Genomic DNA, 63,113 nt, shown 5'->3' with positions numbered 1-63,113 from the left:
ATGCGATTAAAATGGTGCAGCCTCCACCAAAGTTGAATTCTAAACCGCCACTGGCTGTCAGTGTGCGAAAACTGACGTGCAGTAATAAGAGTGACGCTTTAACAAAAATCAACAATTTCTCGAATATTCGTGCCGAATTATAATCTATTCTCATTTATATTATACAAACTAACCCGACACATATTAAGTTGATTGTTTTTGTGCTATCTGGGTAAAGCCTTCGAAAGATATAATTAAGTTTCTTGAACTGTGCGTCAGTTTTCCGACTGAGTTCCAGTAAGGAGGAAGCAACAGCTATCAGATCGTTTCCCTTCTCCATGTATTCCCATCTAGCGGTGGGTATAAGGGGTATTCCCCAAGGGGGTATAGACTGAGGAACATCGTCCTCCTACGGGTGTTGGCCACCAATTTCGTTTAAAGCAGCCTCCGCCTCCAGGAAGCCACAATCTTCCAAATCAGAACTTCATTACCTCGAATTCAAAAAGATATATGTTGCATAGCCACGAAGAGGTCATATGCTCTCCCCCGCAATTCGCATAACGAACCGGAGTTAGTTTGCTAGGCCACTCTACTGTCTTGTGGAACACCGCGGTCCGCACAGAACTCGTATGTTGTCTTCGGTGCCACCTACAGTAAATAACAGGATCCTATATAGGATCATATAAAGGTACCTGTGTAGAACCCTCCTTAATAAGGTACCTAATGGTACGTATATCTTCAGGTGCTCCCAGATGTTGGATCCTATATAGGATCCTATATAGAAATGTATACAGGAATTTTCTGTAGGGGGGTGGCATTATTCCCAAAACGACACAGGAAGATAAATGCGTGAGACCCTTGAAAAGGCCAAGACGAAATGCAATCTTTCGTTCAACGTGTTGTCCACATTTGTGATCTCCTGATGGACAGGATTGTACTCCTGATCTCTTCCGTTGTCCTGTTTGGGGCCGGTTTCACCATCCCCGGTTAAATCATTGGTTAACTGGCGGCGGGTTAAAGTTAACGTCATAGTTAAGCTTCGATTATCTTGTGGCGCGTTCCATCACATTTTTGGAGGTTGCGGTTAGCTGACAAAATAGTCATTTTGGTCAGGTCGTAAGAGTATTGGGGGGGGGGCAGAGTAGGGGAATGCAAAATGTTCGAAATACAGTACAAGTTCGATAACTTGCCGTCCGATAAGTGTACACTCCCTTAAAACGTTATCACACATATGGCACCCACACTAATTGTGGTTCTCCTACTAAGCTTGCTACTTTGCTGATTCTTCTTCTTATTCTGCGTTGGTACTATACCTGATTTACTAAAAGCTTTGTATACCCGGCCATGACCAAGTTAAAAGAGTGTGTGCTCCACTCTATCTAAAACATAGTGTCGGGCAGGACTCAACTGCGCAACTCGCAAGAGACGGCAGCAGGCCCTGTTGCCCGACACATGTAGCAAGGCGGTAAAATTCAAAAGATAATGTGAAGGCCGCTCTATGCGGGGGGAACCCTTCCATAGAAAGGCTCCCTCCGCACAAGGTGGCCAAGATAAGATTGAAGTGTGTTCAGATTTTGAGATTTGCTTTCTTCAAGAATTTAAATAAATGGCTGGCAGTTTTAATGGATGGGTTAGCTAATAATTGATAAGAACAAAAAGAGGTAGGGCATTTCAGAATTTTTGATAGGGCTTTAGTTAGTTCCGATCTATAGGCTTCGAATCTGGGAGAAGCCCATAGAATGTGGTCTAGATCTTCGTCAACTTCAGGATCACAGTGGCATCCTCCAGAAGGTATTATATTTTTCCGAGCAAGGCTCGCGTTCGAGGCATAGTGATTGCTTCTCATGCGACATAGGGAGACTATCCACTCTCTAGGGGCAGTGAATGATGAGAACCAGAGTTTTTTTACTGAATTCGTAGTAACGCTGGGTGAAAAGAACACCCTTATTTTTTCCTATTTCTGATATTGAGAAAGAAGGCTTCTTTGGCTGCTGTTTTAACTGCCACGTCTGCTGCTTAATTTCCTTGTATACCCTTATGTCCAGGAATCCATACTAGGGAAACTATGCATTTAAGTTTTTCTAGAACTGCTAAACGATTTTTAATAATAAAGATCAAATAAGAATTTATGTAAGCAGGACATTTATTGGCAATACTCTTTAGAACACTTAGTGAGTCCGTGAAAATTACTGACTTAGAAAACCGGTTTTGGATAATGTAATCTAGTATATAGAGTGTGGCTATAGCTTCGATCGAGAAAATAGAGGCAAAATCTGACAGTTTCCACATTCGAACTAATTCAGCATCTGGGCATACCAGAGCACAACCACCTATTGCTTCAGGTAATGATTTTGAACCGTCTGTGTAAAAGTGGATGTAGTTCTGGAACTCATTTTCTACCAGGTCTCGAAAGTCCTGTGTTGAGGAGGGGCTTTTTTTGATTAGCCGACCTATTGCTGTGTTAATGTTTTGGGGAAAGTAGTAGGTCTTCGTATGGAAATTCATACTGAGGGTGTGTTTTTGATCTAAGGATCCGATGTTCAAAATCTTTAACATTCTCAAATGCATTTAGAATGACAAACCGCTTTTTTCGCTTTTAGTGATTCTAGCGCGTTTAGATAGGGCTAGCAGCATATCTGGAAGTGGATAATTAAGGTCTGAGAAGGTTCTAAGGACGTATTTTTTGGCCAAAAAACAGAATCTTTTTTTGAATGGAGATTCACAGCATTCTGCCATCATAACGTTAATAGGAATACTGCCCTTGTAACCGACGGCTAATCTTACGGCTTCATTATGAATTTTTTCAATTTTTTCAAAGTATTTATGAGACTCGAAGTTAAAAACATGTGATCCGTATTCCAGACTGCTTCTGATGAGGGAGACATAGACCATCCTAAGGATGGTTGGATCTGCGCCCCATTAGGTGCCCCTCAGAACCTCTAAGATGTTCAATATTTTCCTAATTTTATCGCATAAGTATAGAAACTGAAATTGGAAAGAAAATTTGAAGTCTAGAATAATGCCAAGAAATTTAACATGGGGGAGGGGGTATAAGGATGTTATTTAATGATAGAGTGTATTCTGGGTTAGAGGTATCATTATTCCGTCCATTAAAAAGACCCAATTTGATTTTTTCAGGACAGACCTCGAGACCTCTTTGCTCTAAAAAGATTGTAAGTGCATTAAGGCATTGTTGTAGGGATCGAATACAGATTCCTGGATCAGCAGACCGACAGAATATGGCAATGTCATCTGCAAATTCAACGATACTGCAATTTTTAGGGACGAGTAGGCGAATTTTATTAGTATAGATGGAGTAATTTATCGGGCTGAGGATACAGCCTTGTGGAAGGTCTACTGTACTGCGACGGGGACTCACCAGTTCACCATTGATTTTGAAATAAACATTTTTGCAAGATATGGAATTATATACAAATCTGGCCAGTTGCCAGGGGACACCGATTTCTTGAAGGTCTTCAATAAGAATTTGGGGAATCACGCTAGGGAAAGCACCTTTCAGATCCAGGAATAGGCCCGTGACTACCTCGCCACTGGCAAAGCCCGAAAGAATTTCTGTTGACAGGATAGCAAGATTATCAGCGCAAGATCTTCTCTTCCTGAAACCGAACTGAGCAGAAGATAAAAGATGGTTGTGTTCCACATATCACGAAATTCGGTTGTAAATTAGTCTTTCCATAACCTTGAACAAACATGAAGCTAACGCGATTGGACGGAATTTTCCTGGGGTTGATTTAGGAGCGAAGAAAATAAGAAATTCTTTCCAAGAGCTTGGAAAGGAACTAGATAGATAAATTTCATTGTATATTTTGAGAAGAGTTGTCTGGACTTGTTCAGGAAGTTTTAATATGATATTGTAATCAATTTTATCTAAACGTGGAGAGGATTTAATTTTTGACGAAGTAAGGGCGATGGAAAACTCGGACATCGTGAAAGGGGCCTCTAAGAATTCATTGCTCTGAAAGCTGTTATTATCAGCAAATGAATCGAGGAAGACCGATACTGGAAACATTTCCTCCGCTAAAGCGTGGAGGTTTCTAATTGTTTCCTTATCTTCTGAGCAGGAAGCATTTGCTGGCTGGGTGTATTTATTTTTGAAACATTTAATGACACGCCAGACTCTAGAATTGGGGTAGTTCTATCTAGGGAGTCACAAAATTTTCGAAAATTGCTTCTTCGAGCAGCATTAAGTGTGCGCCTTGTTTTTGCCTCCACTCTATTTATATTGATGTAATTTAAATCATTTCTGCATCTCCTGAAAGAAGCCAGGGCCTCCCTCCTTTCTCTGACTGCCGCGTCACAGTTTTCATCCCACCAAGGAGCCGGGATGAATTTTTTCTTTCGAGAATTGGGGTAATTTGCGATTCTAATATGTTTTACGGGAGGGCATGAACTAGTGACCACTCCATCTACGCTTTTAACGAAGGCTTCATATTTAGTGTAACAATTTATCAATTGGGAGATAAAAACACCCTCCTTTTGGGAGATTGATACCGTGAGGTGAGAATCAAAAGTGGACCAATCAATTCGCTTAATGCTATATTTTTGGGAAAAGAATGGGGCAATTGCGGTTGAGACTCCCAGGCTTGAGATCACTGGAGAATGGTCACTGCCTAGGGAGTCGTTCCAGACACCCCAAGAGGAGATCTTAAAGAGATTTGGGGATACGAAGGTTAAATAGATAATTGAAGGGGCGCTACCAGGCCTAGTGCGGTAGGTGGGTTCTCCGGTATTTAGGGGAATCAAATCTGTCTGGTCTAGAGCGGAGCAGAGCTCCAGTCCGTTTTTGCAATTGTGTAAACTTCCCCAAAGTGAGTTATGGCAATTAAAGTCCCTAGCCATAAAAACTGAGGTGGAGTTTATATTTTGAATAGAGTTGAACAGTCTAGTCCACGTCTCTGATGTGATAAAGTTATTAGAGGCAGGCACTCTGTATAAAGAAAGAATGAGCAGCTCACCTACGAAAGTCTCTACTGAGATTGCAAGTGTCTCTAGTTTGTTCTCAAAACTAAGCACAGATGTGATTCTAGAAAATGTGATTCCCCTTCTTACGGCAATGGCCAAGCCACCGCGGCTTTTCGACAGCCTATCTGCTCTGATGATGTGGAAATATTTAATTTTAAAATTTTGTTTAGAGTCAGGTTTTAGAAAAGTCTCAGACATAAGCAGGATATCAAAATCGTCACGGATATTTGATAGGTCGCCTTGTTTATTTAACGCGCCCCACAGTGGGAAAAAAGCACATTTTTTGAACAAAAATCGATCGACAGTGTAATTCTTAACGGATTTTGATGTTTTTTTTTAGAAATGACTATAAGGCTTCCAGTTATAACAAGTAACTGCGGATATTTTAATTTGACTTAACTTAAATTTGTTATTGAACAACAAAGTTACAACTTTTTGTTGCTAAACTTTTCCGTGATACCATTTTTTCTAAGACTTTCAAATTCATCAAAAGAGGTCATAAATCAATTAAATAAGGAACTAAAAACATTTCTAGTGGGTTAGAGTAACTACAAATGTTAATAATGTTATAAACAAATTAATTCACAAAAGTAATTTTTTCTTGATTCGCAATAATTAGCTAATTTCAACCCATACCTTCGTATAAAGTATCACAGATAATGAAGTGCGCTTACAATAAGTTAGGAATAGATAATAATTGCCAATTATTTAAACAATTTTTATAAGCAAATGCACACTTTGGCCATTTTTTCATGAATAGCTCTGATTTTTTTTCCGGAATCAATGCAAAATGTCTTGCAAAAGACTCTTTGCTGACATATTTTTAATAGTGACAGAAACTGGTAATTTTTTTTTTTAATTTATGAATAAATGCACATTTTTACCATTTTTTTAATAGGCTAGATGTTTTTTCAGAATGGACTGAAAATGTCTTGACAAAGACTGCTTGCAAATAAATCTTTCTTGAAATAAAATAAAACAAATGAAGCAAACAAAATCAGGAACGACTTGAAGTTGCTGCAGCCACAAATAAATTGTTTTGGTATCAACTATACCTAAAAGCAGTTGAATGTAGCAGGAGCAACTTCAAGTTGTTGTTGATTTGTTTGTCTGCATTTGTTTTATTTTGCTTCAAGGAAGACGTTCACAAATAGACTGCGTCTTTCTACGGAGATATTGAGGGAATCCTTCGAAGTATTTTTTAACATGGAATACAGAATACAAAATCAGCACCTATGTGACATCATTTGGAATAGCGATCCACAATCAAAATGTAACAAAGTAGATTTGACAATATGACAGCAAGGATTCTTTTGCAAGACATTTCAAATTGATTCCGCAAATACTAAATTTTCGATGACTAGAGTACAATTTTTATAATTAAAAACAATTAACATTTTCTGCATTCAAGTTTAAAGAGAGCCCACAAATATTCAATTTATTATTATTTTGAATTTTCGAGACAATAAATAAATAAATGTAAAAAAATTCTTTTTGTACTTTAGAATTTTAGTTAAATTTCTAAAATTATTTTTAAAAACTAAATTTAAATAAAATTAAGATAAATTAAAAAATTAAATAAAATTTTTGAAAATTCCAAATTAAATAAAATTTAGTTGAATTTAAAATTTTAAGAAAATTTAGCTAAATTCAACATTTAAATGAAATTTAGGTGAATTTAAGAATTAAATAAAGTTTAGTTACATTAATTTCTCGTCTGATTTCTTTTCAAAGAGAAATTTTCTAGATACTAAGTAAATAAGTTTTAAAACAATTCTATTCGTACTTTAAGATTTATTGTAGTGCAATTTTAAAAATTATTTTCTGAAACTAAATTTAAAGATTGAATACAATTTAGATCATTTCAAAAAGTGAATACATGTTAGTTAAATTAAAAATTTAAGTAAAATTTAGATGAATTTAAGTAAATATCAGTTAAAATTGGGGATGTTGAATGGTGTTAAATGGTGTTAGATTTAAGTACAATTTAGTTCAATAAAGATGATACTTTCGTTAAATTTTAAATTTGATTGAATTGAATACAGATATATTTGGGTTCTTTCTTGGCTTAAACAATGGAGAGCATTCAAATAAGCTGGAAAGAATTTTAAAACATCTCTTATTTTTATAATAATTAGTTAAATTCAACAAAAAACTCAGGAAAGTAATTAGGAGTCATAGTTCTAAAGTTTTTGGTTTGAAACTTTTCAGAAGTCGACAATGTCAAAATATAAAAGGAAGCGTTTAAACTTCAGCATAACTATTTTGCATGGAAATACTTTATTATCCCACAATTTTATTTCAAATTAGAAGTATTTTAGCAATTAAGTAATTATTCCATTCAAAATTAATCAGTTTTGAAAGTTGGATTATAACTTCAAAGTCTTTGAAATTAAAAGGTTTTAAATGAGAGAAATTTGAAATTAAAACAATTAAAATTACAGTGTAATTATTTTCTTTTAGAAGCGTGAGAGTAAAATAATAATTATTGAAAGAAACTAGTTTATAAATTTAAAATTCAAAATTTCAGTATTTGTAAAATTTCAAATATTCTTCGAGTATAACATGTCAATTCAAATTATTTAATTTTAAACGTTTTAAATGAAATCACTCATGATTCGGCAATACATTTTTTTCAGCTTCAGGATGTAAATAATCTAAAGCTGCAATCGGCAGATTATTCGATGTCAAACCTCATGAAAAATTGGAATTAATGTAAAGCCTTTGAAATCGAAAACTTTTTATAAGGAGAGGAATTTTAAATTGAAAGGTTTTAGTATATTTTCAATTTAAAATATTCAAATTAAGTAATTTTATAAACAGAAATTTTAAGAATTGTATTATTTGAAATTTTTTCATAGAGTTGATAAATTAAAAATCTGCCCGGTTCGCGGGCACATTCTCATCGCGCGCTGCGCGCGCGGCTGTCCTCACTCGCAAGTTTAAGCGCGCCTAGGGCGCGCGACGGTCGAATCTCGCGCTTCGCGTTCGAACATAATTACACCTCGCGCTTCGCGTTCGGATATTTATTCTTTGCATTTGGAATGCTTGAAATAAGCTTTATCAAAAAGATCTCTTTTACATGGCAGTATTTATATGCGTCTTCATATTCTGTATTGTTTACTTATTTAAGTATAGTCAAATATTAAGTTATTTTATTTTTTTAACGTTATTTTTCACAAATAAAACAAATCTTTTTTCGTATCCTACATAGTTTGTCCATAAAATGGATTTTTTTATTTTCGATTATTTGTTGTGCAACCAAAATTTAAATTTTAGATTTTTGAAGAAAATCCAAAAATTGGTTAAGATAATCTTGTAGGGCTTTCAAAAAGAAATGTTTTTCTTCTTTTGACTTTTTTTTATATCGTGCGTTTTTAGGCTTCAAATTTTGATTTTCGGTTTATTCAAAAAATTTTGAAAACGCTATAACTCTGAGAATTTTCTTTTTATCGAAAAAAGTCATTAGGGTAAATTGCTTGTTCTTTTGAATACTATGAATATCCGTACATCGAATTTTCAAATTCAGAAAAAAGTTGTCTCAAAAATTTTCAAAATGCGCTCACTTTTTGAATTTTTATCAAAAATGGCTGGTTCACGAACTCGTCCTTTCCTTTAGGACCTAAAAAAAGTGTGCCAAAGATGAATTTGATTCGTTCATTTTTCCGAGAGTTATCGTGTTTAGGGACGGACGGTCGGAAGGACAGACAGACAGACGCCATCGTGAAACCTGATTTTCGGATTCAGGGGTTCTTGAAACGTGGAGATCCGTTGAAAAACTGTGATGTCAAATTTCCGACAATTCTAATACTTTCTCAATCATAAATGATGAGAATGTAAAAATACAAGCATTAATTTTTTTTTAATTTTGAATATGCCTCAAGTATAATCTGATAAATTTAAATTATTTAATTTTGAAAGTTTTGAATTGAAAATTGAAATGCAGAATTCTAAATGTTTGTATTTGGGTATTATCACGTTTTGGAGGCCATTAATTTAAGCCTAATCAAGTTAGAAGGCTTACAGTTGTCAATTTTACGATATTTAACCCTTATATTAAAAACTAAATTGAATTTCAATGTTACAATTTTTAATTGTTTAGGATTTGATTCTTAAATTCAGAATGTGTTCAATGCTTTACATTTTTAATTTTACACTTTCAAACCTTTTTGTTTAATTTGAGTCATCGAGAAAAAAATATTACATTTTCGTAGACACGACTTTTTTTTACGTAAAAAAAATTAATTTAGGAAATACCCGGCGCGCCAAGGTGAACAATCCGTCGAGAGGGAAAAATGTTTACAAGATTTAAGAAGTAAGAAAAAAATCTTGATTGGAATATATTGATTTTTGAAGAACAAGAAGCTTTAAGCAATAAAACGCTAGGCGTAAATAATTTTAATATATCTTCCTTTTTAATTTAATAAACTCAATATTAAAATGGAAGTTTTAATATTGTCAGAAATAAATATTCACTTTAACTTCAAGTACCTAGATGACAGTTTTGACTTGTCATGTTCATTGTAATTTTTACATTATGTCTAATTGTCTACTGTGTTATGAATTGCAGTTAGAAGAAAGTTGTGAATAATACAATAGAGCGGAATTAAACTTCGGTTTTCAATCAAGACCTTTGAAAAGGAGTATACAATTTTTGAAAAAATAAGTCTGACAAAAAAGTGCCAGTGCATGTATTTTTTGGTTCGATTCATAATTTTATTCAAATATGAAATTCCTTCCTAATTTCTTTTTAATTATGCAAGAAATAAACATTGTTAATATCTTTTTCAAATAAAAAAGTGGGGTTTTTTGCATGATTGTTGTTATTTTTCTTTAAAAAACCTTTTTTGTTAATGAGGTAATTAATTTATAATGCATAAGCCTTTAAAATTTTATAAAAGAAACTGAATGTTAATACAATATTTAAATTATTAGAAAATAAATTTATTTGCGAACAAATTTAAAAAAGCAAGTTTTTTATTAAAGGGAAGAATTTAAAATTATTATTTTAGCAAAATCAAAAATTTTTAATGGAATTAAATATGCAAACAGTTAAACAAGTAAATGCAAACAAAAGCTTAATCGACCAGCTGGAAAGTATAGTTTTCTATACATGACGGGTGGAGAACACTTTAAAGTTTCAACTTATTTTTCTCAATAAATACAGAATAAAGAAATAAAGGAAATAATTAAAGGAAACTAAATAAAAAACTAAGGAAACTTATATATTTATTAAAAATAAAATAAAATAAAAACAGCGTTAAATTCTTTTTAAAAATATAGACTGTTGAAGTACATAATAGTTCTGTGAATTTATAGCATTGGTTTATATTATTTTTCATGGTTGCGGTTCAAAAAATGTAATTAGCTAATATATAAAAACAACAAAAAGACGAAAATTGTGGCAATTTTTATGTCAAGTTTTAGTATTAAATGATAATAAAAAAAAAATTAAGCAAACTTACATTTTTTCTTAAAGTTAGATTTCTGGAGCAGGGAAAATGACATCTTGTAAGATTGAGTTACTTCTTATTTCAATTTGAAAAAATGGCTTATATTTATAACATGGCCTTAGCTAAACTGTAGAAGCAAGCCGTAATTTCCTTTGACAAGACCTTTTCTACTCAATTAAAATTATTTATCCATTCACTTATAAAGTAAAATTAGATTATTACCATTTTGGATTTCAAAAGCACTATAATTTGGCGCGACCGAATATATAGCTGCCTGTCGCGCCTCTACAAATATGTGGCGGAACCAATCAATACATGTCGCGCCTCTACAAGTATGTGGCCGAACTAAAAGCAATATATATATACAGGACCACGAACTTGCCTGCCATGCTAACTACCGGTATATGGTGCAACTAATCTCATGCCGTATCTAGGACCTTTGGCGCTACTGTTTTGCTTAAAAAATCGACATTTCCGGCTGATATTTTGTCACTTTTTAATAAATTATTATAAATTATTAAATAAACAGAATTAAGGTTTAATTAAAAATTTAAATTATTTGGAAATCAAAGTTTATAAAAGGCTTAACTATAAGGCAAACCAATTTTTTGTGGATAACCCGATTGCATAGACAAAACTTTTTTTTTAATATCTTGGAACAAAATTATTGTACACAATGTGCGTATTTGGACATTATTTTTTTATTTTTCAAAGACTATTCAATTAAATAATAAAATCTATAAAGAGTCTGTAACAATTTGATCATTTAATAAAATAGCCTTTCAAAAAATAGTATCCAATTACACTTTTATAGTGAAAAATAATTTTGACCATGTTATAAAAAGAAATTAAGTTTCGTCCCTCAGCCTGCAGACATCTTGCCGGCTGACGTCACATCATGAAATACTTCATTCCCGTCGAATCTAGTGATCCTCGGTACTAAATCTCAATCTAGGGAATTTTTCCGTTGCCATTTTAATGTTTTCAGCTTTGTTGATGCTTGTCTACCAGTTGCCAGCGCTTCTACCTTTTACTCCAAATTTGTGTTTTGGTTTCCGATCCAATTTTGAAGACAAATATTTACATTAGAATGTACGAGTGACTACAAATAGTGCAGGATGTTTATTAAACAGGTATTTAGCCCAATTCAATTATCTTTCAAAATACAAATTTCCTATCGATTCTAGTCCTCCCAAACTCCGATAGCTTTGCTAGCTTTTATAATTTTTAGGTTATAATTTACAATGTTTTATCCTAAAGTCATGCTTTTTCGTATAATTCTGACAAATTTACATAATATTTCCGTTAATATATTAAGTAGGTATACAATGTGATGTAGGCTGCATTAGTTTTTAGATTTAATATCGGGTTATCTTCGTCTACATTTTGGCATTTGACGTTTCGTCTTTGAAGATGGCTTTAGTTGAGTTTTACAGTATTTAGGCAATTTTAGTAATTGTTGGGACATTTTGATCTTGAAGCTTGAAGTTTTTATTTAATTAATAACATTTTTATATAGACTTGTAACAAAACGGCTGTCAAAAGTCGAAATAACGTGTTTTTTTTTTAATTAACAATTTTGTAGATTGTCACTTTAAAGTTTGCAGATTCGTATTAGTATTATTTGTTTAAATGGAAATTTGATAAGTTATTGTGGGTGATTACTTAATTGTTTTAAATATCATATTCGGGTTGCTGAATTTGAAATAGTTAATCAATTCCAAATATAGTCCAGGTTATTTAAGTAATTTCACTATTTTAATTAAATTTATAAATAAATGTCGCATTCATAATTCAAACTTGATAATTCAAAGGTATTATATTGTTCAATTCATTATTTTTAGGACACTAAAGTCAAAAATTGCAACAGTATTTTTTAATTTTTAATTGAAAATAGAATTTCAAATACATTCACTTTGTATTAATTATTAATCCTTGCATTTTAAAAATACCCATTTACACAATATTTGCAATAAAACAGAAAATGAACTCATTATTGTTTGGAAAAACAAATTTAAATAAGTAATTTCTAAAAGTTTTATTTTTTTTTATTTTAAGCGAAATATTTGACAACTTAAAGTCGAGGTTGTATAAAATACAATAGTATTAGAAGCTTAAAGCGTTTAATTAATGTTATTAAATATTTAAGTAACTTTTTATGGTACAATTTTAAATAGCAAATCAGAAAATGTTCAAGAATTAACCAAATTAAACTGAATGTCAAATTTTCAATCTTTAGAGTTAAATCATATAGGAAAATTAAATCTTCAAAAAGTAGAATTTAATATTTTTACATTTTTGTTTTAATCATTTGAAATTTTGTTTCCGTAACACAGAAAAATATTTAATTCTTAACTTTTGAAAATGAAACTTACAAATGGGAGACATATACCATTCAAAAATTTTTTTAAATGTGAAGCCTGACAAATCAAATAATTTAACACCGTTACACACATAATTACATAGACAAAAAAATTTTTATAAATTTTTCGATTATTCAGATACTCAAGTAAAACGTGGAAGGTAGTAAACTATTAGAAAATTTTTTGATTCTAACTGTTTTTCAAACCGCAACAAAATGTTTGTGTTAATTTTGTATTCTTATCCCAGGTTATTATTCAAGGCTTTAAGTCCTACAGAGAACAGACTGTCGTCGAACCTTTCGATCCTAGGCACAATGTAGTTGGTGTGTATATAAAAAAATGCTATACAAATTAAATTTAATTTCCGAAAGGCTAAAATATAATTACTGTATCCTCAATCTGAACTTGATAAAAACATTCTAGTTGGAAGAAATGGTTCAGGGAAGAGTAACTTCTTCTACGCAATTCAATTCGTCCTCAGCGATGAATTTTCTCACCTTCGACCGGAGCAGAGGCAAGCTTTATTGCATGAAGGAACAGGGCCTCGTGTCATATCCGCGCACGTGGAAATTATTTTTGACAATGCCGATGGAAGACTTCCGGTAAGATTTGTCAATTTTATCCGAAATCTGCAACTCTGAAATATAATTATGTGAAAAATTAATTAAAAACTCTTTTAACAGATCGATAAAAATGAAGTTTATTTGCGGAGAGTCATTGGCTCGAAGAAAGATCAGTATTTTTTGAACAAGAAGATTGTGACCCGTAGTGATGTAATGAATTTGTTGGAATCGGCCGGATTTTCCAGGTCTAATCCTTACTACATTGTTAAACAAGGAAAGGTGCGTCTATTGAATTTTCAAATACTTGCCACTTCGTCTGATAGATATTTTCAGGGTGGCCGCTGGACCGGGAATTTTCGGGAACCAAGAAATGACAGTGAATTTATTTGTTGAGCGGGTATTTTACTAGTTTTTAGAAAAAAAATCTGTCCAAGTTCAATTTTAACAGTTTTTAAAAATAATTATTTGAATTATCTTTTTCAATTATACCATTCATTTTACAATGCGTAATTTTAAAGTCTTATACTTCCGAAACTTTCCATTTTAGGTTTTTAGTTTTAAACGTATATTTTTAATTTAAAGAATTTCAAAATACAGTCTTGAAGACTTATTGAAAATTAAAAGCGTCTGAAATTGAAAATTTTTGTTAAAAAACATTTTTATTTTATCAAATGTAAATATAAATATATTATTTTCTAAATGGATCTGTACTTTAAGTATTAAAAAGTGAACAATAATTGATTTGACAAAACGATTCTAAATCCGTTCAAAATTTAAGACTCCAGACTTTAACGTTAAAACTTCAACCGTTTTAATTCAAAAGCTTTAGTCATTACAAAAAAGTTAACGCCCGATTAAAACTTTATAAACTATTTTGAACGTAAAAATAGCTTCATAATAATATATTCGTAATTAAAGGCTGTTATTAAGTTTAAAATATTATTTCAGTCTAAAATATTCCATTTGAATTTTTATTAAGAAAAAGCACAATTATTGAATATTTAGCAATATTTTATTGTTCATTCAAGATGAGTGAATTGAAATCAAACATTTAGAAGTAAACCAGTTTAAACTGAATTGTTTGAAATTCAAAGCCTTAAATCGTTAAAATTTCGAAGATCTTTTAAACTTTGAACGTTACAATTTTAATTGTTCTATTTAAAAAATGTTTATTTTATAAGTCGGATTGCTGGCTTTTGATAAATAAATAACAATTGAACACTTATTATTTGTATGAAAAATGGGAAATAATTTAAACAAAGTATGTGTATTATCAAAATTCGGCTATTTGTACCGAAATTTCGTTACAAATATCTACATCCTAAGTTAAAACAAAATGTAGATTTTTGCAGAGTTCAAATAAAAAAATCAGAACCTTTTAAAGAATTGTAAAAGGCTTCAAAAAATAAAAAATTTGAAAATAATTTTTCATTTTCAATAATTATTTTAAGAGAATATTTAAAAAGATTTCCAAACTTGTCAAAAGAGAATCTGGAATATTTTTTAAACATTGTAGAAAAATTCGATTCGTTTTAAAAGATATTTAGAAGTTCGCAAAAAATTTCAAAAATAATTTTTAATTTGAAAATTTTTTTAACAACTTCCAGATTTGTCAAGATTCTGAAATACAATTTTTAAGCTTTTCAAGGATGTTTAAACTATTTCGAATGAAAATAATTTAACTTCTAATTTAAGAAGTGTTCAGTCGAAAAAAAATAATTTTTCAATTTTTAATGTCTAGCTTAAAATTCTTTAAAATAATATAATTGATAAAAGTTAAACATTCTAAGGTTTCCTTTTTATCTACATTTCATTTAAAACTATTCAATTCAAAAGTGTTTTTTATTACTTCAAATGGAAAAATGTTTAGCCTTAGAGTTCACATTTTTTAATTTTTGCGAACCGGGAAAAAACCGGGAATTTTTTTCTTTGATTAAAACGGCCACTCTCTATTTTTATTTGTGTATCAAATATTTTAATTTATCGAATAATAATTCCGCAGATTAACCAAATGGCTACCGCCCCCGATTCTCAGAGGTTGAAACTTTTGAGAGAAGTTGCTGGTACAAGAGTTTATGACGATCGGCGGGAGGAATCCAAATCGATTTTGAAAGAGACTGAGGGCAAGGTTGAAAAAATCGAAGATTTCTTGAGAACAATTGGTATGTTTATTTATTTTGAACCCTAGAATACATATGTCGTATGCCCGACTGGCGGCATTCAGACGAATTTAAAAAGGAATATTTAACTGGCGTCCAAGGGTCTGATTTATTTAGGCATTCAGAAGTATATATCCCTCTAAACGCCTGACGTTGAGTACTTCCGCCGCGTTAACATCTCTCTCTCTCAACTTCGGTTATATTTTCATTTGGTTCAGTGTTTCGAACTTTTCTGTTTTGGTGCGCGGGCGTTTCAGTGTTGTGCAATGTCCGATTCGAGGGAAGAAGATCCTGAAAAGGTTCGCGAAAGTGTCAATCGTGAAAATTCACCCTTCTCACACAGTGCATCCGAACGACGCCGCCGACAATATGACGCCAAGAGTGAGGACGAGAGCATGGCCTCAGCAAAAAGGCCCAGATTCAGCTCCAGAACCTGCAAAACCAGATTAGCTCATTGGCTGGGCTGCTTTCACAAGAAGCTCAACCCCAAGGCGACTCTCAGAGTTTGACGTCTACACCTTCACAGAACGCCAGAGTCCTGCACTTCGGAGACCTGAAAACTAATATTGATGAAAAGAAGGCTACACGACCAGTTAAGAAGGAGCGCCTGGAGGCCCTTGATTCCTTACATTTCAATTCTCCGGAGTGGAAGGACTTAAGATTTTCGAACGCTTTGAGGGATTTTATCGCTTCTCCCGGTTTCACCAATCTAAAGGTAAATGAAGAACTTTGTCACCTTGATAGGAAAAAAGATCCTTTCTTAGCGACTGACAGGGTCCTCGCCGGTTTGTCCAATGCGTTTCTTGATCAGAAGGAACTTTTGAGATCGAGTCTACAATCCATCATCGACGGGTCTTTCTCGAACCCGGATATCCTCAATCCTGATACACTGTTCGACAGTTTCGAATCTCTCTTTGGCCCGGAATCTCAGATCCAGAAAAACTTCGACCAGATCATACAAGTAATTTATGGCAAGAGAGCACAGTGCATAGAGGCCAGAAGAGAGCATCTTCTTTCCGAGCGACGTAATAAGAACGTCCAGATGGCTCTTCGCAAGATTCCTCCCAGTTCCGAATACCTTTTTAATAAGGGCGATCTCTCTGCTTTAATCCAATCTTTAGATGGTTCTCAAAACTGGTTAAACACGCCAGCTTACATAACCTCAAAAAAGTTATAGAGGAGACGTTGCCCCTCGCAACTCATTCTCTTCTCGAGCGGCTCAGACTTCAGCGGGACCATCACTGTCTTCTAGATCTAATTTCGATTCTCGCCGAAACAGTGCAAACACTAAGGGCGCATTTCAAAGGCCTCAGTATAATCCTAAACCTTCTGGCTCCTTTCGCAAGAAACCAGCTGATAAGTGACAACCAACCAAACCCTGTCTTCTCAGGGGGCCAACTGTCGCTTTTCAAAAGGAGGTGGAGAGACATGGGTGCCCCGCCAAATATTCTGAAGCTTAACTCTGGCGTCCGAATCCCCTTAATCTCGAGACCAAATCTTCTGGCAAATTGTAATCGCTCCAGATGCTCCATGAATCTGTCTTCACAAATATCTCAGGAAATAGAGATACTAAAGAAGCAGAAAGTAGTGGAGCTTCCACCATATCCAGGCCCAAGCTTCATCTCGAGAATGTTCCTTCTACAGAAAAGCAGTGGAGGACTCAGGCCGATTTTCGACTTACGCGGCCTCAACAAACATGTCAAGGTAAGAAAATTCCGACTTTTCTCTCACCTAAAGGTTCCAGATTTTCTCCAAGATGGAGACTGGATGACTCGCATCGACTTGTCCCTAGCCTTCCTCCACGTACCGATAGCGGACGCTCATCGATGCTTCCTTCGTTTCGTCTAAAACAAGGAGCTGCTTCAGTGGACAAGCTTGCCCTTTGGCCTTTCCGCTGCCCCTCATATCTTCGCAACCATTTCAAACTGGATTGCAGAGCTTCTACGATCGCGAGGTATAAGGGTAGTCGTATACCTAGACGACTTTCTCCTCGTCTCTCAAGACAGGAGCAAACTAAAGACACAAATTCTCGAGGCAGTGAAACTGCTGGAATTTCTAGGCTGGAGAATCAATCGGGACAAATGCGTTCTGAACGCTGGTCAAAAGATCGAATTCTTGGGCATTATTTGGAATACCAGGAACAACCTCATGAACCTCCCGCAAAAGAAGGCTCAGAAGATTTTGGTGCTATCCCAAAGGTTCATCTCCCAAGGACACTGCTCATTGAAGGTTCTTCAACCCCTACTAGGTCAGCTAAATTTTGCCAATTTCGTCGTGCACTGAGGGCGACTTCATTGCCGCCACCTTCAAAGGTTCTTGACCAAATTCCGATAACACAGACCACGGCTGAAGCTCACAGTTACTCCTCAGGTGATCCAGGAGCTGACGTGGTGGCAGACAGCCATATCTTCTTCTGTCCCTTTACACAAAGCACCCATAACGAACTTTCTCACAACCGACGCTGCAGATACAGGTTGGGGAGCCCAGCTCGACGATCTCCACATTTCCGGCCCATGGTCCGAGTCCCAGAAGAGCTGGCATTCCAACAAAAAAGAAATGTTCGCAGTTCACGCCGCTATAGAAAGGATGTCTCTTCAACTTTGGAACACTCACATTCTACTGCAGACGGACAACCGCACTCTCGTAGCTTATGTCCAGAAGGAAGGAGGCACAAGGTCCCTCCAACTCCTGGACCAAACCTATCAACTTCTCAACACTCTGGACAGAAGCAACATCACCCTCTCTGCGGTGTACCTACCAGGAAGATACAACGGTATTGCGGACCGACTATCGAGGGGAAAACCCCTCCTGGAGTGGCATCTGCTACCCTGGGCAACGAAGAGCATCTTCGCCAAATGGGGCGTTCCAGACGTCGATTTCTTCGGGTCAGCAAGGTCAGCAGTAGTCAAGCGATATGTATCGCGAGACTGCAACGATCGTCACGCCTTATTTATAGACGCCTTCAGTCAGCCTTGGCACTGCAAGCTCGGATGGCTCTTCCCACCACCCTGCCTCATACCCAGAGTCCTCGCTCGCCTAAACAAGTGCAAATGACAATTCCTTCTAGTAGTGCCAAAGTGGGAACAGACCTTCTGGATGTGCGATTTATCGTGCAGGAGCAAGGAACCGCCACTAACGATTCAGAACTTAGAGAGCTCCCTGATCGACACAACCACGAACCAGCCTCCTCAGCAAGTGGAACATCTCACGCTCCAGGTTTGGAGAATTGGGTGTGGCAGGACCTCGTTAGAGATTGGTCCCCTAAAGAACAAGAACTGATCCGAAATAGCTGGAGACATTTAACCCTTGAGACATATAAGGCTCCGATCCGAAGATGGCTTCGCTGGTCTGAGAAGATGGGGGTGAACCCAAGATCTCCACAAGGTCAGAACGTGGCTAGATTTCTAGCGGACTTGTCAATTACCGAAGGCCTGTCCTATAACACAATTCTCCTTCATAGAGCTGCCATAACTACCTTCTGCCCTGGTGGACCTGCCTCAGACGCATCTACTGACTTCCTAGTAACTGGAGATGCTCCGAAACCTTTAAGAAACATTATTACCGTGAAGTTTCAAATGACAATCAGCTCGATCCTAGTTTATCTTTTCCGAAGTTTACTCCTATTTAAAGAAATGCTGGAGATGAGTCTAATATTTATCAGTTTATGTTTACGAATTGCCTCAGTTAAGGTTAAGTTTAATATTTCTTCTTTACTTGTTTGCGTTATGGTTTACCCCCTTTTTTTCAACAATGTAGAATTCTATCTATAGACAATAATAAATATATATTTAAGTCTTTCTACAAAACTTATCAACCCTTTCAAATTATCACGTGGCGTTGAGTTCACCAGTAGATAACAAACACGTCTCTCATAGGGATGCCGTGTATCGGCCGAAAGCATATAATACGCATTTTGTTGTAATTCAAAACGCTAGCATTATGGAATAATGCTATCGATCTACTGGCAAATTAAATTGTTTGGTAGTAAATTTTGTATTAAAAATCATTTTAATTCAAGTTAATATATCAATTGAAAAATGTATTGAAACTATTTAAATTATTTTTTGGTTACAAATTTTATTATTTAGTTGAAATTTTATTGACATGTTTAATTAATAATTAAAACATTTTTCGTTTGAAATATCGACTATTATATTTTTTGATAAGAATTCATCTTTTTGGGTAGAAAACTAGTATTTTTTGTTTAAAAATTCAAGAATTTGTTAGAAAATTAAAGTATTAGGTTAACCAAAAAAAATTATATTCTGACAAAAAATATAATAGTATATATATTAACCAACAAAGATTTCAATTACATATTGAAAGCAGAAGATTTAATTTAAAAAAAATGAATTTCCAATCAAACTGCTGAAGCCTCAACCTAAACAGATTAATTTTCAACCACAGTTGCATTTTTGCTCAAGAAAGATGAAATTTATGATTAAAAAGATACGTGTTCGAACCAAAAAGACGAATTTTCAAGAAAATATTTCAAGTTCTAATCAAAAAACATTTTTCAGTCAAGAAATAAAACAAAAATGTAACCAAGCTGTTGAATTTTCAAGTAAAAAAGATGAGTTTTCTTAAAAACAGTTATATTTTTTATTTGAAAATATACATTTTCAACAGAAAAGTTAATTTACTTAATTTATCTTAAGAAGCTAATCGATAATACTAATCGTATTAATATTTTATATAAATCTGTAATATTGAATTTTAATGCATACTTACTAATTTTGGTTGAAAAATTAAATTTATTAGATACTATATTACATTACTTACCTCTGCAGTTGAGAAACTTTGAGGTTAGCATTGGAGGTTTTAATAAACTAGTTTGAATCACTTTTTTAGAATAAATAATCAATTAAACGGCAAGGTTGTGTCTTATAAATAATATTTTTAATATATCACTAAAATAATACTGCGACATTTAATTAAAAACACGACGAAAGTGATCGTCTCAGTAATGGAAACGCAATTTCGCAACTCACGTTCAAGTCTCCGAAACTGAGACAGTCAGCGACAGTTCTTCCCGATTTAGGCAACTTCGCCATAAATTTGTCAAAATGCGGGACATTAAAATATTCATAAGTTATCGAATAAAATCGCTAATAAAGTTATGAATTTCATTCTTAAACGTACTAAAAATGTGCAAAAACATTACTTTTTCTTTTAGGTAGGAAATTTCAATAATACAATGCTGTAAAAGCTATGCGGAAAGTTTTAAAATAAAAAAAAAAAATGGCAAATTTTGTAGTAGTTCATTCACAAATTTTGAGGAATATTTTTGAATATTTTTCACTAAATGTATAACTTTTTAGGACAAAAATAAACAGTGGTAACAAATTTAAAAGAACTTCAAAAATAATAGAACATTTTTACTTTTATAATTTATGTTGGAATATAATGGATACTCAACGATATTTATTATTGTCTCAGTATTGGGCATACTTTTTACGTTGTCCCAGTAATGGTTGGTTTACCTCGATCTCTAATCAAATAAGTGATTAGTGACTACAAAACAATTCAGACTGAATTCAAGAGAATGCAAATGAATTATAAATTTGGCTTCAATCGAAAAATGTTATTGATTTCAGTTAAATTTGAATGTATTTAGAAGAATTTAATGGTAATTAAAAGATTTTGAAAAATTTCATAAAAATTCAAGGTAAATTTAAAAAACAATAAAAAATATGAAAAAATGCACCCAATTAAATAAGTTTGAAATTATTTTTTTTAATTAACGAGAATTTAAAAGAATTTGATGAAATGTGTAAGAATTTAATGAGTTTTCAAGACTTCAAGATGAAGTAAACAAGAACTTTTTGAAAATTCATTGAATTGAGTAGAATTAAGTTAATTTAGAAGAATTTAAATTAATTAATGGTAAATTAATCAAACTTCGTGGCAAATTCCAAGTAAATTGCAAAAGGTAGTTGAAAATCTCTTCAAATCTTTGAAACCCTTCGAAATCCTTCACTCGTTAATACATTTTTGAAATCCATTAAAATATGATAAAATCCCGTTAATTTAAATGAAATCTGATGATACATCCTAAGATCCTTTAAAATTTATTAAAATACCTTGATATCTCTTAAAACCCCTATAAAATCGTTGGAATCGTCGGAAATTATATAAAATCCCTTGGAATCTTTCAAAATATTCTATAACCTTACAGGTCCTGTAAAATCCTTCAATACCTTCCGAAGTTCTTTAAAACCGTATGCAAAGCCTTTTAAATCCCCTAAATTTAAATCTTTTGAAATTTTTTAAAGCTCTTGAAAATGTCAAGGTATTTTCAAAAATATTTTGAATCATTTGATCACTTTATCAAATGACCCTCAGGATCAATTAAATAAAAACTGAACAAAAAAACCATTGACTTAAGTATAATTGAGTAAATTCATAAGAATCCAATGAAATTAAAAAAATCAAAGAATTGGAAATGGTTAAACTGTGATTCGCCACCTGGCGACAAAAATCCGTATTAGAAATAATGGTTACTATTTTAAAGATGCATTTTAATAGGTGAATAAAAGGGTTTTAACTATTTTTTATGTGGACTTTAAAGTATTTATTTGATGATAAAAATAGGTCTTTATTAGAAACAAAGGGTTTTATGTGAAATTTACATATTATACAGTGAAGAAACACATTTTTTGACAGAAATCTTTTTCTAAAAAAAAAAAAACAATTATTGTTCTATTTATTGCGATTTTCAAAAGATTATAAACTTACATGAGATTATTTTGAAGCAAAAATGATCTCAAGTAAATTTTTATTCATTTATACATGAAATATTTACTGTTTAAAAGTCTGATCTGGAAGTTAGGTTAGAATTTGTATTTATATTATAATCGTCTATTATTTGTATTCTTTGCATGACCTGGATAACATTTGTTGCTACATGCATTAAGTAAAGTTTATTTAAGCTTACAATGCATTGAAACTCACATGAAGCAGTGAAATAATTGTTTTGTTTTTTTTAAACCCTCTTTGACAATAATGTGTTTTTTCACTGTAAAAGATGGAAATTCTTTCTGAACTATTTGCTTTTGGCGAAGATTTTTTTTTGTATTAAATCATTGTTTTATACTTCACACAACAGTCGTAAAAACACTTTTATGCAAAAGTTAAAATACGTCTTTAAAATTTTATCTACTCTTTCTAGGTACAGTTTTCGGCACCAGGTGGCGAAATAGTAGACCACCATTCCCAATAACTTAATAAGAATTCTGGGTTAATTCCAAAAAAATCATTTCAAATCTTTGAAACCCTACGAAATCTGCGGATATTTTCTGAAATCATGGAAAATTGATTAAAATACCTTGGTATTTTTAAATTTCCTAAAATATTTCCAATTCTTTAAAATATCAAGAAGTGCTTTGATGATATTTTCTGAAATTCTGAAAAATGTATTAAAGTACATTGAGAGCTTTAAAATCCCTTAAAATAATTGAAATCTTCGGAAATCTGATAAAACTCCTTTAAATTGTTTTAATAAATGTAGTCTGGCATTCTAGATAAAAATGACGCGATTGATATTTTTGATCTTCTTCGCTACTCGTGCGAAGCTGCATTTTTAACGAAATGGTAAAATTTTTAAAACAAAGAATATTAAACTTCAACCAAAAAAAGTTGCATTTCCAACCAATTAATTAAATTTTCAACAAATTCTAACATAATTGTTGTCAAACAAACAGTTTCATTGCAAAACATATGATTTTCTACCATAAAAAGTCGAATTTTCAACAAAATGCATACATTTTCAACCAAATAGTTTAATTTTCTTGGAAAAAAAGACGAATTTTCGAAAACTAAAAACTAATCATTCTCTAATTAAAAAGTTGCATTTTTGACTAAAAAAGAGATTTTAAATGATTCCCAAAATTGTTAAAAACGAATCTGGAAGATTTTAAGTAAATTTTTTAAAATTTGCAGGATTTACTAAAATTTGTAGGAAAAATTATAATAATTTCAAAAGAAGTGCTAATTAAATTTCAAAAATAATTTTAAAGTTGAATAAGTTTAAAAACAACTTCTAGATTTTTCAAGTTGTTGTAATAAAATTTTGAAGCTTTCCAAGGATGTTTAAACTACTTGAGATTAAAATAATTTTGCTTCTAATTTAAAAAGTTTTCAGCTTAAAAAAAATTAATTTTTCAATATTTAACGTTTTTACATTAAAATTATTTTAAATAATATAATTTTTTGAATTGTAAAGTTCATTGATTCTTTTATTTGGAGCATTGAAAATGATAACGTGGATATATATTTTTAGAATTGAATCTGAATCTTTGAACCAATTATATTTTAATTTTATTGACTGTTAAAAATGTTTGCGAAACGGGAAATGACTAGAAATTTTTTCTTTAATTAAAACGGCCACCCTGTATTTTTCTTGATTTCATTTTGAGGCTAAGATGACAAGCTATAAATTTGCGACGTTTCGATTTTGTTTCCTTCATTTTCTTAAAAAGTGTACCGTTTATAATTTGAGTAATGAAAATTCGCCAAAATCGGGAATTATACCCATCTTTCTCACATGCTATCTCCGTCTCTATTTATCTAAAATACTTTGTCTCCAGCTTTTTTGAAAGACATTTTCATAAGCTTTCCAAATGTTACTGTAAATAATAATCAGTGCTACCACACAGTCTCTTTTCTTTCAATAAATTAACTCATAGATTAATCGCTATTCATTTCAGGTTAATACCTATTTTTGAATTGTCTTGAATTCCTTCGAAATATTTTATGGAATTTTTAAAAATCCTGAGAAATTTTTAAAAGATTTCAATAATTTGAAGGGATTTTTAAGATTTTAGGGCATTTTAAAAACTTCGAAAACATTTTCTAGAGCTTTTAATTTAATATATTTTAGAGAATTTAAAAAGATTCCAAGGAATTTTCTATTAATTTCATTAATTTTAAAAGATTTCACGTTATTTTGTAAGATTTCCGAGAATTGAAATGTATTTTCAATGGTATTTTATTACATTTTCCAGTATTTCAGAAAATATCATCATAGAACTTCACGGGGTTTTATAATATTTTAGTTGATTTCATAAAATTTATTCACGAGAAGTGAAGTTTTGGAATTTACCCTGAATTCTTATTCATTTATTCTAACTTCTTTTAAATTCTTTATAATCGTTCTGAATTGTTTTTAAGTTACTGGAATTCTTCTATTTTATTTAAAAGTATTTTTTCAAATTTTTTGGTATTTTCAAGAGCTTTGAGAAATTTTGAATGATTCTAAAGGATTTTAAATATTTTAGATTATTCCCAAATTTTACAAAGAAATTTTTTATTGATTTCAGTATTTTAATGAGATTTCAAAGGATTTGAAGGATTTGAAGTATTTGAAGGTATTATAAAATATTACCACGCATTTTCAAGAGCTTTAAAAAGTTTCAAGGAATTTTAGAAGATATCGGAGGATGTGAAATATTTTAGGAAATTGTAAACAATTCCTTTACATTGTTTATTGATTTGAAAGTTTTGAGGGATTTCAAAGACTGAAATATTTGAGAGTATTTGAACAAAAATTATTAGGTATTTTCAAGAAATTTTAACAATTTAACAGTAATTCTGAGCGTTTTAATCATTTTAAGGGATTTGAAAATATTTGCATGTGGTTGTAAAGAATTTCTGAAGATATGAAGAATTTCACAGGACCTATAAGGTTTTAAAATGTTTTAAAGGATGTCAAAGGATTTGATCAGATTTCCGAGGATTTTAATGATTTTATGGGATTTTGAGATCTCAAAGTATTTTAATAAAATTTCTAGAATTTCAGGAAGTATCATGCGATTTCATGTAATTTCACGGGCTTTTATAATATTTTAATGAATTTCAAAAAAATTATTAAAAAAAAGTGAGGGATTTCGTAGGGTTTCAAATATTTCAAAAGAGTTTGAAATATCTTTTGCAATTCATTTAGAATTTTCCCTGAATTTTTATTAATTTATACTGAATTCTTCTTAATCCACTCAATTTAATGGATTCTTAAAATGTTTTTGTTTAACACTTATAACGGAACATCCTTTTACGCGTACATTTTTATGTGTAAATTATATTATATGAGATTATATTATTATTCTATTATGTGTAAACCATATCCGCCTGTAAGGCTGATATTCCGTTATAAGTGTAAATTTATCTTGAAGTCTAAAAGATCAAATTCTTTTCAATTCTCGTTCATTTTTCTAAACTCATCTCAAACTTACTGAATTCAATCAATTTGTTCATATTTGTGAATTACTTTAAATCCACTTGATTGTTTTTTAAGTTCAGTTGGATTTTTTTATGAATTTCATCGAATTCTTCTCGTTTCCCTTAAATTCCTCTGAATTCACTCAAATTTTACAGAAATAAATTAATTTTTTTTAATTTTAAAGACTGTTTTCAACTCATTTGAATTATTTTGAATTGTTTTATAGTGATTAGTCATTTTTTAAATTTGAAATTAGTCAGATTTTAAAGATTTGAAATTATTTTTTGGAATTCACCCTGAACTCTTTTAAATTATTCGGAATTATCTTGAATTTTTTAATTCACTTGAATTCTTCTAAATTTACTCAATTTTACTGATTTAATCAAATTCTTTTGAATTCCTTTTCATTTTTCTAAGCTTATTTTAATATTATTGAATTCAATGAAGTTTTTTCATGTTTGTAAATTGTTTTCAATTTATTTGAATTTTGTTTGATTCACCTTTAATTTTGATGAATTCCATTGTCTTGTTTACCTTAAATTCCTTTAATTCATTTTTTCCAATTGATATGAATTATTTTGAATGTAACTTGAATTGTTTTGAAGTTTTATGAACTTATCCTGAATGTGTTACACTTTGAGCGCGAAAAAATACCCTATGAGCGTGACAAAAAGCATCTTTGGTCCCTATATTTTATCACATAGGGACTGTGAGGCCTGATTCTAACTAAATCTTTCACGAAGTTATCTACTTTCTAAGACAACCATATTTTTAATACGAGTTTCATAAGTGGAGGAACAATGTTGACCGGAGGTCCAGTGTAGTGTCTTTTCTTTTTTTTTATAAGGCTGTATTTTTTAAAACTTTTTACTTTTCTTTTTTGAATCAATTGAGGAATATCACAATCTTGAAATTCAAAAAATACGCGAGATACGAAGAAAGTTTACAGAACAAAGTTTCTTCTCTTTAAACGCTCTACAAAATTATCCTCTTCTACTTTTTAATTTATTTTGCACTGTTTTCAAAATAATTGCATACATGGATTATTCATTTTTTGTTTAAATTATTATTTTTACTTCTTGTGTCTTTAATTACGCACGGGGTATCTCGTGAGGCAACCTTGAATAGGTACGATGTTTGGTTTGAGTAAAACAATATTGACCTAGGTTGTATTTAACATCTTCTGTTTTGTTCAATAAGCAAATACATGATTCCAGAGGAGCGTTTAAAGACACTCGAAGAAGAGAAAGAAGAACTGAAAGAGTATCAACGCTGGGACAAGCAGCGTCGGTGTCTTGAGTACACGATTCATGAACGCGAACTTAAGGAAAATAAGAGGAAGCTTGACGAACTCGAAACGTCTCGTGCAAATAGCGGAGCTGAACAAGCAAAACTTTGTTCGGATGCAAAAAACGCTCAGGAACAAGTACGTGCTGCCACGAAGCGATTAAAGGAAGCCAAGAAGGAAGTGCAAACCGCCAAAGAGGAACGTGACACTCTCAGGTAAAAATAATGACCCAACAATTTGTCCGCCAGCTGTTTTTTTTTTTTTTTTTTTCTAAAATTCGGAACCCTTTGTCATATTTTACAAATTATAAATTTTAATGAAAAACTACAAATTGCATAATATTTTACTTTGCTGTAATTTATGGTCTTTTATTGTGAAGAAAAATTCTCTTCAAATCTTTTATTAAATTTTTGAAATTGTGTCGAAAACTTAAAAAAAATTGAAATTTTTGTAAATACTGGAACTTTTTACAACATTCTTGTGATTTCAGGGTGTCTACCCTGCCTGGGAAACCTGTAATTGTCAGGGAATTTTTATATACCTGGAAAATCCTGGAAATTTTAGCGAATTTTTTCGAAAGCGTGCTTATTTTTTTTCCAATATGAAATTGAATAAAAATAATTGATAATTGCTAAAAGTAACTTTATTTGAACTATGTTGTTGAAACTTCGTATTTCTTTGTTTTAAATTAATTTTTTCAACTAGAAATTTAACTATTTTATTTTTAATTGAAAATGTAAGTATCTAGTTGAAAATTCATGTATTTTGATGAAAAATTTGTTCCTTTTGATAGAAAATCAAACTTCTTGGTTAAAATTTTATCTTTTAACTTAAAAATTCGACAGTTTTTTTTGTAATTTTTTCTCTCTTTTGATTGAAAATTTTTCTAAGTTGAAAATTTAACTCATGTTAAAAAACCCTCTTTTTTGGTTGAATTCCACTATTTGTTATTAAAAATTAAAATCTTTTTTTTTTTTGAAATATCAAATAGTACATTTTTCGTTCACAGTTTTTTTAAAAATGAAACTTAAGTATTTTGTTAATTTTTTCCCCTTCCAAATTAATTTTTTTTCTTAAACTGAAAATATAACTATTTCAGTTGGAAATTCCATTCTTTACTGAAAAATCCATCTTTTTTGTTGAGCATTATTTGTTTCAAATACAAATTTAACTTCAATTTTCGGCTGAAGAATGCTCTTCTTTACTCGAAAATTCGTATTTTTGTTAAAAATGATTTTGATTGGTTTAAAGGTCAATGATTTAGTTACAGATTAATCACTTTAGTTGGAAATTCACCTTTTTGGTTTAAAATTAATCTATTCCGGTCGAAGATTTATTATTGAAGTTAAAATATTCATGCCTTGAACTGATCTTTTTTAGATCAAGATTCAAGTATTTGGTTAAAAGTTAAATTTTTTTTTAATTCATCTTTTTGGTTCGAAATTAATCTATTCCAGTTGGCGATTCATCGTTTTAGTTGAAAATTTATTACTTTGGTTGTAAATTTGTTGTTTTGTGTGGCAAATCAATTTTTTTACTGAAAATTTATTTGTTCCATTTTTGGTTGAAAGCTGATTCTTTTTTAGTTCGAAATTCAACTATTTGGATGAGAATTAATATTTTTTATTTGAAAATTTAACTATTTAATTGAGAATTCATGTATTTTCCTGGAAAATAGTATTTTTGGTTTGTCTATCTTGTTGAAAATGCAATGTTTTTAATTGAAAAGTTAGCAGTTTGAAGCGGCTTAAATAGAATTTAAAATAGCAGCCATATCAATTTTACCTAAATATGCATTGAATTTTAAGTATTAGAAGATAGAATGAAAATTTAATTAATTTATTATCAAAATAATTTAGCTAAAAACTAAGCTCAGCCTAAAAAAGTATCAAAATATAATGAGGCTACGAAGTCATAATAATCATTTTAACATTATGCCTCCGTAGCTGAATTATTTTTAATTCATTTTTTATACTTAGCCTATTTTACAGGTAGATTATATTGAGATTACAGAAATAATTGGAAAATATCTGAGAAGGCTTCTTAATTTCGTTTGAATCGTTGATTCCGAATAGATTGTTTTTAAAAATGCGAAATATTTTGATAGCTCCATACCATGGAAAATTATACCTGAAAAGAACTGTCCTTGATTTGAGTAGACACCCTGGAAATATTTTGAAATCCTGTGAAATCTACCAGAAATTTTTGTGAAATTTTCTAAAATTGTTTGAAATCTTTTGAAATACTTTTAAAAACTTGAAATTTTTGTGAATACTTATAAAGTCCTTTGAAAATTTGAACTTTTGGTGAAATAGTAGTGTCAACTATTCGGGAAAATAAACCAAATGTGAATGTCTGTAGTGCGGAGCAGCAGCAGCTTTTGAAGGAGAAAACAAAATTAACACTAACGATCAACGATTTGTTGGAAGAAGTCAAGGGAGACAATGACAGTCGCAAGAGGGCTCAACAAGAGTTGGAGAAACTCAAAGCGAATATCGCCGAGAGGGAGAGGGAACTCGAAGCAATCAAACCTGAGGTATAATACAAGAAAAATTAACCAGGAAAAAACTGGAAACTAATCAATTTCGATGTAAATTGAAATCCTCCTTTTTCCTTTAGTACGAAGAGATGAAGCGCGTTGAAGAAGAATGTACGAGAGAATTGGCCCTGAAAGAACAGAAGCGCAAGGAATTGTACGCCAAGCAAGGAAGAGGTTCACAATTTACGAGCAAGGTATTTAAATTTGAAATGGATGTTAATTTAATAAGTATTTGATTTAATTTTTTAACCGCTGATATAAACTTGAACGCATTTTTTAGGACGAGAGAGACAAGTGGATCCAGAACGAATTGAAACAGTTGACTAAGCAGATCAGAGATAAGGAAGAACATCAGAGGAAAATCAGCGAGGATTTGAAGAAAGATGCGGAGAAACAGATCGCTTTGGAGAAGAAGATTGAGGAATATACTCGCGAAATGGAACAGCAGAGGAAGTCGATTGATGATCACAACAAACAATACTATGATCTGACGAAGGCGAAGGACCAATGCCAAGCAACTCGCAAAGAACAGTTAGTATTTTATTATTTCTTTAGAATTCAGGGATCCAATTTTAATTATACAATTATACGTATGATAAGTGTAAAACAATTTTAAGGGCTTCTTTTTTAAGACTGGTAAAAAATATCAGAAAGTGAATCAGACCTATTAAACCATACATAATTCAAATAACTGGGAAATATAATTTAATTTACATATATGAGCAATCTTCATTTTTAAAGGATATAACTGGATGTGCGCATCATTTTTTCTCCAGATAAAAAGTTTTAGATTTTTTATTTGAATAATTAAAGCTGAAAAACTGACTTTAAAACAAAATCTTTCAAAGTCTTTCATTTCAATTCGCGCTCCGTTCGTCAGTTTTTTTTTTTGAGTTCAAAAATAAATTTTTGAAAAGTTGTTAATAAGTTTGTTCTGATGTTCAGCGTTTCGTTTATCGGGGGAATTTTGAGTAAGGAAAGACTTCTGGCGACAAAAGTAGGAGAAAACTGTGATAACGTTTTTTTTTTTAAGTTTCAGATCAAAATATTCACAGACCGGTCCCTATATCCCCTATTGCATCCTATATTCGGTCCCTAAAGTACCCTATTTTCAAGCTTTTGTTCCTATGGTACTCTCTTGAATTCTTTTGAAATATTTCAGTGTATTTTTAAAGATTCCGTTGAATTTTTAATAGATTTTAGAAGGGATTTTAAAATTTTAAGTGTATCTTTCAAACTTCTAAGGCATTTTCAAGAGCTTCGAATTTGAATTATTTTACAGGACCTATAAGGTTTTAAGATATTTTAAAACATTTTAAGGTATATCAAAGCTCTCAAGGTATTTTAATAGATTTTCCAGGGTTTAAGAAAATACCGTCAGATTTCATATAATTTCATGCGATTTAATAATATATTAGTGGATTTTAAATATTGCATTCAAGAGAAGTTAGGTATTTAGTTTTTTTTTTTTTTCTTAATTTACCTTAAATTCTTTGAAATCTTTAGAATCCTTTTGATATTCTTATAATTTTACTGACTTCTACTTAATTCAATGGATTTTTAAAAATGTTTTTATTCAATTAATCGTGAGAATCAATTGATTTTTAAAAAAATTTCGAAGGATTTCAAGGGATTTCCATACTTTACTGGTATTTCAAAGACTAAAATATTTTTGAGTATTTTAAAAGGTTCCAAGGCATTTTCAAGAAATTTAAACAATTTCAAGAGATTTTAAACAGATTTCCAAGGACATTAAAATTTTTTATTTGCATGTTGTTTTAAAAAGTTTCCTACAATTTCGAAAGATTCCAAGAGATTTTCAAATATTGTTTGCGATTCATTTGTAATTTGCCCCGAATTCTTATTAATTTATCCTTAATTCTTTCAAGTACTTTTGAATTCTTCTAAATTCACTTAGTTTTACCCAATTTAGTAGATTTTCAAAAAGTTTTTGTTTAAGTCATCTTGAAGTCTTTTAAACCCACTTCATCAAATTCTTTTAAATTCTCTTCAATTTTTCTAAAATCAATTGAAATTTAGTCAATTGAATGCATTTTTTTATATTTATGAATTGTTTCCAATTCACTTGATTGTTTCTTTTTTTAAATTCATTTTGATTTGTTATGAATTATAATCGAATTCTTTTCGTTTCCCTTAAATTCCTCTTAATGCACTCGAATTTTATTGAAATAAATGGATTTGAATTCTTTTGAATTTGACAATTACTTTGTAGTTATCTGTCACTTTTTATAAAAAATAAGTGGGGTTTCAAAGATTTGAAGAGATTTGAATTAATTTTTGGAGTTCATCCGTGATAATTATTAATTAACCTTGAATTTGTAATTCCTTGGAATTCTCTTGGATTTTTTTAATTCACTGCAATTCTTCTAAATTGAATTAATTCTACTTAATTCAATGAATTTTCTTTTAATTTTAAAGTTTTTTTAATTGATCCTGAAATCTTTTAAACTCACCTTGAACTCTTAGGCATTTCATAAAATTCTTTTGATTTCCCTTGGCGGTTTTTAAACTCATTTCAAAGTTACTGAAATAAATCAAGATTTCTCATATTTTTAAATTGTTTTCAATCCATCTGCATTTTTTTAAATACACCTTTAATTTATATGAGTTTCATCGAAGTCTTCTATAGATATCTTGAAATTCTTTCAAATTTATCTTAATTTTTCGGTAATCAATGGATAACAATGTTATTCTTATTGCCTTGTTTTTATATTCTTTTATTTTTAATCTTGTTTTTTGCGATTTAAAAAAAAACTACGCTTCCTATAAAAAAAAATATTCGTAAAAAATTTTTAAATCTTTTTTGGTTGAATAAGTTTTGTCTTGCTTATTCTCGTAGCTTGTATCGTTGTATTCAAATATAATTTTTTGTTCTCAATCTTATTTTTCAAAAATAAAACTAAAACTACTTATCATACAAAAAAGTAATTCATGACAAATTTTCTATTCTTTGTTAGGTGCTCAATTGTTGTCAATCTATCTCTTTTCGTATCTTGTTTTGTTTTCCAAAAAAGGGGTTATTGCTATTGCATTAGTTTTTTTTCGATAAAAATTTGAATTTTCGATTATTTTGTTAGAAAAATATAAAAAGTTCTTTAGAAAATCTTGCAGGGCTTTGAAAAAGTAACGTTTTTCTTCTCTTGACTTTTTCCCATGTCACGCTTTTTTTTATTGCAACTTTTCATTTTTGTTTGGTTTTTTGTATTTTGAAAATCCGATGACTTTGTTCATTTTTATTTTATCAAAAAAGTAATGGGGATAAATTGTTCGTATTTTGGTCCACTACAAATAGCTGTCGAAAGAATGTTTAAATATTTAAGAGAGTGGTCTCAAAAATTTTCAAAGTGCTCTAAATTTTTAAAATTTTTGCAAAAAAAGCTGGCTAAAGAACTCGCCCTTTCTTTTCGTATCCTTATAAAGTGTGCCAAAGGACGTAAAAACTATGTTTTCTAACTCAGGGGGCCTCAAAACGTCGATATTTGATGGAATCCGCTGAAGTCATTTTTCACAAAAAACCAATACCTTCTCATTAGGATGAGAATGTAGAAATTACTCTAATTCCATATTCATATTCTTAATTAACATTTTTTTTTCGAGCAAACTACTTTATCTTGAATTTCTAATTTAAAGATAACAGTATTTCCGCGGTTCGTATTTCATTAGGTTATTTAATTTAGCCTTTAATCTTTTTCCAAGATACCGACAAGAAAGTGTGTTGCAACTAAATCTCTCGGGCCTGAAAGAAGATTTGGCAAAAGCTGACCAGAGTTTGAGGTCTATGGCTGGAAAACCGATTCTCAACGGGAGAGACAGTGTTCGCAAAGTTCTTGACACTTTTAGGTATTTTAATTAAAAAATTAATTTAAATTTTAATGAAAAATGGGAATTTTCAATTAAACAATCTTGATTGATCTAACATAATTTTAGACAAAGACCAGACATGGCGCATGAGGTTAGCAGTTATTACGGACCCGTGATAGAAAATTTCGAGTGCGATCAGAGCGTCTACATGGCTGTGGAAGTAACGGCCGGAAACCGGCTTTTCCATCACATCGTTGAGACTGATAAATTTGGCACAAAAATCCTAAAGGAGATGAACAACCAGCGATTGCCTGGGGAGGTTACCTTTATGCCTTTGAATCGGCTGCATGTGAAAATTCAGGACTATCCGAGAACGAGCGACGCTATTCCGATGATATCGAAGTTGAACTACGACCCGAAATACGACAAGGCGCTACGGTAAAACAAATAAATAAAACATTCTTAACCCTTAACTGGTATTGTTGGTATCAATATACGTAACTGGCACACTGGGTAATTAGTACCCCAACGCATTCAAAGGAATTTTTCGTAGCCGGTATTTAATATTTTTGCACGTAAAAATTATCTAATATAGTTTAGGGTATGTTTTTTAAAGTCAAATCGGTTTTATAGCTATTTCTTTGATTAAAATAGTAAACCAAATTTTTTGAAAAAAAAATCCCGGAAGTCGTGTAATTTTTAATACTTTTAGCTAAAAATATATGGGCACATGCTTGAGATACTATATTTTAAGAACAAAATTACTATGATATTGATGCTTCCAAAAAAGATATTTATTTTGGAAAATGAAACCTCGATTTTTTTGGTAAAATCAAACATCAATATTTCAATATTCAAATTAATTTATTTTTATTCAAATGCATCGAAATAATTACAAATGAAACATAAATAAAAGTTTTTTAACCTAGCAATTTCAATCTTGTCCTGAACAGTCGCTGCAGATACCTGCGCGGTGCTTATGGCACATTGGGCGAGACCGTAAAGTATAGGCCATCTAAAAAACAAGAAACTATGAAATAATGAATAAAAAAAATTTACTTCACTTCAGATGAAAACTTACGTTGGAATTTTATCAATAATCACAAAAATAATTAGCAAAATTTTTCGGAAAGAAATCACTTTTATATTCACTGGTGGCACACGGGGTATTTAATACCCCCTAAAATTTTTGGAGTTTACTTTACTCACCTATTGTATCTTCATTTAGTGATGACAGATACTGGTACATGTTGCCACATAGTCCATTTTATCGAATTTAGTACGCTTATTTTGAGCTCAAAATTTTGTTGGGGTAATTTTTACCCACAGTGCCAGTTAAGAGTTAATTTATTGAGCTACCGACCTGTCAAAAGAATCGAAACATTTAACTTACCAAATGAAAGTCAATTAATATTTATGTACCTTCAGATATATTTTCGGAAAGACCCTTATCTGCCGAAACTTGGAGGCAGCTACGAGTCTCGCACGAACTTCCGGGTTAGATTGCGTTACTCTCGAAGGAGATCAAGTTTCTTCGAAAGGTTCTCTTACCGGGGGTTACTTCAACAGTAACAGATCACGTCTCGAGATTCAAAAGACGAGGTCGGAACTCATGGCACAAATCAACACTTTGGAGAGTCAGTTGGCCACTCTGAAGGACGAGATCAGAAAAGCTGATCAAAGCATCAGTTCTTACGTTAGTGAAATGCAGAGGACGGAGACTAAGAATAGCAAAGCCAAGTTAGTTGATTCATTTCATCATTTGATTTCTATCATTCTTATTTTTCCCTTCATTTCTTCTAACTAAATGAGGGTGGTCAGTAAAATCTTAACAAAATATTCCCGGTTGATCAAAAACTATAAACAAATTTGTTGTTTCTGAAACGGCTACGTGTCATGGACATCCGTTTTTATTAGAAAATGCAAAAAACCGCATTAAAATAAATGTTAGTTAACCGTAGTTTGCACCTAGACCCCTCATATAAAATTGAACTAATTTATCCGAAAACAATGTTTAATTAAACTGTTCAGTATGATACTTTTTCCAAATAGAAGTCATCAAAATTTTATAATTTCTATTTTGATGCCTTCAAATGTCTACTTTGAAAAATGTATTATGAAGTCTTAAATTTGAAAAACAGTATTAAGGAGTCAAAATGAGAAATTATTAATTTTTGAGTTACACATTTTTTGAATTACATAATTGTCGAAATTAAACATTTTAAACTTAAATTTTACCAAATTTTATGTTGGAATTATAATTCACAAGGTTTCAAAATTGAATATCTATCCTAAAAAGGACATTAAAAATTAAATATTTGTTGAAAATTGAACGATGCCGAACTTCGTTTAAAACTGGATAATTTTGATAGTGCTATTGCAAAATTCAATTACTTTTTATCCTGAAACCCTTTCAGTTAAATTATTTTGATTTGACCCGTTTTAAATTAATATAATTTTCCAGTTATAACTTCTAATTTTCAGGATTCAACTTTTTCAATTTTAGTTACAAAATTAAAACCTACAATATGGAACAACTGAAAATTGTAGCTTTTCACTTTAAAAATGTTGCATTTTAAACTATTAACTTTAAGATTGTGTAATATTATAATTATTTAAATTTAATATATTCTATTTGAAAGGGTTTCATCCCAAAATGGTTCAATTACAAATGTTAAAGAGCTAAAAGTGAGCACTCTACTTTTTCTAGTTTTAGTTACTTGTTAAAGAAATTTTTGTTAAAAAATGGTTTGAGCCATTTCAGCCGTTGAGAAATTTACTTACAAAATTATAAACAGTATAATTGTAGAGAATAGTTTGCCCAACAAATAAGCCATCATTTATTAGAATTGAATGATTTCTTAAAAATTGATAAGCGATAGTAAAATAATTTATAATTGTAAAAAACATGGTTAAAATACATTTTTTTGTAAGTTAACAAATTTTCTATTTAAAATCATCTTTTTTTATTTGAAATGACATCATTGGTAACATTATTTTGATTATTAAAAGAACAGAATTACTATTTTTTCAGAGATCTCTTTTTTGCACAAATACTTTAAGTTCTGTAATTTTACTCGATTGATAAAACAATTAAGTTTAAATTTTATTTTTTTTTTAACATTCCCATCATTTATGATGGAGAAAGTATTCGAATTTTCTGAAATTTGACACCACAGTTTTTCAACGGATCTCCACGTTTCGAGACCACCCTAAATCCGAAAATCAAGTTTTTACGATGGCGTCTGTCTGTCTGTCCGACTGCCCGTCCGTCCGTTAACACGATAACTCTCGAACAAATGCTCGGATGAAATCGAGCTTTGACACCATTTTTAGGTCCTAAAAGAAAGAATGAGTTCGTTTTTATAGAATTGTTTTTTTGTTTTGTTTTAGTAACAAAATCTAACATTTTTATTTTAAGCCAAACTACGAAAGATAAGCAAAAAGGTTTAAGAGAAGAATTGTAGCTTGTAAAAAGACCGATAATTTTTCCCTCAACCATTTTTTGATAAGAATTGATATTTTGATTTTATTCTTCAAAAATACTATTTAAAAAAAAATTGAGCTAAACGATGCAAAATATGAGACAAAGATTCAGAAAGTAATTATAGCTTTTGAAAAGTCCTATAATATTCTTTGAAACTATTATTTGATAGGACTGTTATTTCGATTTTATTCATCGAAAATACTATGAAAAATTCTTTATTTTGTTTTAAAGAATAGAAAATTCAAATTTTGACCAATTTTGTTTTAACGATTTATAGATAGTACTTTTAATTTTGCTTTTATTTATTGAAACTACTACGAGAAAAGCCAAACCTCAAAATTTGAACTAAACTTTGCAAAAGACTTTGAATTTCTTTTTATAGGTACGGCACTGACTCAATATATATTTTTTCCGAAGGATTTGCGAACGAAAGAAAGAAAACTTGTCGGAATATCCGGGTTTTCGCGAGATCCTCGGATCTATAAAATGTTTAGCAATCAAAAAATTTGTTGAGAAAATGATTATTTTCACGATAAATGTGAATTTTGCGAAAGATAGAAATCAGCGGATAGCAGACGACAACATTTGAACGGTTAGAATCGTTTGCAAATTTATTTTTTTTACTCACAATTTTGATATAATAGAAGAATTCTCGAGGTATACCAGGTTTTCAAAGGGCCACGTCTTGATGATGGTGACCCTAAATTTGGCGAAATACGTTGCAAAATGGAGAAAAATGAAGACAAAATTGACATGCCCTTTGTGTGTCTTGTAACTGTATTTGTTAGCCACCAGGCTAGCTGTCAACTTCACGCCATACCCCGATACCGATTAAACATTTTTAACTGAAAGTCTCAAAGCTTTAAAATTTGGTATGCTCATTGTGCGATTTAAAATTGGAACATTAAATAGAGTCGGACTTATCAATAAGAAGGTTCTTAATAAAAGGGTTTTCAATAAGAACGCTTGCCCTAATCCGGGATAGAGCAGTACCCCCACACCAGTTCTTATTTTAAATGCCACTGGATTCATTTCAAGGCTTCTCAATGAATGCGTTCTATGAAGTTTAATTATTAACAACTTTCTCGTTTTGGTAACACGGCAATTAAAAAAAAAATAATAATAAATGCATTGTTTTTCATCTATTGATCTGTGCAATCTTTTTTAGCAATAGCCATGAATTGCACGTATGAAACAAACGCTTGCGCGCTGCACGAACGATAAAATCGAGGAGAGTCGAAGCACTCTTATTGAGAGGCCCGCTTACGTTTCGAGCGAGCTTTTCATTAGAGAGTGGGGGTACCACAATTCTCAGAAATTCCTTCCTCTATAGCCCTGTAGCGATCTTATTGAGAAGTCCGACTGTATTTTGAAGAATATTTTTCATTGAACTCATTCAAACGTATGATTTCGTGTTATGCCAATAAATTGATACATATTTAAAGTGATTGGATCAGTTTTTCTACGAAAAGTTCGGAAAATTTTCGATGAAAAAAGAAATGTTCTTTCTGTACTAAATGTGGTGGATTCATTAAATTAATGATTCCATTTAAATTTATAGAGACATTTACGACAAAATGAAGGCTGAAATCCGAATGATGAAGGAAGAATTGAGCGCGATAGAAAGGTATCGAACACCGAAGGAGAGAAGCTTAGCTCAATGCACGGCCAATTTGGAAGCTATGCGAGCAACTAAGGAAGGATTGGAAAGTGAATTGCACCAGGACTTGATGGCACAACTTTCCCACGCTGATCAGCATCAAGTTAGTTATTTTACATTCTTCAATTTCAATTAATTAGCGCTTCAAAATCGGAACTACTCGTTCGCAGTGTTTCATTTTATTCACATTCAAGACTTCTCTTCCTGTTTAGGTTGATACTCTCAATGACGATATCAGGCGTCTTACGAAGGAGAATAAAGAGGCTTTCGCGAAGAGAATGAGACTGGAGGCTGAGAAGAATAAGTTAGAAAACTTGCTGACAAACAATCTGGTGCGTCGTCATGATGAACTTGTTCAAGCTTTGCAAGAAATTTCGGTGCAGGATCGACAAAGGCAGTTGGATTCGTGCAAAGCACAACTTGCTGACATCGAAAAGAGACTTGTTAAGGTCAATGCCGATTTTAAGGCTCAGAACGAAAAAGTGACGAGTGCGATGAAGAAGGTACGATAATACAGGGTCTCTACTCTACCTGGAATTGTCAGAGAATTTTTCAATGCCTGGAAAATCTTGGAAATGTCAGGGATTTTTTTTTAAGTCAGGGAATTTTTTTGCGAGCGTGCTTCATTTTTTGTATTGCAATATAAAATTCAATAACAATTATTCTTCATTTGTTAAAGTAGCTTTATATTATTATATTTAAATGTTTTGTTGAAAACTCGTTTTTTTTTTCTGTTTGAAATTATTTCTTTTAATTGAAAATTTAACTATTCTATTTTTGATTAAAAGTCGATCGTTTTTAGCTGAAATTTCAAGTATGTCATTGAAACTGCATGTATTTGTTTGGAAATTTACAAATTTTTTGAGAAGTTTTTCTCTCCATTGACAGAAAAATCTTTCAGAGTTAAAAATGGAACACATGTTTAAAATTCGACTTTTTTGGTTGAATTAAACTATTTTTGATTAAAAATAACAATCTTTTTTGATTGAAATATCAACTACTACATTTTTCATTCAGAATGCAGCTTTTTTAAGTGAAAATGTTATTACTCAGATCAAAGTTTAAAACTTTTTTTAAAAACTAATTTTTGTTGTTGGAGGTTCATCATTTCAATTGAAAATTCATCTTTTTCGTTGAAAACTGAGCAGATTTGTTGAAAATTTTTTTTTCCTTGGCTGAAAGTTTTTTTTGTTGTGAATTTAATTATTACAGTTGAAACTTTAACTATTTTGGTGAAAATTGTTTTTTTTTTTTAATATTCTTCTTTTAACTGAAAATGTAATTATTTCAGATAAATATTCAATCAAGTTAGTTCAAAATCCATCTCTTAAGCTTAAAATTAATTATTTCTTACTGGTAAAATTTAACTATTCAATTTTTGTTTGAAAAATTATCTTTTTTTAGTTAATAAATCGTCTTTTTTGGTAGAAATTAATTTTCTTGATTAAAAATTCATCTTTTTGGTTTAAAATTCAACTATTGCAATCTTTTTTGTTTTTTATATAGAAAATTAATCTTCTTGTTTGAAAATTCATCTATTTAGTTGAAAATTCAAGTATCCAATGAAATATTCATCATTTTATTCGTAAATTTATCTTTTTGGTTTAAAGTTCAACTATTACAGTTAAAGAAAATTTGCCTTTTTTTAGTTAAAAATCTAACTATTTCGGTTGAAAATTTGTATTTTTAGTTCAAAATTACACTATTTTGTGGAAAATTCATGTATTTTGTTGAAAAATCTTTTTTTTATATATATAGAAAACTTTTTGGTTGAAAGTTAATGTTTTTAACTGAAAAATTAACTATTCCATTTATGGTGAAAAATTGATCTTTTTTTTAGTTTGAAATGCAATTATTTGGTTAAAAAATGGTCGTTTTTCGTTAAAAATTCAACTATTTCGTTAGAAGTTAAACTATTTTGTTAAAAATGTAAATTTTTGTTTTAAATTTAATCTGTTGCCGTTAAAGATTAATAATTTCAATTGATAATTTATCAGTTTGGTTGAGAATTTGCTTTTTTAGTGGAAAACTAATTATTTTATCTAAAAATTTAACTATTCCGTTTTTATTTAAAAGTTGGTCTTTTTTTCGTTAAAAACCCAACTATTTGGTTGAAAATTGGTATTTTTTAGTTGAAAATTCAACTATTTTGTGGAAAATTCATGTATTTTCTTGAAAAATCTATTTGTTTTTTGCATAGAAAATTAATCTTCTTGTTTGAAATTAAATTTTTAACTGAAAAATTAATTATTCCATTTATGTTTAAAAATTGATCTTTTTTTAGTTTTAAATTCAATTATTTGGTTAAAAAATTGTCATTCTGAGTTAAAAATTCAACTATTTTGTTAAAAGTTAAACTCTTTTGTTAAAAATGCATATTTCTGTTTTAAATTTAATTTACTGCGGGTAAAGAATAACAATTTGAATTGATAATTTATCAGGTTGGTTGAAAATTTGCTTTTTTGCTGGAAAATTAATGATTTTATCTAAAAATTTAACTATTCCATTTTTGGTTGAAAACTAATCCTTTTTAGTTCAATATTCAACTGTTTGGTTCAAAATTGATCTTTTTTTTTTAGTTTAAATTCAACTGTTTGGTATTTTAGACACAAATTCAAGAAATGCATTTTTATGTTTTTAGTATTACTTACTTATTTAATTAATCGACGGTGCGTATGTATTTAATAATATCTTGTGATATAAGTCTTCAACATTTTCTAAATGAAGAATATTAATTTATTTCTTAAAAACTGAAAAAAAAACATTTATTATAAACTCGCGAAACTGTATTCATATTCCTAGTTCATTATTTAAAATAATGCCACATATTTGAATGGCTCCGTACTGTGAAAAATTATACCTAGAAAAAACCTGAAATTGTCAGGAAATTTTCTTCCAGGATTTGAGCAGACTTCGAAATGAATAAAAAAGATTTTAATCTTTTTTTATTTTAACCTACTTGAAATTTAAATTCTTATTTTATCATTACAGCAAAAATCCGAATCGAACGAAGTAGAAAAGTGGAAAGTGAAAGAAAAGGAAGCCCAGGAGAAGATTGAAGCGGACGCGAAAGACTTGGAGAAGCTCGCAAGCAAGGCGAATATCCTCCAGCAGAAAATAACTGAATGCACGCAAAAAATCACAGAACTCGGTGCTTTGCCGAGCCACGAAGCTTATTCCAAGTTTAGTTCAATGTCGACCAAACAGCTCTTCAGGGAAATGGAAAAGGCAAACAATCATCTGAAGAAATACAGGTATGATCAAAAAAGAATAAATTCATTGATAAGTAGTAAAGTCGAAGAGAAATAATATAAAACATTTATTTTTGTTCCTTAGCCATGTGAACAAAAAGGCCTTGGATCAGTTCATGTCTTTCAGTGATCAGAAAGAAAAGCTTGTCAAGCGAAAAGAGGAATTAGATCGCGGGGACGAGAAGATCAAAGAGCTGATGTTTGTCCTCGAACAACGTAAATGCGAGGCGATTCAATTTACTTTCAAACAAGTGAGCAAGTATTTCAGCGAAGTTTTTAAAAAACTTGCACCTTCCGGTCACGCTCAGCTAGTAATGAAAACAGCTGATGGTGAAGAGGGTGGCGATGATCCTCCGCCGGAAGTTGCTGATTCGGATAGATTTATCGGCGTTGGTATGTATTTAAAAAAAAAGTGGGCTACCATCGGAAATATTTTCTTCAGGTTTGAGTGGCAATTCTGTAATTCGTATTTCACGTGCAATTTCGTACTCTGAAATTTTTAGGTATTCGAGTCTCATTCACTGGCCACAAAGCGGAGATGAGGGAAATGAATCAGCTATCAGGAGGACAGAAATCTCTGGTCGCTTTGGGTTTGATTTTTGCAATTCAAAAATGCGACCCGGCGCCATTTTATCTTTTTGACGAAATCGATCAGGCGTTGGACGCACAGCACAGAAAAGCTGTCGCTGATATGATTCACGAACTCAGTTCGGACGCACAATTTATTACAACTACTTTCAGGCAAGTATTTGTGCTCCCAACACGGGCACACTGCACTACTACGCATGCGACGCATTCACGCGCTTATTTGAGATGTTAAAATATACAACATTTTTTAATTCGTTATTTACAATTTAAAAACATTAATGCATTTAGACTTTGGTATATTAATTAAAATGGATATGCAAATTTTATTAGAGGTACATTTTAACCCTCAATTGGTACACTGGTGCGAATTCGCACCCGAAGTTTTTTCATTTTGTTGGCATTCACGCAAACACAGCTGCAACGGATTATCCCCAGTATATTAAATATATATGTTAAATATGTGTGATATATGCTAGTTGTTTATTATATGTTCAATATATTAAATAATTAACATTGCATACAAACAAATTCGCACCAGTGTACCGTTTACGTATGCTGGGTTGGAGTGTACCGTTTGAGGGTTAAATATTTAACATTAATTGATCCAGACGTTGTAATTCAAATTTTGTCAAAGTTAAATATTTAATAGAAACTCAGACGAATATATTTTAAAATTAAAAAAAAAAGTATACTAAATGAAAGATAATATTTTTTTTAATTGCCAGCATAGATGTTAAATTTATGTTTGATAGTCAATCTTCGAGGCGTTTCGAACTGTTTTTCTGTCCATTTTCAAGATGCGAATATTACAAAAATTTTCGAACATTTAAAGGTTCGACTGAAAAAGCAAGAAAAATAAAACTCCCGACATCATAAGATATCGTAATTGAGAAATTCCCGAATAATAAAATTTTTCGAAATGATAAAAATGCCGAAATTCAAAAATCTCGAATTAGAAAATTCCCGATTCGAAACAATTAAAAAAGTAGTTTCTTAATTTAAATTATTTCTTTGTTTATTGAAAATACATGAGTCAAATCTTTTTATCAAAGACAAACTTTTTCAATATTAGGAGTTTTTTAAACATTATTGTTCGAATTGAAAATAACAATAAGTTCATAAACATGATATAAACAAATAAATTTAAGCACACGTTTTAAATTATAAATTCGATTTTTGAGAACGTTTTTCGTAATTTAAAAAAAATACTATATATATTTTCAAACGAAATTGTTCATCCACTAATTATGTGTTTTTTTTACAGTATTGTTATTTTAAGTTGAAGCGATAATTTTTGTAAGCTCTAAACATTCAGATTTATTTCTTCGATAAAAATAACAGATTATTTTATTTTTAATAAATAAATGCTATTTATGTAAAAATTAATTTTCTAATCGTTTAAATTTGGGAATTTTATACATTGGAAACTTGCGAGTTCGGATATTTTATGATTCGGCAATTTTCTCAGGTAATTTCCTGATTTCGGGAAACTTATTAAACAGGAATTTGCCAATTTGGAAATTTTACAATGTCGGGAATTTCACTTTTCGGGCATTTTTCAGTCGTCCCTTAAAATCTTCGAAAAGTCTTATATTTTTCGCATCTTGAAAAGGAACGGAAAACCAGTTTGAAATTCGTCGATGCTTTAGTATGCAAAATAAATGTAACATCTATGCTGGTAATTGAAAACAAATATGTTTTATTTAATATTCTTTTTGAAAGTTTTAAAATAAATTCGAATGAGTTTCTATTTAATATTTTACAGGGATCAATAAATTGTAATTCAAATTTTATAAAAGTAAAATATTAAACAGAAACTCATTCGAATTTATTAACGGAGGAAACGGGGGATTTTAGAAGAGATATCTATAATTCTGAGTTTGAAAAGGGAAGTGTCTAAAAGAACTATTATATTTCTGACTTTGGACAGGAAATTTTTTAAAAGAATACGAGAAGAATTATAATTCTCAATTGAAGTAGGGAATTATAAAAAAAAAACGATTTTTCACTTGGAGCGGGGAATTTCCGAAGATAACTATAATTCTGGCATGAAAAAGGGCATTTTTCAAAATAAATAAAATTCTGAGTTAGGATATGGAAATTAAAACAAAAAGTATAATTTTCAGACCGAAAAAATAAAAAATTCTCGAGAAGTAACTGGGAATTTAAAATCATCCGTCGGGTAGTCACTTGTAAAATAATCATAGCTATTGGGAATGGTTAAACTGCGATACGCCACCTGGTGACAAAAATCCAAACTAGGAAGAATAGGGATAATTTTAAAGATGCATTTTAATTTGTGCATAAAACTGTTTTAACGACTTTTGTTGTGGATTTTAAAGTATTTATTGGATACTACAAATAAGTATGTATCAGAAACAAAGGGGTGTAGATGGAATTTACATTTTATAAGGTAAATAAAATCTTTTTTTTGCAGAAATATTTTTCTAAAAAAAAAAATTATTGTTCTATTCATTGTGATTTTCAAAAGATTATAAACTTAAATTTACTTATTTTGAAGCAAAAATGAACTCAAAGTAAATTTTCATTAATTTATACATGAAATATTTACTATTTAAAGACTGATTTCAAAGTTAGGTTAGAATTCTTATTTCAATTCCAATCACAAAGTGGCTGCTGGAACGGAAACTTTACAAATTTATAAACAAAAATCTTCCACTTTAACCAATTTTTAATTTTGGATTTTAATGGTTAGGTGTACTACATTTTATTTTAAAGAATTTTAAAGTGCAGTTTTACAGACTTAAGCCATTACAAATTAGAAGCGTTTGTAATCGAAGTTTTTAGATAAAAAACATTTTTAGTTGATCAACTGTGAATATAGAATTATAATGATTTTTTAAATTGAACTGTTCTTTAAGATTTAAAAAGTGAATAATATTTGCATAATCTGGATAAAATTTGCCGCTACATACATTAATTAAAGTTTATTTAAACTTAAATTCATTGAAACTTACATGAAATAGTGCTTTTTTAAAAAATTACTTGAAAAAAATGTGTTTTTTCACTGTATAAGATGAACATTCAATCTAAAACTATTTGTTTTTTTACAAAGATTTGTTTTTAGTATTTAATCATTGTTTTATGTTTAACAAAGCTATCGTAAAAATACTGTTATGAAAAAATTAATTTACATCTTTCAAATTGTACCTACTCCTTCTAGTTGCAGTTTTCAACGCCAGGTGGCGAAATGGTAGCCAACCATTCCCAATAGTGGTGTAGGAAAAATTAGGGATTATTGTTCTGTGGTGGTTAAACCTGTCTCGTAACATGCGCAGTTGGAAAATTCCCCACGTGGATTGTAACTGCGCATGCGCCGCGGTAGGCTAGCCATTATAGGCCACACAAAAATCACCAGATTTTACAATGTAATCTTCAGATTACATTCTGGCAAATCCTAATGAGTATTGAGTATGAATTAAAATTGGGATACAACAGTTTTAAATTTACCTATTATAAACCCACAGGCCTGAGTTACTTCAACACGCAAACAAATTTTACGGAGTCAAGTTCCGAAACAAGGTTTCTCACGTGGAATGTGTGACTCGGGAGGAAGCAGCTGACTTTGTAGAAGATGACACGACCCATGGATAATCAGTTCTGATATTTTTTTTCCATCAAAAACTTTTCAGAGACTTTTATGAAAAGTGGCGGGGTCGTAAATTTTTTATTGATTTAGAACACATGCTGCAAATTTGTCGTGGACTAAATCTCAATTTGTTTTATAAGGATCAATCAATCATGTAATTTCAGTCCGTTTAGTTCTGTTATGAAAAAAGACGAAGATTAATCAAGAATTATGAGTTTTAATTTTGTAAGAATGTATTAGTTTAGCATGGATAGGATAATATATTTGTTAAGTAACGGAAAATCGTAATTAGGCTTGTAGCCCAAAGCTAAGACGCAAAACGAAACGATCAGTGTTTTACTTAAATGTCTTGGATAAAGTACTTTTGCTTAAATAATAAAAAAATCGTTTTATTTACTTTCCCTTTCGATTTTAAAATATGAGTATGAAGAAAAAGTGAATATTAAGGGCATGTGCACGAAGGAATAATAAGAAGACCTAACTCCGTTCCTCCACTTGGCAATCGAAACATTACCATAAGTGATATGCACATTACAGGAAGATCTTAGATTTGAGTGCGCAGGTGCGCAGTTGTCCTCTTCCTATACATGGAAAAGTGTGCGAGTAAGAAAGTTTGTCAAATTGACGTAAGTTGAGAGGTTCTGTTTGTTTGTGCAAGTGTCAGAAATGTGTTCTAAGCCATGAGGTGTCAAGTTCCGGGTTGTGGATGAAGTTACACGCCGAAGAAGGCAAATACATTTCGGAAAGGACATTTAAAAACCTTCAAAATATTTATACAAGCGACCTGGACCTTTAAAGTTTAAATATATCTACCTGAGTGCCTGCGGAGAATTTCTCAGAGCTTCGAGAACCTTTAGCCTATTTATCATATTACAAATTTAAAAGGTACTTACCTATGCGTTTCCTTCTCAAAATCTGTTCACACATTTTTCAAACAAGCACTGAAAATACTGTTTATATATTAATTTTGTGTATCTTTCGTATGATGATCAACAAAAGAACACAACCTCTAACTTACGTCAATTTGACAAACTTTCTCACTCGCACACTTTTCCATGTATAGGAAGAGGACAACTGCTCACCTGCGCACTCAAATCTAAGATCTTCCTGTAATGTGCGTATCACTCACGGTAATGTTTCTATTGCAAGTTTCAGATGGCTTCCCACTGGCAGTTGGTTCTCCTTATTATTCCTTCGTGGGCATGTGATACATCGTCATGTGGTCAATCGGATACAGTTGCCCCGGGTTTTTTCCACAAAAATGAAAATTAAAAAAAAATGAATTTGGAGATACTATAAAATATCGTAACGGACGTTCCCGGACTCTTTTTTAAGGGATCATAATTTAAAAAATTTATTGTGCTAAATAAAAATGTTATACATTACTTTGAGGTTGTGTCGTTTTTCATCTCTGTCTCCGATAATTTGAAAGTTATTGATGAAATAAACTTTTTTAATTGCCTGCTAACAACTTTTGTTCCGGGAGATTAGTTACTATGTTTATTTGTAAGTCCAAAGTTTTCAGCCAAAAATATTATGTAGTTTGGAGGTAACGCTCGGAAGAATTGTAACACACATAACCTCGAAATATGCACACGTTGGCAAAATCAAAATTAAAAAAAAGTCAACACAAAAAAAAGGGTGCGGGGACGTCCGTTAGTATGTTTGCTATAATTTTCCAGATTTTCCCGACGAAATATTTCTTATCCTAGGAAAAAATCCGGGGGAATCTAACACTGAAAGAATCGATACTAATTCCTAAGTGCTATGCAAATTAATCACATTTTGCTAAATTTAAACTTTTTAAAATTAACCTACAAAAAAAGTGTGTGGGGACGTCCGTTAGCATGTGCGCTATCATTTCCCAAATTTTTAAGACAAAATATTTATTATTGTAGAAAAAAAGCCGGGGAATCTAAAACTGGGAAAATCGACAATTTTCTAAGTATCACATGCCCTTAAGGTACCGACATGAGCCGCTCCTGAACACGTGTTGCATTCGGGGTGTGTTATGAATAAGTCGGTAAATAAGGAAACTCACAAGTTTATTTTTCTCCTCTCATATAAAATCTTTTCTTTGAACCACTGGCTACCATTGATTTTATATTTAAATTAGAAGACAGTCCAATCAAAGGGGGTTCAGATTACGCTTTTTGGCGGGAACTTTGAAAGGTGTGTGAAATTTGGCAGAAAGGACGATTTTCCGAATGTGGGTGGTATATTGATCAATAGGTGAGTGACGTCATCGAGAATCACGCCACATACCCGCCCAGGGAATCCCGTCTTCCCATTGGTCCATGTGCTATCTCGCTACCTAAACGACCCGAAACCGCCTTTATACACAAGCCTGAGTTGCTAATTTAGTTGGAAAATTTCTTGGGAAATTACAGCGACGTAGATTTGGGTTCTACTTTTCATTTCGAGTTTACACAACCGGTTTTCTATTTTTAGTTTCTGGATTTCCTTTACTAATTTGGGAAGAAAGGAAAATTCAGTTTTCTTTTTTTTTACCATTTTGGAAGTCTTTTTAAAACTCTTTAAATATTCTCTTAAAATTAATTATCAAAATCAAAAGTTATTTACAATTTCCCCAGAAACCTCAAAAAATATTTTTATTTTTTTGAAGCCTTTCATTATTTTTAAAAAGCTTCTAAATTAATGCTTCGAAATCTGCAAAAATCTTCATTTTGATTGGGCTATTGAGTGGGCTATTTGCACCGAAATTTCGGTACCAACAGCAGGATTTTGCCGGTATATGTAAACACTTCGTTTAAATTATATGAAATCATTTCAATTTGTTAATTAATTTTGAATCTTTGTAGACCTTCTAAATATTTCTTCATCTTACTAGATTTTTGCCATGAATATAGTTCAATATTCATTATACTTTAATATTCAACAATTTTATTTGTAAATTAAATTTTTCAAATAAAAAAATTTTAATTGTAACATTCAAAGTTTATTTTCTTGTTCAGTTTTGATTATTTGATATACAAATACTAATTGTACATGGACAATAAAATATTTCTAAATATCAGGCAATTGTTATTTTTCTTAATTAAGTACAACATTTTCAAATTTTAGACTAAAAGAATAGTTTAAATTTGATAAAACCCTTTCATTATAAATATATATTATTTTTAATTTATTTAAAAATTGAAAATAGTTTATAAAGTTTATATCGAGCATTTACATTGGTTTAACTACTAAGACTTCCCAATTAAAGCGGTTCAATTTTTAAAGTTAAAATCTGGCAATTCTTAAATTTTGTACTGATTCCGAATCGTCTTGTTAAATTAAATTATTATTCACTTGTTAATCCTGAATGTATATTTCAATTTTGAAAATCACTATAATTTATATTTGTTTGATTATTTAAAAAATGTTTCAAATCTAACTTAAACAAACTTTTATTTCTAGAAATTTGTAAAATTCCCGGCAAAAAAATAAGTTCACTGTCATTGACAAGATTGCGATATGCGTGGCGACAAAATTTTGAAATGGATTCCTATAAGACTTTTGGCGAAAAAGACGAATTTGAAAGTTTTTAAACGATATCTCGAATAATTTTTGAGATATCAATTTTTTTTAACTTTTGAAATGTACTTCGTTTCTTAAAGTTCATTCCGATTTTGGATTTTTCACGAGAAAAACGAACCAAACACTTTTAAATCGATATCTCGTAATTAAGTCTCGATATATTCTTTTATTTATTTTAAACAAATAACTTGTTTATAAAGGTAGGGGTTCGACCTTACATTATTTCTGTAGCCAGTCACAGGGGTGCCATTCAGCCCCACGAGGCGTTGGAAAAGGGAGGGGGAGGAGGCCTTACATTATTTTTGCGACGAGTCAAAGGTGCTACCTTCCCGTTTCTTGCGAAAAACCCTATAGGAATCCACATTAACCCATTTAAGCCCTAAACGGGCAGGGTTTTTACGTTTTTCAAAAGAATATTTAACTATTATATTGCTAGTGAAAAAATCGGGATAAATAATTTCGGATGTAAAATTATCTGAAATTTGGATTGGCGGTATCATAATTTAAAAAAATGCTTATTTTGACATTTTTGCATAGACCTATTTTTAATCGATAAAAATGTACTAAAACTGATAAGCAGGGGGTTTTTGGGTCGCTGATCATGAATCTGATGTAAGGTTTTTTCTAATTCAAGGTGGCGGATCCAATATGGCGGCTACAATTTTTCAAAATTTATGAAAATTGGTTTATAGGGTTTTTTTGGGTCGCTGAACATGAATCTGATGTCAGAATTTACAAATTCAAGATATCAGATCCAATATAGCGGCCACAATTTTTCCCAATCATTTAAAATATATGAAATATGGGGATCAAATTTAATTGAATTTTTTTATAAACTCGTTTTTAGCCGTGGAATAACGTTGCCCATCTCTTGCCACGTGTCGTAGCGAGAATTGTCGTAGAGTCTACTGTAATAGGAAAAAAATGTATGATTCATGAATGGTATGAAATTATGTCAAATTTAGGAATCGCACAATTATCTACAGGGCCATAAATTTAGGTTAGTATGTGACTTATCTCAACCAAGATGAGATTTTAAAATCTAATACAAGTTTCACGGTCAACAACTTAAGAAATTCTTATACAGCAATTTCAATCAATTTTATATCATTGTGAAATTGTTATCTTATTCAATATAACATATACAATTTGTGAATTCTGATAGCAGATTTATGATCAACGATAAAAAAAAACCATGTACCAATATTCATAAATTTTGAATGATTTTGAAAAATTTTCGCCGCCATATTGGATCGATATCTCGAAAACTATTCGACATATCAATTTAAAACTTTCAGATTCGTGTTTCTTGTGAAAAAAACCCTATAGAAATCCACATTAAAACTTTGTCGCCACGGATATCGAAAATCCCCCCTGTCATTTCCCGGTCCCATAAAATTCCTGGTTTTCGGGTCCAGCAGCCACCCTGCAGTTGGCCACCGCGAAACCCCTTCCGGTGTCAGGAAAATTTTCAAAGTGCATTTTTAAAACCTCAAAACTAAATTATCGTATGTATTGGATAGTTTTCAGAGCTTCACAGATTTCGCCTTTTTTGCGCACCCCGCTTTGGACCCACTCCGTCGGCTTGCGGGTTCGATTCCCGCCTCGCGCTCTGGAAGAGCCTCGGCGGCCCATGCGGTGAACACTAGCCTAGCAAGGGACCCTAGTTCGGAACCCACCTTAAACTGTAGGTCCCCCTCCCATCACCAAGTAAGTGTGTGGGGGTGTGTAAAGGAATAGGAAAGGTTTAAGAAAAATGCAAACCCTTAAGGGACACATTAGAAGCTTTCATTCCTGAATTATTTAATGAAATACTAAAATGATACTTATTACTTCTTACGAAGATATTACAATACTAGAGTTTTTTCAAAGACATTATGGTTTGTCCGATGCATTTTTGAAGACTTTGCCCCCCCCCCCCCACACGCACACACTAATTTACGAAGTGACGTTTAGCTGACGATGAAGTATACAAGTGGGTAATTTCAGTTTGTAATGTAATTTAGGCTCTTATAACTTTCAAAACAAGAAATTTTTAAAGATTTTAATTTTTTTTTAACATTTCTAGATTTCTACGTGTTTATACTCAATTTCCTACAAAATGAAGTTAGCCTAATTCTTATCTGTAACAGAAAGATAGCCTAAAGCTTATTTGTAATAAGATGATAGACGCTTCCTAACGGTTTGAATTTCACTTGGAACGCGCCAACCGTTTTCCGAAGTGGGAAGCGGCTTACCTTTCGCGTTGGCCTCGACGAATCTCCCCTCGTGTAGAGTTCACCCATTGTCAACACAAAGCCACAAGACGCTGTTTGCGCATAGGTGTGTATGTTTGTGTATCTAGAGCGAGAATCATACTAGAACGTGGGACATCCCACCGATTCTGCTCCGTATGCAGCTGCAGATTATTGAAAGTTGTATCGCGCGCGACGCATTTTCCAACGCTAGGAAAATCCTTAGTGAAAAATTACTGCCGTGTTGTCAGTTTGTCAAAACGACAATGAACCCTTGAGGAGACAGGTCGCAATCCCAAAACAACGCGAGCGTGTCGATCACGCTCCAAAACAAAAACGCATATTCCCACTTTGGCACGAGCGATTCTGTCTCAAATGCCACGTGGTGTAAACTATAAACGTTGACGAAATCCAACGTCAAGTACTCATCTCTCAGTACTTCCTTCTTTGAACTCAAGGACGTTTGTCTGCCTCGAATTTCAACGATTCCGCGAACTCCGCAAATTCTCAGAAAATACGAGTAATTTTAGCGAAAATTTCGAGTGATTTTGTTATCTCAGGTCACGGAAAGGGTTTCTGTGATGAGCCAATAATCAGGAGCATTTTGAGTACTAAAAATTTCAAACACTGACATTTTTCGAATTCGAAAAAAAAACTTCAGGCAGGCTGATACGAATTTTGTTGAGAGACCAGGGCTGGCCATTTTCTCTCAGGGACCCTGATTTTTTGGTTATCTGCTGGAAAATCCACAAGAGGATCAAAGAGCAAAGATCAGTGTCTGACTCTGAAATCACGTTTCTGGCCCATTCACGAGGTACGGATTGTGGAGAAGTGAATCAGTCGCTCGCTGGCCGTCCGGGGCTGTACGTCGTGATCACCGTGATTGTTCTTAGTCTTAATTTTTAGATTCTTATTTTTTACCATCTTCATAACCTTTTTTCTCTTACCCCCTCCATTCTCTTTCACTCAATCGTCGCTTTACTCCGTCTCAACGCTGGAAAAGGACCAAGGACTGGGATCGATTCGAAACGGAGTAAAAGTCGTAGGAATTTTTTTCGCAAGAGCTCGTCCAGTTTTCCGCAAGTATGTAAGTTATTCTTTTTCTCTTTTTGTGATTTACCACTTTTTGTTCACGCTTTCCAGTTATTATATCCGGTCTTCTCGGAATTCGAACTTCTGACAGAATTTAAATTGATTTAATCAGCTGATAACGTTTTCTGATTTATTTAATCTTTTTGCGAGTAACATTCCTTTCGAAAAATATTGACCTTGTGACAAAAATGAAAACAATCTGTTTTTTTTTATATATATCCAAGATTTTTCAGCCCCTTGATAGTGCTTATAGTAGTCTGAAGATTTTTCTCTCATCTCTATATTTTGGGGTGAATTAAGTTTTGTCGTCGGCAAACATGTTTGGGGTTTATTATGATAATATCATTTTCGATACTCTAAAACGGATTTAATAGGAAGAAACCAGGACTAATCTCTGTTAAAAATTGGATGTAAAAATAAAAGCATATGGAATCTTTGAGGTTAGGAATTCGAATTAATAAATCTGTATTTACCGTATTCGAGTTGACCCATATTACCATTGCTAATACAATTACAAAGTGTAGCATATAATAAATGATGTAAAATAATAGATCCTGGTAGTGGTACATTTATTGATAAACTAATACCGAGAAAATATAATTGAATATTTTAAAAATAGTAGCTTTAGTTGGTGTAAATAAACACTTAGCTGCATTTATTCAAATATTATTTCATCATTCACTGATCAACAAACTATAACATCAAACAATTATTTCATATAAATAAACCTATCTTTTATTAAATGCCACACTTGGCACCGGGCTCTAGTTGCACGCGGCGTTAAAAATTTGTAATCATATGTTTTTGAGTTGAGGAATTTTTCATCGAATTTTTTCTCATGCAAATTTTGAAGTTTGACAGGAAAGCATCTTCGACTTTTTTAGTAACATTATCGGAAATGACTCCGCACGTTTCTTATTGAAATTAGATTTCGGTTAAATTTTGGCACAATTTGATACAAATTGTAGAATTAAAAAACTTCATTATACGCGTTTAAAATTAAACAAATACTATTTTTGGATGTCCTCTATTAAATGCCTTATGGAAACTTATAAAAATGTATAAAGGATATATAGACATATCATTTGTAATATCTTTATATGGCTCTATATGGTTCTATATATGCTTTTGTCAATTTCTATGGGTTTCTATAAGACATTTAATGGAGAGTGTTATGATTTTTTTATCAGACATAGTAAGTAAATACTTTGATGTTAACTATCTTTTCTCTACTAGTCTAATATTAATATTTTTTTTAAATGATATTATTCTTAAGTCGTGAAAAAGTAAATATTTAATTACTTTAATAAAATATGCCGTGAATGATTTTCCTTCTATTTCATGAAATCTCCAGTGGAAGTATAGTTGCAAATTTTTACTTGATTTTTTTTTTTGACATTCTTATCAAAGAAGGTATTATGTTTGTGTAAAATTTGCCTCCCTCTCCCATTTTTGTCAAATGTGTCCACGTTTTCAGAACATCTGAACCCGAAAAACAGGTTTTCCCGAATGTGCATGCTTGTATGTGTGTGTGTGTGTGTGTCTGTAGAGTTTTAGTCTATAAGAACGATAGCTTTCGAAAGAATTGACAGATTGGATTAGGCTGTTATGTATACTTTTACAGTCCTAAATCGCAGGTGAAGTTGGTGCGCCAGGCGTTTTGAATAAAAATGTAAAAAGTTGTAGCATTTTCAAAAATTTTGAGACCACTTTTTTAGAATTTTGAAATTCTGTGTATGGCTATTCGTAGTACGCAAAAAGAAGAATAATTTATCCTGAATACTTTTCTCGATAAAAAACAAATTACCAGAGTTACAGCATTTACAAAATTTAAAAAAAATCAAATTTCAAACCCAACAACGCAGGATATGAAAAGAAGTCACGAGCAGAAAAACGTTTATTTTTTCTTGACAAATCGAAAATTCAAATTTCTATCGCGCTAAAAAATAATGAAAAATAAAAAATTCCATTTGCGGTCAACCTATACAAGATACGAAAAAAGATGATTTGAGAAAAATTGCGCATTCAAAAATATCTAAAAATTTGTTTTTAGTTACTTTTTGATAGGACGCGTAGTTTTTTGTTGTTGTAAAAATCATCAAAAAATCTGTTTTCAATCATTTGTTGAAAAAATGTGTAGTTTTTATTTTAATCGTGAAAAATAACATCAATAAAAAATTTATTTTTTGGAAAAACGACGTAAAGTACGAAAAAGGATGTGTAGTCAAAAATTGTGCATTACAGAAAGAGCTACAAATTTTTAATAAATGATTTTCGTATAGGAAACTAAGTTTTTGTTCTATTCGTGAAAAAAACATTAGAACTAAAAAATTAAATTTCGAGAAAAACGATGCAAGCTACCGAAAAACATGAATAGACAAAAGTTGCAATCCTTGTAAAACCTATACATTTGTTATGTATAATTTTTTGATGGAGCGCGTAGTTTTTGTTTAAATCATAAAAAGAAAATGTTGGGGAATTGTATTGGCCCTCTGGTATTAAATAAGTTGGTGTTTCTTTACATGGACTTTAGGTTCCTGTAAAAAAAACGGAGTTTTTAAATAAAACGTTTCAACTCGTGTGGGAATCCTCTTAAGTGATTTATTTCTTAGAAATTATGTAAGAAAATCATTACATCACTATTGCACTAATAACATTCGTTACCGAAGACTACAGATAAACTTAATTTAATTTTTCTTCTTTTTCTTGAAAACCACATCTTTTATAACTAAAGTCACTGGTTGCTCTTGTCACTTTTGGAAAACGACTCACACATGGGTCGAAACGTCTGATTATATAACACATTCTTTTATTACTCGACCCTAAAGCCTATGTAAAGAAACACCAACTTATGTAAAAAATAAGATTAAAATTAAAAAATTTAATTTTTGGATAAAACGGTACAAGAGACGAAAAAAAATAAAGACAAAAGTTGTTCAGCGAAAAAAGATCTACAAATTTGTTATAAACTATTGTTAATAAATACTATTAAAATACAAAATTATATTATTAGTCTAGTCTTGATAAATTTCTTTTTACATTCTTATAAGAGAAGGTATTAGATTTGTATAAAATTTGAATCCTCCTCCCTTGTTTTTTTTTCTTCAAATTTTCACGTTTCGAGACTCCCTGAATCCGGAAAACAGGTTTTTACGAATGTGTCAGCCTGTGTGAGGATTTATAGATTTTTTGTTTGTCAGCACTATAACTTTCGAAAGAATTGACAGATTCGAATGGCCTTTGATATGCTCTTCAGTGTCTTAAATTGAAGGTCAAGTTCGTCAGCCAGTCATTTTTTATGAAAATTCAGAAAGTTAGAGAATTTTCCAAATTTTTGAGACCACATTTTGTAAGATTTAAAAAATGCTATGTATTGTTATTAGGTATGTTCACTTCAGGTAACTTCAGTTCGTTGATTGCTGAGGGAAAAACAATCGAAAAAATTTGAAAAATAGTTTTTATTTGTTAAGAAATATTTGATGACATAATAAAATGATAATAATTACAATTCATTAAACAAATGATTAAATTTATAGCATTTACAAAAATCCGAAAAACAAACGAAAATGAACATTTCAAACCAAACACTGCATGATATGATACAAGTCTGAGAAACAAAAACGTTGCATTTTGCACACCCTACAAGATTATCATAAAAACTGTTTGAATTTATCTTGAAAATCGAAAATTCAAATTTTGATTGCACAAAAAAATAACGAAAAAATAATAATTCCATTTTGCGGTCAAACTATGCATGATAGGACAAAAGATGAATCGACAAAAATTGTGCACCCCAAAATGATCTACAAATTTATAATGAATCACTTTTTAATAGGACATGTAGTTTTTGTTTTATTCGTGAAAAACAGCATTAAAAATAAAAAAAATTAAATTTTTGGATAAACGAAACCGTTTTTTTATTATAAAAATAAGATAATGAAAATACTTTAGTTACAATATTAATGCATATTATAAATTGTAATAATATAAATTTATTGCAATAATATACATTTTTGCAGGGTAGCTAAGAATACAATTTAATGCAAAATAAGAAACAATGATGTACCTGAAGTTCCGAACGTTCAAATGAACGAAATATTTTTTCCCATTTCTATTTTGCTCATAAATATTGTTCTAACTGTAATTTAAAATATGCAATATAAATATTTATCAATAATAACTTATTTTCAATATAAATGAACAATCATTTGAGCACTTTTTCTGGTTTACAAATTCATCAGTAACAAATTTCGTTCATTTGAACGTTCGGAACTTCAAGCACATGAAACAATGATTAATCATTAGAAATAAAATTTGTAAAGTTGAATATAATTTTAAAAAGTTTGTATTATGGACAAAACTAGTTGGAAGCACAAGATACGTAATGAGAATGTCTTCATTAAATGCGAAGGAGCTTTAACAAATGAGAATTCACAATCAACAAATTAAAGATGTCGGTGCTTTGACCTTTAATTTTAAAAGGCCTGTACAGAAATGTGAGACTGTGATTTCTGTTATCATTTTGATATTTTCTAAGGTTTCACGTTTTCTATTAACTACTTTGAAATGTTGTCGACATATTGTATTTACTTAATTCTTTTTAAAAGATTTTTTAATTTTTAATTTTTTATTGAACTCTAAATATATTTTTATAAACCAAATTTTTTAAATAAACATTTCTTATTCAATCAACGATTCTTTTCAACTGATAAACTGTGAGTATTTTTTTCAATTTAAAATTGTTAGGTTTTCAGTTTGAGACTATTGATTATATGTCGTTTGCAATCTGAACTGTTTCATTTTGCAAGTCAGTTTGTTAAACTTTCCAAATTTGATGTTACTGGAAATAAGATGTGAAAATAGTTTAAAATGTACTTTAAACACACAAAACCACGAATAAAAGCTTTCAGGAGTGGCTTAATATTCTCCAGGGCCCTGTATTTAAGAATGACGTTCGGTCATGTATTTTTTGTCAATCGAGATAGACTGGCGAAAATACATTTATCGAATACTTAAATATTTTGATAACCCTTGCTCTCCATTTAATCGTATTTTCGGGGCACAGTTCTCGAATATAATTTACGAGATTGTGATTCTCCCCAGGTACTGATAAATTTCTTAACTTATTGACTGCTAAATTAAAAATTTCAAGTCCAAACTTTTTAATTCCAAAAGTAATAGGTTATTCAGGCTTAGGGACAATTACGCTGATGTTTTAATTAAACTCTAGTATTATAGCGATGCAACATGTAGGCTGCGTATCTTGTTATTTGAGAACGTAAGGCTGGAATCGATATCAGAATTCCAGGGGACAATGTGAAATCAGTATAACGGTACATCGATCTCTAATGATATTGTTGTGAATCAAGAAAAGCGTACAGGTCGCAAGTAGGGAAAAACACTTAAGACTTGTAAAAATAAAATATAAAAAGAATAATTTCTATTCACCTGTTCTACTTTTTTTTAAACACTTTTTCTTTCCTAGAAAGAGAAGCGTGAAATCGATTGATTTGCATACAAGAATGTTTGGTTAGCATTCGTTATCAGTCTTTTAAACTGTCAAGGATATTTAAAGCACTTTGCAGTACGTTATAATTAATAATTGTATTTTCAAAAACCAGCTTTTCTTTTAAATCTAATCATGTTCAAAGTTTATGCTTGCATTTATACAAAACAATTTCTTTGCGCTTGTAAATTATGATTTGAGTGACTCGTCGTTCACATTTCATCAATTTACGACTGTATGAAAAACATAAAGGAACCTTTTTGTCACTTAATATACTAAAAAAATGCTAAAGATGTAAAAACTTATGTTTATTACCTTCTTTAAGATTTTTTTCAATTGCTAAAAGTAATTTAATTTATCCATTGCTTTTGTTCGTTTTAAAATAATATGCAATTGAAAAAAATTACTCTTCATTGCAGAACCAAGATTCAACAACATAATACAGAACTCACGTTACAAGGTCCGAAGTTCAATGCCGTAACTCTCGTTATCTCGAACACAGGGATAAATCTCCAATTCAAACACGTGCAACTTAACGAGAAAATGAACTGATTACGTTAGAATTGTCCAACAGGTAGCTACTGCTCGGAAATAGTTTGTTACATAAGATTTATAAAAATAATTTTCTAGAATTATTATTCCAAATTTAATTTATACTTGGCTGAAAATAATATCTATGAATTAATATTTTGATATCAAACAATACTTAACGCTTTTATTGGATTTTAAAAGTGCGAAATGGGAGTGACAGTGACAACAGTGAATTTGAATTTCGCGCGCTTGAAGTAACATAGGTGATCGGTGGTGCGTTGCAGCCAATTAAACGTAAGGGCGCGAATTTGATATATTTAAATTCTGAATTGAAAATTGAGAAGAAATTAATTATTGTGGTCGGTTCTCTTGAAGAAGATAGGGGGCCAATTTTAATAAGAATGAAATTCTTTAGTTTAAATGGTGAAAGTGTTGTTCTTTGACCCTCAGGTGTTACATAATTGCTTTAAACACGTTTGATAGTCAAACCCACCCACACTCTTATCTTCACAGACCTTTCGGTTTGGCTTTGACTTCTCGACGAGGACGGCCCTGATACCGCAATAGATACGACACAACTCTAATATTCTATTTTCATCTTACTTTAAGAATAAGGTGCGCTACGCTGTAATTTTTCTACTTTCAACTTAGTGTGGGATTATCTGTTTTCCAATACATATTTTCATTGAATTAAATATAAATCATCATAAACAAAAATTTGAAAGAAGAGACTAATTTTATTCTCTGAAGGTTTTTTTTTTTATAATTGGAAACTTCTCCTGTGCTTGTAAAATGTTTGCCATTCAATGTAAAGAAATTGGATAGGTTTGTGTTTTTTTTAGCTTCAAAGGTGTTTTGAATTAAATAAAAGTAGTCTTTCGTGGACGGAATATTTCTTCCTAATTGTAAGTATCTCGAGATTTATAAATTTGATTTTAAGTTTAAAAATTAAATTTCAAGTGAAGAAAGAAAAGAGCGTTGTAAGTCAATTAGCAATAAATGTTTAAGTAACGTTCGCTAATCAGTTCGGTAATAATTGTTAACGATGCACCACATTAATGAGGGATTGATCCAATCATCAGTATGACTAATGATAAGTGTAGATTTCAATTGGAAATTGATGTCTATTCCTCATTGTCTTACACAAACACGTATTTGGATTTATTTGAAATTAAAAAATAAATTTCTTAATTTAGTGTTAGCGGGAGTAATTGCATTTCATAATTAATCAGAACACTGAATATATTATATAGGAAATATAAATGTACTCTAATCAAATATAAATTAATTAAGTAAAATTAATTTGTGTAATCAAAGGCTTTTTTTAAATAGTTGAGAGAGAAAAAGTTCCTTTATTATAGTTATTGATTAAAAAATAAACGAGGTGCATTTTTCATCATCTTTAATGCATTTATTATGCCAGTTGACCGCGAGATGTCGTAGTTTCCTATGCCTTTTGGACTCTAGGATAGTATTAATAGGCAGGCTAACAATAAAGTTCTTGAAAGAAATTATTTTTGTATTATCACAATTTTCTAGCAGGATAAAGGAACCAACTGTCGGGGAAATAATCAACCTGAAATTTGATTATCTCCTTCTTATAAACAAAAGTTCCTACTATTGACTTGCTTACACTTCCATTTTTTACAGAATTTTCTTATAACTATGTCTTGCAAAGTACTACGCATCCACACCTTATAACTAATCCGTTCGCTCCTATAGCCTAACCATCCTCGCTGCGCCTAACCATCCTCGCTGCGCCTAACCATCCTCGCTGCACCTCGCCTCGCACGCATTTCGCTCTTTTGTCGCTATGCCTCGCATTACCAGCCTCTGTCTCCGCGGCTAACACCTAATACTTAACTACTATTTTCAATATTTGCATTTCTCTTACATCTACTTTCTCTCCTATTTACAATCTTTCCTTCTCCATTCCTCTTTCTCCTTCCTTCTCTTCTCTATCTTACCCAACACCCCCTTCACCCATGCTACTGCCCTTTTGTCACCCCTTTCATGCAACAATACCTCCATGCTTATCCCCCTCCTTTCCACCTTTTCACATTCCTCCAACCAATGCTCCAATTTTGCATCCCCCTTCCCGCACAATTCACACATTCTCTTCTCTCTAGAAAGCCAGAACCTATTATACTTCTCCATACACTCGCACCTCATTCTCGCTATAAGTTCCTGACTTCCTTGCTCTCCTTTCTTACACAAATATTGCGCTCTCTCCCTTGGCATAATCCACACATAGTTTCCGTTATACCTTGACTTTCTTATTCTCTTCTCTCATTCTGCCCTCTCTTTCTCCATGCCATTCTTTTGAAACAATTCATATACCTTCCTTCCTTCTTCGTGCATTCTGCTAACTTCCTCCATCTGCAATCCATTCCTTCTAAAATACCTTTCCCTTTCCACCTCCATCTTTGCAACGCTACGTCTGTTCTCCTCCCACCAACACTCCCTAACCAATTTACTTCCCCCCTCTTCCAAAAATTTCTCTTCATATTTACACGCTCGACTCCCTGTTATAATCCCTAAACTCGTTCTTGCTGTATCCCTCCTGACCACGATGTGCCAAAGATGATGTGCCCACTCCCATAGAAAAGTGGTGAACGGATTATAGTAATTGCTACGTCCCTTAGGTGGCGCTCGTGTGCATTCAGAATTCGAAATGAACTTGAGCAGACGATAGAAGTTGTATCGTCTGCTCAAGTTCACTGTAGCTGCAAGAATTATATTTTTTTGCGTGATGAACTTGGATTCACAATGGATTTTCACCGATAACACAAACTACAAATGGAACCAAATAAAATCGATCATCGATCAAATGCAATAAAATGTTAAAGTCTGTTGGAATCGTTCTGATAGAACGAACAATCAAACGTTAAAGTCTGTTGGAATCTTTCTATGATAGATCGATTGCAACAGACTTAAACATTTTATTGCATTTGATCGATGATAGATTTTATTTTGTTCAATTTTTGGTTTGTTTTATTGGTTATTATTATTCATGTATTTATTTCAGAAAGAGAAGTCAGCATAACCTACAAATTAGGGCGAGAAGGGAAGGAGGGGGGTTGTTGCTGTAGACCATAGCTTTTGCTACGTCCCCTAGGTGGCGCTGATCTCACATTTTGTCACAATCTGTAAGTACCCCCCCAAAATACATTAGAATGGGCACACCGTGCTCCTGACAATATAGTTCGGCGTATTCCTTGCCAACCCCAGTATCAACTTTACATACCTCTCCTGTACCATATTCGCCTCCTCCTCATTTTTATACGTAAAATGAAAACTTATGATAAAAATGGCGATAAAAAGACAGTGTGTCAAAGAAACTATTTCTCTAGATGTATTCCTAAATCGCTCGAGTGCCATAAATTAATTTATCAAGGGTATGGCATAAATTGGCAACTTAACCAAAAATTTAAATAAAGGTGAAATTTACTTCATCCTTGAAAACCTTGAAAAGTCCTTGAATGATTTTTTACCTGGATAAAAACTTGGAATCTTTAAAAAATTTCAAATATAATCATTTTTCTGTGTCAATATATTTAAAATAATGTCATGGAAATTAGGGAAAAGTCAGGGTTTTTTTAAGTTAAAAATTCGCCTTTATTGGTAGAAAACAAATATTTTGATGAAAATTTCCTCTTTTTGGATTAAAATTTCAACTATTGGTTGAAAATTAACGTCTTTGTTAAAAATCCATACTTTAGGGTTGAAAATGCAACTGTTTCACAAACACTTTGTCTTTTGCCCTGAAAGTTCAACAATTTGAATGACATTTTTTCTGTCTTAATTGCAAAATTTTTATTTGTTGAAAATTCATATTTTTTATTAGAGAATTTATATTTTGAGTTGAAAATTGAACTACTTTATTATAAATTTCTATTTTACAATAAAGATTCATAATTTTAATTTAAAATTCATCTCTATGATTGAAAATTGAATTATTTGGGTGAACATTCGTTTTTACTTTGTTAGAGAATTAATATTGGCGGGTAAAAAATTCAGCTGTTTTGTAGAAAATGAGTATTTTTAAGTTAACAATTGATCTGCCTTATTAAAAATTCATTTACTTTGTTGCAGAATTGCAGATCCATCTTTTTTTTTGTTTAAAAAATGATCTACCTTATTACAAATTCAATTTCTTAGTTGCAGAAATGCAGATTTATCATTTCAATTGAAAATTCATCTATTTGGTTGAATTTTTTTTACTAAAAATGTATATTTTTTGGTTGAA

General features: G+C 31.2%; 2 protein-coding genes across 8 annotated transcripts in view; both read left to right on the top strand.

Moving 5' to 3' along the window:
* The first annotated feature begins 11,433 nt into the window (after positions 1-11,433).
* On the top strand, positions 11,434-46,345 carry LOC117168229 (structural maintenance of chromosomes protein 3). Its single transcript, XM_033353717.1, has 18 exons — positions 11,434-11,548; positions 13,026-13,101; positions 13,202-13,380; positions 13,462-13,620; positions 15,344-15,503; positions 26,934-27,219; positions 29,366-29,540; positions 29,624-29,737; positions 29,824-30,074; positions 33,261-33,404; positions 33,492-33,803; positions 34,794-35,105; positions 38,414-38,615; positions 38,725-39,015; positions 41,504-41,766; positions 41,849-42,156; positions 42,267-42,504; positions 45,840-46,345. Exons 1-18 carry the CDS (start codon positions 11,534-11,536, stop codon positions 45,964-45,966), a joined length of 3,612 nt encoding a protein of 1,203 aa, XP_033209608.1. The 5' UTR covers positions 11,434-11,533; the 3' UTR covers positions 45,967-46,345.
* A 6,215-nt stretch (positions 46,346-52,560) lies between these two features.
* LOC117168236 (long-chain-fatty-acid--CoA ligase 3) overlaps positions 52,561-63,113 on the top strand; it is a 73,375-nt gene continuing 62,822 nt past the window's right edge. For 2 of the 7 annotated variants that reach the window (XM_033353771.1, XM_033353728.1), the window contains exons 1-2: positions 52,561-52,822; positions 61,893-62,013. Coding sequence is in view for 1 of the 7 variants with exons in the window: in XM_033353758.1 (XP_033209649.1) it covers positions 52,821-52,822 (2 nt within the window). In the remaining 6 variants the exon portion in view is untranslated. The remainder of the gene's footprint in view (positions 52,823-61,892; positions 62,014-63,113) is intronic. The other 5 variants (XM_033353765.1, XM_033353753.1, XM_033353758.1 and 2 more) reach the window with 3 other exon arrangements.

This window comes from Belonocnema kinseyi, chromosome 1 (assembly GCF_010883055.1).
Source record: "Belonocnema kinseyi isolate 2016_QV_RU_SX_M_011 chromosome 1, B_treatae_v1, whole genome shotgun sequence".
Taxonomy (NCBI): Eukaryota; Metazoa; Arthropoda; class Insecta; order Hymenoptera; family Cynipidae; genus Belonocnema; species Belonocnema kinseyi.
Note: the sequence above shows the minus strand (reverse complement) of the source record. Positions and strands in the feature narration are given on the sequence as shown.

Bases quoted from the DNA above. Each gene is read 5' to 3' on its own strand.
- LOC117168229 (XM_033353717.1), top strand. The intron at 29,738-29,823 runs GTATTTAAATTT...CGCATTTTTTAG, and splicing joins GTTCACAATTTACGAGCAAG to GACGAGAGAGACAAGTGGAT. The intron at 33,804-34,793 runs GTAAAACAAATA...ATGTACCTTCAG, and splicing joins AAATACGACAAGGCGCTACG to ATATATTTTCGGAAAGACCC.